The 72,089-nt window shown below is 46.2% G+C and overlaps 1 protein-coding gene across 1 annotated transcript; it reads left to right on the plus strand.

The window, feature by feature from the left end:
- Window positions 1-14,767: 14,767 nt before the first annotated feature.
- kcng4a (potassium voltage-gated channel, subfamily G, member 4a) lies at window positions 14,768-32,893 on the plus strand. Its single transcript, XM_038806320.1, has 3 exons — window positions 14,768-14,930; window positions 16,349-17,141; window positions 32,035-32,893. Exons 2-3 carry the CDS (start codon window positions 16,383-16,385, stop codon window positions 32,788-32,790), a joined length of 1,515 nt encoding a protein of 504 aa, XP_038662248.1. The 5' UTR covers window positions 14,768-14,930; window positions 16,349-16,382; the 3' UTR covers window positions 32,791-32,893.
- The last annotated feature ends 39,196 nt before the right edge of the window (window positions 32,894-72,089 follow it).

Here is a 72,089-nt window from a genome sequence, read left to right on the forward strand (position 1 = left end):
GGTGCCAGAAAGTCTAGCTTTATCTGGGAAATCCCAAAACTATCGATGATTATCAATGGAATGATTATCTCCTGATGTGTTGTTGACAGGACACGTCCAGACATGTCCTGGCAGTCTGTCTGTGGTCAGTGTATTCAATCTTGGCCAAGTTCGAACACCCATTAGGACTGTCTGGAGCTGACTGTGGTTTAATTTAAAATTCTTAATTTCAAAAGTCCAATCTTATATCAGGACTAAAATTCAGGCTGTTGTCTATTTTACCACATAAGGTTAGAAGGGTACAAGAAGGTAGCTAGATGTGGTTGGTGAGAGATGGCCGGAAATGGCTTTGTTTGTGATTGAGATGATGAGGCTAGAGAGTCCATGTGAGATGACAAGGCTGAGATTGTTGCTGTGAATTTAGATAAAATAATTTCTGGGGTGAGAAGAGGGAGATTAAAGGAGGACATGAGGACAGTGAAATCAGTGAAGATACACCAACCGAAAATGAAATCCCTGAGGATGGGAAGTTGCTCAAAACAGAGGATGGAAGGGAAAGAAGAAAGAAGATGGGATAGCTCCTAGGCCGTAATCACAGACTGTTTAGACATAACATTGAGTGGTATCCTTCTGCATTGATAATGCAATGCATGTTGACTGGATATTTGACAATCAATTCTGTGCAATGAATGGCACTTCGTACGATGTCACAGCAATACCTTTCAGAAAGGCCTGCCCACTCTCCTTCATGCCAGGGATAGTTTGAAGACACCCAACAGCATGTCAAGACAGGACATTCGTGACCTGGATTATGCATTGCAAATTTATCCGTCCTTCCTAAAGTGTCTGAATGGATCAATGGCCTCACATTCATTGGACATATTGTGCTGTTGTACCTCTTCCAGTATGTTGTTTAAATTCAAACTTACTGAAGCATCCATGGACTGTTCAGTTTCCATTTACAGTGATTTCTGATCCACTCCTTGGGGGAGATTTGTTGATTCTTCCCAATACCTTGCTGTTATTTTTATAAAAGGCACGATGAGCGTGAATCAGAAAGAACGCATAATCTTGGTTGTTCCCCTTAATTCAAGCTGAACAGACCTGAATAAAATCTAACTCCCCCTCCCCCGACCTTTGCACCACCATATACCCCACCCCACATCCCTTCCCAATCTCACCATCACTACCCTCTCAATCTGCTGCCTCACACTTTCCCTGTGTCCCTTGTGAGTCAAAGTCCATTCATCTAATTTAGTACCAGGAAAAACTTTGACAGCATGGGCAAAAAACTCAGTCTACATTAACGGTAGCACACTGAATTATTATCATACATGTTTTATGTGCACAAACATGAACAAAATAATAAATTCCCTTTCTGTTTGCAATTAACACAATACTGTAATTAAGCTTGTATATAAGTGTCTTGTTTTATTTTAATTGGCCCCATATGGAAATAAATCAAATGAACAATGCTTTTGTAGTCTATATTAGCCTAGCTGCAGAGTTTCTACCACTTGTGAGAAACAAATGTATATTGAAATGAATTAGTCCCCCAAAAAAGAATAATTTAACATTATACTCTAGTTTACAAAGTTATTTTAAGGAGAACAAATGTTGCTATCTGGGAAGGTTATGACTTTCATAAAGACAAACAGCTCAGAAAAATAACTTCAAATAAGCTAGGCTGCTAAGAATGTGACTTTAAAAAGTCTTGCACCTTTTGCCTTTAGTTAATTAATGTAAAAGTTTCATGTCACCAATAAATCTTACATCATTTTCAACGTTGCCTTTGAAGTGCTTGTCCAGAAACAAATGGCTCATTTTTCTGAAGAAGAGTCATTTCAACTCGAAACGTTAACTCTGTTTCTCTCTCCACAGATGCTGCCAGACTTGCTGAGTATTTCCAGCACTTTCTGTTTTTATTTCAGATTTGTACCACCTGCAGCATTTTGATTTTTTGACAGTTTGCTTCTCTTTCTGGGTACAAACAGTTCTGCAAATCAATGTATTTGTCATTGAACACTAATTATTAAGAGCTGCTCCTAAGTTAAAGCATCACTTCCTTAATGCTGATCTGGAATATACGGGGCAATTCTCCAAAATGGAGACTAAATGTTTGCGCCGTCATGATTCACGATGCTGGAGTGGATCACGCTGCTCCAGCCTCCCTTCCCGGTGCCAAATGGGCGCCGCGCCAACCCGTGCATGCGCAGTTGGGCCGTGCCAACCCGCGCATGCGCGGGGGACTTGTTCAACGATCCGGCCCCGACGCAACATGGCGCGGGGGTTCTGGGACGGAAGCGGAAGTAGACCCAGGGGGTGGGAGAGGCCGGCCCGCTGATCGGTGAGCTCTGATTGCGGGCCAGACCCCAATGGAGGCCCCCCCAGGTGAGGGAGTGCTTTTCCCCACCCCACAGGCCAATCCCCCCCCCCCCGACCCTTCACGCAGAGTTCCCACCGGCAGCGACCAGGGGTGAACGGCGGCAGCGGGACTCTGCCGTTTCTGCGTGGCCGCTTGGCCCACCCGGGCCGGAGAATCGGCGGCCCGGCCTTGTGCAGCGGCCCATGACCGGCGCTACTCCAAACTCGCCGGCGCAAATGGCGCCGATTCTCTGCACCTCGGAGAATCGGGTGCCTGCGTCGGGACGGCATGGCGCGATTGCTGCAATTCTCCGGCCCGGCACGGGGCTCGGAGAATTGCGCCCCTGGTTCTGCTTTTGGGTATTATTTTTTTTTAAAAAAAGGTTCCCCAAGTTAAGTTTGTTACAACTACATTCCAATCTATGAGGAGCTTTACTATGTCAGGAGACATTTAGTTTTGTATTATTGATAAAATAGCGTCGGCTTCAGAAAAGTCTTAGTTTCAATTTGAATATTGATATAAACACATTATTAATCCAATTATAAGAAGTTGGAGTATTCCTGACCTCTTCAGGCTGTGAGCTTGAAATTAGTCTGAATGGGTGCTTTGCTTTGCAATCTGAAGGCTGACTTCGAGCTGTAGCTGAACTCCACTTATGTTTTCGGAATGCGATTAAGTGAGTCAGTTGTTGCATAGATAAAGATTAAATGATTTATCATCAGGACCTTTGGGCCTCTACTAAATCATAGGCAACATCAACTGGCTGATGGAATATTAGTGCTAATATTTTGGCCATACAAAGTGTAATAATTTCATTATACCTGGTGTGTTATTACACACAGTTATTTAGTAAGTGATTTGACACTCAGCAATATTTCACTATGAACAGTTTCTCTGTCAGCCGATTCTACTTTCTATAGTAATATCAAAATCTTCCACTGCATATCAAAATACACCATGGAATGTTATTCCTAAGATATGTCTATGAGGATCAGTACAGCACCAAGCAATCTTCTTTTTTGACAATGTGCTCTTTCATCTCATGGGTTTCTGGAGTGATAAATGTTTAATTGTCTTTTAGATTACAACATTTAAAACTTGATAACATTGGAAGATTAAGAGTAAAACATCATTCTTGTATGTTGTAATTTAATTATTCAGCAGAAGTTATGTTGAATGTATCTAGGATATTCTAGTGCTCGGAGACTAACTATCTTTCGACAGTTTTCATTTGTTACATTTTGATGAATTCCTCAGAGTTGGAGATGGAAAATCTTTTCCTTCTTGGCCTCCTGTCTCAGTGCCAAGCACCTACTAGATATCAAGGGCCAAATATTACACACATACTGTTAGACATATTTGAAAACTGTGACACCAACTAATAGAATAAGAGGTTACATTTGACTTCTGAAAACTCAAACGTATATACAACCATGGTCAACATGGTTTTATGTAAGAGAAATCATGTTTAGCCAACCTATTGGAGTTTTTTGAAGAGGTAGCATGTGCTATAGATACAGGGGAGCTGGTGGATGTACTGTACTTAGATGTCCAGAAGGCATTTGTTAAAGTGCCACATCAAAGGTGGTTGTGAAAAATAAAAGCTCATGGTGTAAGGGCTAAGATATTGGCATAAATAGAAGATTGGCTGGCTCACAGGAAGCAGAGAGTAAGGATAATTGAGTATTTTTCCGTTTGGCAAGATCTAATGAGTGGTTTCCCATAGTGCTGGGACCTCAAATGTTTAAAATTTATATTTATATAAATGACTTGGAGGAAGGGATTGAAGGGAGGGTTGCCAAATTTGCTGATGACACAAAGATACGTCAGAAAGTAAGGTGTGAAGAGGACGTAAGGAGGCTACAAAAAGGTTAAAATAGGTTAAGTGAATGGGTAAAGATAAAGGGAGTATAATGTGGGAAAATGTAAAACTGTCAATTTTGGCAGGTAGAATAAAGAAGCATACATTTTAAATGGTGAGAGCTCTGAGATTCCTAGCGATCTAGGTATCCTAGTGCATGAATCACAAAAGGCGAGTATTCAGGTACAGCAAATAACTGGGACAGCTAATAGAATATTATCATTTATTTTTAGGAGAATTGAATACAAAAGTAGGGACATTATGCTTCAGTTGTACAGAAGATAGGAATTAAGAACAGAAGTTGATTGGCGATACTCAACACGGTTTTGTGAAGGGTAGGTCATGCCTCACAAAACTTATTGAGTTTTTTGAGAAGGTGACCAAACAGATGGATGAGGGTAAAGCGGTTGATATGGTGTATATGGATTTCAGTAAGGCGTTTGATAAGGTTCCCCACGGTAGGCTATTGCAGAAAATACGGTAGTATGGGATTGAAGGTGATTTAGCGGTTTGGATCAGTAATTGGCTAGCTGAAAGAAGACAGAGGGTGGTGGTTGATGGCAAATGTTCATCCTGGAGTTCAGTTACTAGTGGTGTACCGCAAGGATCTGTTTTGGGACCACTGCTGTTGTCATTTTTATAAATGACCTGGAAGAGGGTGTAGAACAAAGAACAAAGAAAATTACAGCACAGGAACAGGCCCTTCGGCCCTCCCAGCCTGCGCCGATCCAGATCCTTTATCTAAACCTGTCTCCTATTTTCCAAGGTCTACTTCCCTCTGTTCCCACCCATTCATATACCTGGCTAGATGCTTCTTAAATGATGCTATCGTGCCCGACTCTACCACCTCCGCTGGTAAAGCGTTCCAGGCACCCACCACCCTCTGCGTAAAAAACTTTCCACGCACATCTCCCTTAAACTTTCCCCCTCTCACCTTGAAATCGTGACCCCTTGTAACTGACACCCCCACTCTTGGGAAAAGCTTGTTGCTATCCACCCTGTCCATACCTCTCATAATTTTGTAGACCTCAATCAGGTCCCCCCTCAACCTCCATCTTTCCAACGAAAAATATCCTAATCTACTCAACCTTTCTTCATAGCTAGCACACTCCATACCAGGCAACATCCTGGTGAACATCCTCTGCACCCTCTCTAAAGCATCCACATCCTTCTGGTAATGTGGCGACCAGAACTGCACGCAGTATTCCAAATGTGGCCGAACCAAAGTCCTATACAACTGTAACATGACCTGCCAACTCTTGTACTCAATACCCCGTCCGATGAAGGCAAGCATGCTGTATGCCTTCTTGACCACTCTATCAACCTGCGTTGCCACCTTCAGGGTACGATGGACCTGAACTCCCAGATCTCTCTGCACATCAATTTTCCCCAAGACCCTTCCATTGACCATATAGTCCGCTCTTGAATTTGATCTTCAAAAATGCATCACCTCGCATTTGCCTGGATTGAACTCCATCTGCCATTTCTCTGCCCAACTCTCCAATCTATCTATATTTTGTTGTATTCTCTGACAGTCCTCCTCGCTATCTGCAACTCCACCAATCTTAGTATCATCTGCAAACTTGCTAATCAGACCACCTATACCTTCCTCCAGGTCATTTATGTAGATCACAAACAACAGTGGTCCGAGCACAGATCCCTGTGGAACACCACTAATCACCCTTCTCCATTTTGAGACACTCCCTTCCACCACTACTCTCTGTCTCCTGGTTGCCCAGCCAGTTCTTTATCCATCTAGCTGATACACCCTGAACCCCATACGACTTCACTTTTTCCATCAACCTGCCATGGGAAACCTTATCAAACGCCTTACTAAAGTCCATGTATACGACATCTACAGCCCTTCCCTCATCAATTAACTTTGTCACTTCCTCAAAGAATTCTATTAGGTTTGTAAGACATGACCTTCCCTGCACAAAACCATGCTGCCTATCACTGATAAGTCTATTTTCTTCCAGATGTGAATAGATCCTATCCCTCAGTATCTTCTCCAACAGTTTGCCTACCACTGACGTCAAGCTCACAGGTCTATAATTCCCTGGATTATCCCTGCTACCCTTCTTAAACAAAGGGACAACATTAGCAATTCTCCAGTCCTCCGGGACCTCACCCGTGCTCAAGGATGCTGCAAAGATATCTGTTAAGGCCCCAGCTATTTCGACCCTCGCTTCCCTCAGTAACCTGGGATAGATCCCATCCGATCCTGGGGACTTGTCCACCTTAGTGTCTTTTAGAATACCCAAAACTTCCCCCTTCCGTATGACAACTTGACCGAGAGTATTTAAACATCCATCCCTAGCCTCAACATCCGTCTTGTCCCTCTCCTTTGTGAATACCGATGCAAAGTACTCATTAAGAATCTCACCCATTTCCTCTGAGTCCACGCATAAATTCCCTCTTTTGTCTTCAAGTGGGCCAATCCTTTCTCTAGTTACCCTCTTGCTCCTTACATACGAATAAAATGCTTTGGGATTTTCCTTAACCCTGTTCGCCAAAGATATTTCATGACCCCTTTTAGCCCTCTTTATTGCGCGTTTGAGATTCGTCCTACTTTCCCGATATTCCTCCAAAGCTTCATCAGTTTTGAGTTGCCTCGATCCTATGTATGCTTCCTTTTTCATCTTAGCTAGTCTCACAATTTCATCCGTCATCCATGGTTCCCTAATCTTGCCATTTCTATCTTTCATTTTCACAGGAACATGTCTGTCCTGCACTCTAATCAAACTTTCCTTAAAAGACTTCCACATTTCAAATGTGGATTTACCCTTAAACAGCTGCTCCCAATCCACATTCCCTAGCTCCTGCCGAATTTTGTTATACTCTGCCTTTCCCCAATTTAGTACTCTTCCTTTCGGACCCCTCTTGTCCTTGTCCATGAGTATTCTAAAACTTACGGAATTGTGATCGCTACTCCCAAAGTAATCACCGACTGAAACATCAACCACCTGGTCGGGATCATTCCCCAATACCAGGTCCAGTATGGCACCTTCCCGAGTTGGACTATTTACATACTGCTCTAAAAAACTCTCCTGGATGCTCCTTACAAACTGCTCCATCTACGCCTCCAACACTACACGAATCCCATTCAATGTTGGGGAAGTTAAAATCTCCCATCACAACCATCCTATTGCTCCTACATTTTTCTATAATCTGTCTGCATATTTGTACCTCTACTTCGTGCTCGCTTTTGGGAGGCCTGTAGTAAAGTCCCAACAATGTCACTGCACCCTTCCTATTTCTCAGCTCAAACCATATTGCCTCAGTGCTCGAATCCTCCATCGTGCCCTCCTTAATTACAGCTGTGATATAATCTCTGACGAGCAATGCAACTCCTCCACCCCTTCTACCTCCCTCTCTATCCCTCCTGAAGCATCTATACCCTGGGATATTCATTTGCCAGTCCTGCCCTTCCCTCAACCAAGTCTCAGTAATACCAATAGCATCATATTCCCAGGTACTGATCCAAGGCCTAAGTTCATCTGCCTTACCTGCTACACTTCTCGCATTAAAACAAATGCACCTCAGACCACCTTTGCGTTCATCATCTCTTCCCTGTCTACTCTTCCCCTTAGTCACATTGAGTTTATTGTCTCGTACCTTACTGGCTTTTGTTGCTGCCTCTTTACTGACCTCTAACTTCCTAATCTGGTTCCCATCCCCCTGCCACATTAGTTTAAAACCTCCCCAACAGAGTTAGCAAAAGCACCCCCTAGGACATTGGTTCCAGTCCTGCCCAGGTGTAGACCATCCAGTTTGTAATGGTCCCACCGCCCCCAGAACCGGTTCCAATGTCCCAAAAATCTGAACCCCTCCCTCCTGCACCATCTCTCAAGCCACGTATTAATTCTGACTATTCTTGAATTTCTACTCTGAGTGTCCCGTGGCACTGGTAGCAATCCTGAAATTACTACCTTTGAGGTCCTACTTGTTAACTTATCTCCTAACTCCCTAAATTCTGATTGTAGGATCTCATCCCTTTTTTTACCTATATCATTGGTGCCTATATGCACCACGACAACTGGCTGTTCACCCTCCCCCTTCAGTATGTCCTGCAGCCAATCGGAGACATCCCTGACCCGAGCACCCGGGAGGCAACATACCATTCGCGAGTTTCGTTTTCTACCACAGAAATGCCTGTCTACTCCCCTTACAATTGAATCCCCATGACTATAGCCCTGCCAGTCTTTTTCACGCCCTTCTGTGCAGCAGAGCTAGCCACGGTGCCATAAGCCTGGCTACTACTGCCTTCCCCTGGTGAGTCATCTCCCCCAACAGTATCCAAAATGGTATACCTGTTTTGGAGGGAGATGACTGCAGGGGACACCTGCACTGCCTTCCTGCTCTTTCTCTGCCTTTTGGTCACCCATTCCCTGTCTCCGTCACCAATCCTAATCTGCGGTGTGACCAACTCACTGAACGTGCTATCCACGACCTCCTCAGAATCGCGGATGCTCCAAAGTGAGTCCATCCGCAGCTCCAGAGCCGTCATGCGGTCTAACAGGAGCTGCAGCTGGACACACCTCCCGCACATGAAGAAGCCAGGGGCATCGGCCGCGTCCCTGAACTCCCACATTGCACACGAGGAGCATAACACAGGTCTGGGATCTCCTGCCATTTTTACCCTTTACCTTAACTGATTACAAATATAGTATCAAATAATTAATAAGTGAAAGGAATAAAGATTTTACTTACCAATCACAATACTCACCAACACACAAAGAGTTAAATTTCTCCCAGTAACTGCTAATTGGAGCACTTTCCTTGCCAGCCAAAATCAGGTCACTTGACAACAGCCCCTTCACAAACCACCTTCAAATTAGGCTGACCGCACTGCACGTATGCAAATCTCCCCAGAACAGCCAATCAGTAGCTCCACTCTGCTGCCCTCTGCTGGATGCTTGCTTGCACTCGAACTCCTCGGGTCTCTTTCACTGGTACACCTTCAAATTAGGCTGACCGCACTGCACGTATGCAAATCTCCCCAGAACAGCCAATCAGTAGCTCTGCTCTGCTGCCCTCTGCTGGATGCTTGCTTGCACTTGAACTCCTCGGGTCTCTTTCGCTGGTACACCTTCAGATTCGGCTGACCGCACTGCACGTATGCAAATCTCCCCGGAACAGCCAATCAGTAGCTCCGCTCTGCTGCCCTCTGCTGGATGGGTTAGTAAATTTGCAGATGACACGAAGGTCGGTGGAGTTGTGGATAGTGCTGAAGAATGTTATAGGTTACAGAGGGACGTAGATAAGCTGCAGAGCTGGGCTGAGAGGCAGATGGAGTTTAATGCGGAAAAGTGTGAGGTGGTTCACTTTGGAAGGAGTAACAGGAATGCAGAGTACTGGGCTAATGGCAAGATTCTTGGTAGCGTAGATGAACAGAGAGATCTCGGCATCCAGGTACATAAATCCCTGAAAGTTGCCACCCAGGTTAATAGGGCTGTTAAGAAGGCATATGGTGTGCTAGCCTTTATCAGTAGGGGGATTGAGTTTCGGAGCCACGAGGTCATGCTGCAGCTGTACAAAACTCTGGTGCAGCCGCACCTGGAGTACTGCGTGCAGTTCTGGTCACCACATTATAGGAAGGATGTGGAAGTTTTGGTAAGGGTTCAGAGGAGATTTACTAGGATGTTGCCTGGTATGGAGGGAAGGTCTTACGAGGAAAGGCTCAGGGACTTGAGGTTGTTTTTGTTAGAGAGGAGAAGGCTGAGAGGTGACTTAATAGAGACATATAAGATAGTCAGAGGGTTAGATAGGGTGGACAGTGAGAGTCTTTTTCCTCGGATGGTGATGACCAACACGAGGGAACATAGCTTTAAATTGAGGGGTGGTAGATATAGGACAGATGTCAGAGGCAGTTTCTTTACTCAGAGAGTAGTAGGGGTGTGGAACGCCCTGCCTGCAACAGTAGTAGACACACCAAATTTAAGGGCATTTAAGTGGTCACTGGATAGACATATGGATGAAAATAGAATAGTGTAGGTCAGATAGGCTTCAGATGGTTTCACGGGTCGCGCAACATCGAGGGCCGATGGACCCGTACTGCGCTGTAATGTTCTATGTTCTAAGTAGGCAATTCAGGGCATTGGTGAGACAACATTTGGAATATTGTGTTCAATATTGGTCACCTTACTTAAGGAAGGATGAAAATGTGTTGGAAGTAGTTCAGAGAAGGTTTATTAGATTAATACCTGGAATGGGTGTTTTTTCTTATGAGGAAAGGTTGGACAGGCTAAGCTTGTATCAGCTGAAGTTTAGGACAGTAAGCGGCGACCAGTTTAAAATGTCGAAGTTATTGCAAGGCACACACGGAGTACTCCTTGATCAATCTTTATTGACATGTGCACAGGGAGAGCAACACAGTGAAGTTCACTGCAGTCACTCTACCTGAGCCCAGTGAAGCAGAAACATTTATAGCTTGATTAACCTTCATTTGCCTGTCACACACACACCAATAATATAATAGTTAATCTTTCATTTTAGGCAAATGAAAGGACAGTAATTCTAGCCAATAGTAGACCGTGCAGTTGACCAATAGAAGAGCAAGGTCTTTCAATCTTTCTTTTACATAATTATCTGCCCTTTTCCCTTGGAGGTTACGGTAGTTTACAGAAAAGTGCATTCCTGAGAAGGCTACCTCCATCATCCTTTCTCCACAGACTTACGTCATTCGCTAAAAACAGGATATTATGGTTTCCACTCTAAAGTATGTCCTTCGTTAAGGAACAGGATATTATGGATCCCACACTAACTCATGTCCCTTGCTAAGGAATAGTATACCACGGATTCCACAGAAACATATAAGATCCTGAGGGGTCTTGACAGGGTGGATGTGAAAAAGGTGTTTCCTCTTGCAAGAGAATCTAGAATAGGGGTTGCTGTTTGAAAATAAGAGAGCGCCCGTTTAAAATGAAGATGAGGTGAAATTCCTTCACTCAGAGGGTTGTGAGTCTTTGGAACTCTTCCTGAAAAGGTAGTGGAAGCAGAGTCTTTGAATATTCTTAAGGCACACGTGGATAGATTCTTGGTAAGCAAGGGGGTAATAGGTTAGCGGGGATAGGAGGGATGCAGATTTGAGGTTACTATCAGATCAGCCATGATCTTACTGAATGACAACACAGGCTCGAGGGCCTGAATGACCTACTCCTTGTTTTTATATTCATATAGTTCCATTTATTTATCTTCTTCAGACTATAGACTGTAAAAAATTAGTAGTTTGTAAAATTTCAGTGGGTTCGGTTTTCATTCGAAAATCCTAGGTTTAAATAATGAGATTAGGCAGTGGTAGCTTGAATTCTAGCAAGAGGGAGTATACATTTTATTTACAATAGCACCCCTGCTGTATCATCTCTTCACCAGCCCCGCCTTCCCATTTGTTCCAGATATTTATAAATCCTTACACCCAGGTAATTTTCCTACCTCTGACATTTGCTTCAGCTTGCTTTTGCAACCTTGGCCTCTGATTGCTACCTTTAACCTTTGGGGGCCTAGCGGGCTGTTATAGCTGATCTTCTGCACTGCACAATATCTCCGGGTACTTAAGAATACCTAATACCAATAGAATCTTTCTCCCAGGCTTTTGCAGCACAATTTTATCTCAAGTGCCTTTACTGTCCTTACTTTGAGATTGTGACCACTCGACTCAGTGGTAGTATTCCTGCCTGAGTCAGAAGGGTTGGGTTCAGGTCCAAACAGCCAAGAGCTGGAGATCAGAGCGTTGGCTCTGAATATTGAGCGGTGTTCAAAGGGGAGCCCTCTGTGTCTGATAGGTATGGACACCTTGCTGTATTGTAAAGGGAACGTGGATCATGGTTGTCGCCCACCCAGGAAAAAGTCCTGCCAGGATAAAAATTCTTGAGGAAAGTGAAGGAAAATGGCATGTGCATTACCTCCAAGGAGCACAGAAATCTCAGAACTCTGCAACGCTCTTGCTCTGAGCTTGGTTGACATGTTGGTTCCCATTCCTCATGTTCAATAAGAGCTGCCATTCCTGCCTACCTAAATGTCCTTTTTAGTGAAGAATTAAAGTCATGTCTGCATTATTTCCGTACAGTGACTATTTGGCTCGGTGATGCTGCATTTTCTCTTCTAAATAGGCTCCAAAATGAGGCTAAAAGCAAATTACTGCGGTTGCTGGAATCTGAAACTAAAACAGAAAATGCTGGACAATCTCAGCAGGTCTGGCAGCATCTGTGGAAAAAGAGGGGAGCTAACGTTTCAAGTCTGGATGACTCCTTTGTCAAAGCAGCGATATTTAAATCAAGGTTAGCTGCGCATACAACACAGGCCAGAATCAGATCAACGTACATTTGAAAATCTATCCATGCTTGGCTATAACATGTCACCCAGGATAATGATTTTAGAAATTTTGTACGGTCGTGCAAATCTAGTTTCTATGTTTCCAATTTGTCTCCACTTATTATTTTATAACAATTAACCAAAGTTAATTGGGAGAATTGATGCATTGATGGTGCCTTTCCTGAGATTGTGGTTAAAATACTGCAGGCACATCCTGGAAATAAAGAAGCAACTTCTTCAGAAAATGGAAACATGGACGTCATGATGAATGAATCTTCATCTTGTTGTATCTGGTGCTGGTTTAGCACAGGGCTAAATCGCTGGCTTTTAAAGCAGACCAAGGTACGCCAGTAGCGCGGTTCGATTCCCGTACCAGCCTCCCCGAACAGGCGCCGGAATGTGGCGACTAGGGCCTTTTCGCAGTAACTTCATTTGAAGCCTACTTGTGACAATAGGTGATTTTCATTTCATTTCTCATTTGATCCCTGTGCAGAGGTTCCTGATTCCAGTAACGATTTCCCAATTTAATAAGCTCACATTGACTCAATACTCGTAGTCATTCCCAATTCTTTAGTCTATGCTACTGAACGACTTTGACATGTAGAAGTTTCACGTTTGCTGTTCCTATAAATGTAAACTTGCATTCATCCACCTTAAAGTCCACCATCAATTCACCCACTTACTGTGAACACAACACCGTGAATGCTATCGACCTGCCTTCTCAGTTACTGTCGGGAAATATGGCTCGGCGCAAATTAGGCCTGGGATTTGGCCAAGGCTTTAGTTTGTGGAGGCAGATGTGGGAAAATTATGTTGCAATTATACTGCAGCTGTAACATCTCTTGTGAAATTGTTTCCACAATTGACAGTGAAGTTACAGGACGTGAACTGAGTTCGATTCCAACCGAACCCGTCTCTGGCGCCCAGCAGAGTCAGTGGGGGAATTATGACCAAATTTGCCTGCATTACAACAGCGACTGCCTTTCAAATCTACTTTGGGCATTTTGGAAGACTTTCTGATCGCTCTTTCCCTCTCTCTCTCTCTCTCTCGGGTTTGCTCAAGCCGGTGTGTAACTCCAGCACAGATGGTTAAAATCAAGTCCGAGGGGCAATGTTAAATGTGCCCGGAGCTTGTGTTAATGTTTGGAGGTGTTGATCGCCCTGGTTCCAGACAGCTTTAAACAGTGAACGGTCTCTTCTGGGCAGGATTTCGGTGGGTTTTCGGGAATGGGCAAAGCAGCCGCCGCTTTGCAGACTCGTATCCATTGTTATTCCTTACACATCCCCATCAAATCCCGCTTGATCTCGAACAGCGAAAAGTTCAAGGAACGATCAAGAAGTCGGTTTCAATCTGCACTCAACCTTTCACAGCCTGGGGTTTTTGTCCTAATGCCTCTCTGAAGTGTTTCTTGGAAGTGAGCATCCTGTCCACAGGGGAAGATGTGAAAGTGCACAGTGTCAGGCGCGCCACATACCCTCTCCCCGCTTCCTACCTCATGTTGGGAAACCTTCCCATTCACAGCGCCTCACAACACAGCAGCTCCAGCTTCTGACCGACCACACTCAACCGTGCCGCTGGAAGACTCATCCTGGAGTCAGGCAGGCAGGCAGCAACGAAACAGCAAATGCTGCATCATCTCAGCAGGTCTGAGAGAGAAGGCAGCTGACGGGTTCGAGCCTGGATGACTCTTTGTCAAAGTAAAAAATCTTAGCTGGGACTTCACAGCTCCTTTCTCGCCAAGTCGTGGTACTTACAAAAGCAGACCCGAGTGAGAGGGAAACAGTGGACTCCCGCCGCGATCACTGAGAATTATAGGGCACAGGAGACCGGTAGCTTCAGCTTCATTATAAGAGTGTCACTACCACCCCCCCCCCCCCCTCCCCCCCATATATCCCACAGGGAAACCTCCAGCGCACAGGAGCGTCTCCACAAAGTTTGGCCACTCTTGACTAGCAACAGAAACTGTAACCAGTCGATCAGGAGGAGCTCCCTTCCACTTGAACTGCAAGTTCAGCCTCGTGTGTGTGTGGTGTAAGTGTGAGCAGTGCTGCTGGGTGCTGTCCTTCTTCCCCCGCGCCCAGGGCAGAGGAGAGGAGCTCTGTACCTGCCCATCACCCTCTCCTCCCCACCCCTTGGCTGGGACCCCAGGAAGCAGTGGGTGGGCGATCACAGAGGCTCGCCACATTCCGCAGTCGCTGCCCTTGGGGGGGAAATCTGCGTCACATTCTGAACGGGGGGGGTTCTCTGCCGCGAAGATTGTGAAGAAGCCAAAGGAGCGACTGAGAGGGAGGATTTCACCCTGTGGACTCCGGTTGTGGGCTGGCGTCAAGGTGCCGCCAGCTCCCGCGGAACCTGCCAGTGATCCACCCTGTGGATGTTCACCTCGGCTTCACCACTTTTCCGAAGTGAGGGTAAGTTTTGAGTCTTGCCAAGCAAATCCTTCCAGAGCTCCGGGCGCTTTCCCGCGGTCCCCGCATCACCCACCTCCTTATTGTCTATTAATAAATCTGACAACACCAGATTAAAGTCCAACATGTTTGTTTCAAACACTAGCTTTCGGATTCACCTGAGGAAGGAGCAGTGCTCCGAAAGCTAGTGTTTGAAACGAACATGTTGGACTTTAACCTGGTGTTGTCAGACTTCTGACTGTGCTCAAGCCGGTCAAGCCCAGTCCAACGCCGGCATCTCCACATCCTGTTTATTAATGATTGCAAATCAAATGTTGCTGGCTGCTTATCTCCAAGTGTTGACAACAATCGCTCTTGGAGCCCGCAGAGCGGTTCACTGGCATTGCCCCATCTCCAGACTCCCCAGGAGGTGTTCACAATGTGTGTGTGTGTGGTGTGTGTGGGGGGGGGGGGGGGGGGGGGGGGGGGGGGGGGGTCCCACTCTGTAAAACAGCTTCATTAGAAGTTGCTGAATTATTTTTGAATTGTGATCTTGGAAAGGCGTGTTCTTTTTTTTAACGAAAACGGAAAGCGCCCACAACCTGCATACAAAGACCCCTTCATCCCAGCTCGGGATGCTTCCCAGTTTCCTCAGGTGGAGCTGAGCCCGGAGCCCTGAGGGGCGGTTTGGTGGGAAACCTGCACTCTGTTGGATTTTATTATTCCCCGCTAAAGGGACACTTCGTTGGGGGGGGGGGGGGGGGGCGAAACGACCAAAACGAACAGGATTCCTCCGAGGTTCCAAAACCAAGTCGAGACCCCAATCGTGAGTCTAACTGGGTGAAATTCCGCCAACAACAGGCTGGGAATCTGAAGTACAAGAGAAGCAGGGTTGGAAATCGGCGGGAGGATGGCAGCCAGAGAGGGAGGGAGAGTGAGGGAGGGGGTGTGAGGCATGGAGGGGGAGGGAGGGAGGGAGAGTGAGGGAGGGGGTGTGAGGCATGGAGGGGGAGGGAGGGAGGGAGAGTGAGGGAGGGGGTGTGAGGCATGGAGGGGGAGGGAGGGAGAGTGAAGGAGGAAGAGGGGGGAGAGTGAGGGAAGTGGAGGTAGGGGGAGAGTGAGGGAGGAGGGAGAGTGAGGGAGGTGCAGGGTGAGTGAGGGGGAGAGTGACGGAGGGAGAGGGAGAGTGAGCGAGGCAGAGTGAGTGAGGGGGAGGAGAGTGAGGGAGGGACCTCGAGTTTAACTTTCAGGTCAATGACCTTTCCATATTCTATCAATTTGTCCCAGAGCACAGAGACTTGTCCCCCCCCCCCCCCCCCCCCCCACACACACACACACACTTCATGTCACTCAGTGTCCTTCGCTGTCGGCTGTGATTATTGATTGATTGATCAATCTGCACTCTCGCCCCTCTGTTTAACCCTGTTCTTTAACGTGTGCAGATGGCCGTGCCTGGGACACACTGAGCTCACCGCCATGCCCATCCTTTCCCGGAGCAGCGAGAAGGACTACAGTAACCTGAGCGACTCTTCGTGTAGCTCCCTCGACCACATCGTCCCGCGGACGCGGACCGAGGCGCCTCCCGCCAAAGGAGCCTTCTACCAGCGCGGCGGGCGGGATTCCCGCCCGGGTCCGGCGGGCGGCGGCCACAGGCTACCGGAGCCGCACCTCCTGGTCAACGTGGGCGGCGCCAGGTACGCGGTGCCCTGGCGCGTCCTGGACGCCTTCCCGCTCAGCCGCCTGGGCAGGCTCCGGGGCTGCAGCAGCCGCCGGCTGATCGCCCGCATCTGCGACGACTACGACGAGTCCTCGCACGAGTTCTTCTTCGACCGCAGCCCGTGCGCTTTCAGGATGATCGTCACCTTCCTGGCGGCCGGCAAGCTGCGCCTGCTGAGGGAGACGTGCGCCGTGTCCTTCCAGGAGGAGCTCCGCTACTGGGGGCTGGAGGAGGGCCACCTGGAGTGGTGCTGCCGCCGGAGACTGCTGCAGAAAGCGCGGGAGCTGGCCGACATCAGGAGGGGCCAGGAGCTCGAGCTAGAGAAGGAGGGAGCAAGCGTGCGGGCGCACAGCACCAGGGTGGCATACTACATGGACAAGCTGAGGGACATGGTGGAAAACCCTCAATCAGGACTGCCCGGGAAAGTGTTTGCCTGTCTCTCCATCATATTTGTCACCATAACAGTCATTAGTATTTGCATTAGCACCATGCCAGAATTAAGGACAGAGGACGAGAGGGTAAGTGTCCTTATTTCATTCTTTAGATATACATGTCAAAGCCCCACTGGAGCCTTGCAGTCATGACGCACAGAAAGAGGCAATTCGACGCATTGAACACAATCTCTTTTTATTAGTGTGGCAAGTTGGCTTACATTAACAATGCAATGAAAAGGACCCGCTCAGCAATCCAATACCATCATGGCTAGTAAGACGTTTTAACCTTTCCAATTAAGGGGCAATTTAGCGTGACCAAACCACCTGCCTTGCACATCTCTGGGTTGTGGGGGTGAGGCCCACGCAGACATGGGTAGAATGTGCAAACTCCACACAGATAGTGACCCATGGCCGATCGAACCCGGGTTTTTGGCGCCATGAGGCAGCAGTGCTAACCACTGTGCCACCGTGCCCCCCAATACGATTATGGCTGATCTCCTCGGCCTCAACTCCAATTTCCTGCCCGATCTCCATAACCCTTCAACCCAAAACTAATTCAAAATTTGTCGTCTTCTCCTTAAATTTACCCAAAAGTCCCAGCATCCACCGGACTCTGGGTTAGTGAATTCCACAGATTCATTGACTCATTGGCGGCTCTTTGAGGAACAACTCAGTCACTCTTATTCCCACTTTATCCCCCTTGCCGTAGTTTAACTTTCATTACAAACAACATTTGGGTGTGAAAATTCTTAATTACTGATTCAATTTCAACATTTTTAAAGTCTGGCTTCATAGAGTCCCCGCAGATGGAGGCCACTCGGCCCATTGAATCTGCACTGACCCTCTGAAAGGGCACCTCCCCTGCCTATCCCCACAACCTGCCCTAACCTGCTCATCCTTATATTTTCCTGAACTGTTCCCTTATATTAGTATCTACCTTTGCTTCCAAGAGGATTACAATATATTTGATTAATTAATTTAGCTTTCCCTGGTTTTATTAAGAATTGTACCAACCGCTATTGATGTTGATTGCAAGTAAAAGTATAATTCGTCTGTTTAAATTATGTCCCAGACAAAGATGGCAACTATTGAAAATAAGGTTGGCAGCTGTGGCCAAAACCATCGTTACATGCCAATCTAAATATTGTGGAAGAATTCTAAACTAATGTATTAATTACTTTGCTCAGAATCTTTCCACCCTGAATTAGAAGGTTGCGGGTGCAATTGCCACTTCAGAGACTTGAGCACATAATCGAGGTAGACATTTCAGTGCAGTGCTTTGGGAATGGGTCTCTGTCAGAGACCCCGGCTTCTCATTCCTTTTAAGGTGATCTATTTAATTGTTCTTTTAGGACCTTGTTGTGCCGTGTTTCAATGCAGCACAACAGAACCACCTCACTGGCTGTGAAGCCCTTTGGGATCTCTTGTGGCCATGAAAGGTACAAGCTAGATGAAAAAGGTGTTTCTTACTTTCCTTTTTCTATTTGAAAGTTTTCAAAAGCTTTAAACAGCTGTGGGGCAATACGGAACTTAAATATTGCTGGAAAGAGAGACATGTCTAGCTCATGACATGTTTAGACTCTAGACTTGTTTAGCGCACCAGGCTAAATCGCTGGCTTTTCAAGCAGGCCTGCAGCACGGTTCGATTCCCGTACCAGCCTCCCCGGACAGGCGCTGGAATGTGGCGACTAGGGGCTTTTCACAGTAACTTCATTGAAGCCTACTCGTGACAATAAGTGATTTTCATTTTTCATTTTTTTCATGTTGTCAAGGATTTCCATCCTGCACTATCAGGACAAAACGTGAGACAAATTTCAGACAACCACAATAATCGATATTACAGGAGAAAACAGGCACTGATAGGTTAGCAAGTCAGACATGCTGTTTGATTTGATTAGCCAGTTGTTGACTTTACCAAATAATTGAGCAACGTTGTGTATGAACCTCAGTGCTAAGGCACTGCCAGTTACGTAGGCCATGTGCTCCAACGATTGGATGATCGAATCAAACAGGCTCCATACTGTCTGTTCGTAACAGACAGAGTTCAGACTGTACTCAACAATGCTCACAAAGCCCAAAATAATACATCTGCTGTAAGGTATGATTCCACAATTGGGAAACACTTGCTGAACAATTCTGAGTGCTTTAATAGCTATACTAACAAGCAATTTAAGATAACCAATAAATGTTTTTTTTTAAATCCGATACTGCTATTTCAAGGAAGAGCAACAGATATGCCTGGTGTGCTGGCCATTATTTATCAGTCAATCTACAATGCAAAAAAAAAATAATCTGGTCATTCTCACATTGCAGTATGTAAGAGCTTGCTGTGCATAAATTCACTGCCGTGTTTCCTACATCACAGCAGTCAGTACACTTTAAAATTACTTCATTGCCTATAAATTTGGGACATCCGGAGGTCGTGTAAGATGTTATACAAGTCTTTCTTTCATTTGGCAAATTGTTCCAACAACTGCATCTGCATTTTGTATCTTAGGTCCAGACAGATGGGCTTCAGAAATTTCATCCTATTATAAAATGTTCACGTCTGACTAATTTTATTTTCCTAGTTCTCATTCCACATATCCTTTGTCAGATTAGTGCCAATCAAGTTATTGTTGGAGGGAGATATATCAAATTTGTACTGCGGGTTTGTCTGAGATCCGGCAAATTAATTTATATTGGAATAAAGCACTTCAATCCTACCTTTCTATGGCAGTTCTGAACCCAACGCTCTTAGGGGGAAATGACTCACTTATTCTGAGAATTTTCATTCATGAATAATTTGAGTTAAACCTGGAGGAATGAGGAAGTTGTTTGTTTCTCACTCATTTAAGCCTTCAGCTAATGGAGCATAAATCTGACAGTACTCCACAGTGCAAATTGTACAGGAAGAGTAAATGATTTCAGCAAGAGATGTCTGTCTGTCTCACCCAGGAAGTCGTACATCACAAATAAATATGTTAAAGTGTATTAGTTTTGACAATGACACTATTCAGCTTGATGTGCATACCTCTTCATACAAATATAAACTGGTGCAAAGATCCTTCAAAAGTTTACTCAGCTTTGTTTGGTGCACAAAAGGTGGATCTGTGCCCCCCCCCACATCTCCCATGGCAAACTTGATTGTGGGGGTATTTAAATCAGGCAGAAGAATGGCAGGTGGGGACCCGCTAATTCCTTGCTTCCACCCCGATTAAGTCCATGGCAGGAAGCCCATGGGCAGCCTTCCTGTCCCGCCATTGATTGAGGCTCTTAAGTGGGCAATTAATGCCCACTTAAAGGCCTCATCCCAACTAGTATCAACCTAATAATGTGCAGGGAGCTCACCATGTGGGCCATATGGCAAGCGAACCCATACAGGATTGTTGCATCATGCTTACAGATGAGGTTTTGGTTGTGTGTGGGGTGGGGGGGGGGGGGGGGGGGATTGGTCCCAAAGACACTCTGTGCCTTAATGAGGAATCAACATCAGGAAAGCAGAAAGTCAATCCCTTGCCTTTGTTGCCCAACTACTCGCCTGCCCTCACTGCGACCCACCCCCACCCCCGGTGTCACCTACCTCTGACCTGGGATCCAATGATGATTGTCGGCTTTGGTTGGAATGTCGTGGTGACAGTAGCCACTGCCTCCCTGGTGACACTGATGTTCAGCAGAGTTGCCGGCCTCCGTTTGGCCGGCAGTTCTTAGTAGACTGTACATAGCTTATTCATAGATTTTGGACACTGTTACTATTCACACAGCTTCTAGGAGTTACCAGAGGAGACCCGCACTTTGATAAAAGCAAATTAAAGCAGATGCTGGAATCTGAAACATAAACAGAAAATACTGGGCAATCTCAGCAGGTCTGGCAGCATCTGTGGAGAGAGAAGGGAGCTAATGTTTCGAGTCTTTGTCAAAACTAGAGAGAACTGGAAATAGAGTCGGATTTATACTGTTGTGGGTGGGGGTGTGTGGAGCAATGGGCCTGGATAGGGGGCCAGTGATAGGTAGAGATTGGCAATGGTGTAGTGGACAGAAAGACAAAAAAATGTAAATGAGGATGATTAATGCTAAGAACGGTGCTGATAGCGGCACATAAAGAGATTAGAATGTGTGAATGGAAGAACAAAGGTGAGCAGTGTGTCAAAGGGCAACTAGGAACAAGGGCCAAGTGGGTGAGGGGAGGTGAACAATGGTGAGGGGAAAACAATGCAATGGAAGAAATGAAAATAAATGGATGGAAATAAAAATGGGGTGAAGGTGGAAGAGAGAATTTACAGCTGAAGTTGCTGAACTTAATATTAATTCCGGAAGGTTCTAACATGCCTAATGGGAAGATGGGGTGCCGTTCCTCCAGTTTGCTTCGGGCTTCACTGGGATTTTACAGCAGGCCAAGGACGGACATGTAGACCTGAGAGCAGGACGGTGAGTTGAAATGGCAGCGACAGGAAGGTCTGGGTCCTCCTTGCGGACGGACCAAAGGTGTTCTGCAAAGCGGTAACCCAGTCTGCATTTAGCCTATCCAGTGTAGAGTGGACCGCACTGGGAGCAGCAAATGCACTTTGTATGTTCCTTCTGTTTCTGTAATGAAGTACTTAGCTTATTTTCGTAAACAGCTGAATAACTTTGCAAACTACAAAGCAAATAATGTCAGGGTTTTTGAGTATTTTAATAGGTCAATTCTCACACTTGCACCAGAATTCTTTATTTAACGTCTTTGTGGAATGTTTGAAGTTTTATACAAATAAGCAGACTTTCGAACTGTCCGGGTAACGGTAGAGTAAAAGACATTGAAAAGCAAAGAGGTATTGTTACTTCACAGAGATGGGTTACATGACTACTGTTGTGTTGAAAGGAAAAACAGAGAAAGCAGTTTTATTGCTGAGGACACCAGGACATCGGTGTATTTACAGGCATTGTTACACATTATTTTTGTACTCCTGCCCTAAAATCCTCTGAGGTATCCGCACTGCTAAAATTGCACACGCCTGAATTTATTGTTCTCCCATTTGCCGGCATGCCTGCAGCTTCCCAGATTGTAAGCTCTGTAATTCCCTCGCTAAACCTTTTTGTCTACCTTCCTCTCCACCTTTATGATGCTTCTTAACACCCAAACCTTTCAATAATCTTTGGTGACTTGTCCTTATTTCTCTTGATGTGGCTCAAGTATGGCTCAATTCCACGACAAACAGGACAAATCCAACCTGGCCAATTTCCAGCCTATCCGATAAAAGCAAATTACTGCGGCTGCTGGAAACTGAAACAAAAACAGAAAACTGAACAATCTCAGCAGGTCTGACAGCATCAATGGACAGAGAACAGAGCTACCCTCTCGAGTCTGGATGATTTTAGAGAAAGAACGGAGCTACCATTTTGAGTCTGGATGACTCTTTGTCAGCTTTGACAAGCAGGCCTGAATTCTCCAGTCATTGCAATTCACTTTTACCACGCATTCTCGCCAGCGGGTTTTATGGCAGCGTGGATAGTTACAATTGGATGATAGAATCCCACCGCCAGCGAATGGCACACCTCCGAGAAACACGTGGCTTGGTGACCAGAGAATGTCGGCCAGAGTCATCCGGATACGAAACATTAGCCCTGTTCTCTCTCCACAGGTACGATCGGATCTGCTGAGATGGTCCAGTATTTTCTGTTTTTATTACCATCCTATCAGCCTGCTCTCGATTATCGCCAAAGTAATGGAAGATGTTGCCGCCAGTCCTATCAAGTGATATTTAACTGGCTCACTGATGCTCAGTTTGCAATTTGCCACGGTTCCTCAGCTCCTGACACCGGTACCGACTTGGTCAAAATAGGGACAAAAGAGCTGAACTCGAGAGCGGATGTGAGAGTGACAGCCCTTGACAGCAAAGCAGTATTTGATCACCAGCATCACTGCCTGAAAGTTCCCCATCAAGGGTAATAAGTGCTGGCCTAGCCAGTGATGTCTGTATCCCATGAAAGAATAAAAAGTGTCATATTCTTTTTGATAATCTCTCCTGTGAAGCTGTTTGAGGCATTGTGCTACACTAAAGGCAAGGCATAAATGCAAGATGTGATGGTTGTTAAACCCTTGTATCCTCTTCAGTATGTTAATCCATAACTTTGTCACGATTCAGGGGAACACTATCCAACTGACCTCCCCCTGTTAATGGTACAGTACCTCAAATCTCACTCCGAAAACCGGACATTTGCGAAGTGACAAGCTGGTCTAGTTCCAGGGCATGTTTTAGGTTCAGGACCGTCACATTTTCTTTTCGTGGAACAGAAGCTTTCTCCCAGTCTTCCGGGGGAACCTTTCCCTTGGGGCTTCCTTGATCTTGGTTCTTCTGTACAAGGCAGCGATCAAATGTGGATGAGTTGATGGCAGCAGGCATGAAGGAAATGCATGACTGCTGGAAAATGCGATGTGGCTCGGCCAGCCTCGGGATCACCACTGGCGCCTGCAGCGTGCCGATGGAGGGCCCCCGGGCTCTTGAACCTGCTCCATCTTTTGCAGTTTGACACCTCTGGTGAGGTAGGGTCCAGGGCTCATGGGAACAGCGAATGGAATCATCTATATTTGGGTTAACCTGGATCCCAATCTCTCTAGTATTTGCTTCAGGTCCTTTATTCTATTCATGATCTTTATTATAATTCAGGGACTTTATTAGTTTCAAGTACTGTACAGGTTGGATGTTCCAAAGCCTGGATAATCCGAAATCCGGCAGGTTCTAAAGTTGTTAGATTTGGGACGCTGTAGCTGTACTTGTAGATTCCTAAATATTAACTCATACCTCCTGTGTATTTGCAGTGATCTTTTTTGCCAGTCTCCTTCATACTGCTGAACAGTTCTGTTGGGTTGCCTCTCTTCCAAAGTAAACAAGTCCAAACTCCTTCACCTTTCCTGATACCATATATTCCTGATACCCAGATTCATCTGTATTGATTTGATGCAATAAAATGTCAGTGAGCAAAGCTGAATTGAAATGTCTCCACAGCTAAAAGTTGCTCGATCTGAGTCATGGCATTGGTGATCCTTTGCATATAAATTTTACAGAGCTTCAAAGTAACTGTTCAACATGTAGGAACATCAAAGCTGGAATGTTGCTGCGGAAAAGTATCATGCTCTGATTTTTATCTTGGAGAAGACAACTTTGTGCTTAACTGTTACATTTCACTTTTTCTGCTTAAAAAGAATCATACATGCTTTAGTTAATAATGCATTTTTCAGAGTAATAATTTGTTTTATTTATTATATGGAAAAGCCAATATTTTGCCTGTACAGAATAACATTTGGAACAAGGTATTATCATAGAATCACTACAGTGCAAAAGGATGCCATTCAGCCCACCGAGTCTGCACTGGCCCCTGTTCCGGTAGAGCATCCTAACTAGACCCAATTCCCCTGCCCTATCCCTAACCCCTTTGGGCAATATTAGCATGGCCAAGCAACCTAACCTGCACAGACTGTGCAGGACTGTGGGAGGAAATCGGAGCACCCGGAGGAAACCCACGCAGACACGGGGTGAACATGCAAACTTCACACAGTTGCCAAAAAGTCCCTTCCTAACATTCCTGCAACACGTGGAATACGGCAGCTCAAGGAAGCAACTCACCACAATCTTGTCGAGGAGAACACTCAGGTTCAGTCGACCAGGCTAGATGGAATTGAGGTTCAAAGGGAGGAGGTGTTAGCAATTTTGGAAAATGTCAAAATAGATAAGTCCCCTGGGCCAGATGGGATTTATCCTAGGATTCTCTGGGAAGCCAGGGAGGAGATTGCAGAACCTTTGTCCTTGATCTTTATGTCGTCTTTGTCAACAGGAATAATGCCGGAAGACTGGAGGATAGCAAATGTTGTCCCCTTGTTCAAGAAGGGGAGTAGAGACAACCCTGGTAATTATAGACCTGTGAGCCTTACTTCGGTTGTGGGTAAAATGTTGGAAAAGTTTATAAGAGATAGGGTTTATAATCATCTTGAAAAGAACAAGTTGATTAGGGATAGACAACACGGTTTTGTGACGGGTAGGTCATGCCTCACAAACCTTATTGAGTTTTTTGAGAAGGTGACCAAACAGGTGGATCAGGGTAAAGCGGCTGATGTGGTTTATATGGATTTCAGTAAGGCGTTTGATAAGGTTCCCCACGGTAGGCTATTGCAGAAAATAAGGAAGTATGGGATTGAAGGTGATTTAGCGGTTTGGATCAGTAATTGGCTAGCTGAAAGAAGACAGAGGGTGGTGGTTGATGGCAAATGTTCATCCTGGAGTTCAGTAACTAGTGGTGTACCGCAAGGATCTGTTTTGGGGCCACTGCTGTTTGTCATTTTTATAAATGACCTGGAAGAGGGTGTAGAAGGATGGGTTAGTAAATTTGCAGATGACACGAAGGTCGGTGGAGTTGTGGATAGTGCTGAAGGATGTTATAGGATACAGAGGGACATAGATAAGCTGCAGAGCTGGGCTGAGAGGTGGCAGATGGAGTTTAATGCGGAAAAGTGTGAGGTGGTTCACTTTGGAAGGAGTAACAGGAATGCAGAGTACTGGGCTAATGGCAAGATTCTTGGTAGTGTAGATGAACAGAGAGATCTCGGCATCCAGGAACATAAATCCCTGAAAGTTGCCACCCAGTTTAATAGGGCTGTTAAGAAGGCATATGGTGTGCTAGCCTTTATCAGCAGGGGGATTGAGTTTCGGAGCCACAAGGTCATGCTGCATCTGTACATAACTCTGGTGCGGCCACACCTGGAGTACTGCGTGCAGTTCTGGTCACCATATTATAGGAAGGATGTGGAAGCTTTGGAAAGGGTTCATAGGAGATTTACTAGGATGTTGCCTGGTATGGAGGGAAGGTCTTACGAGGAAAGGCTCAGGAACTTGAGGTTGTTTTCGTTAGAGAGGAGAAGGCTGAGAGGTGGCTTAATAGAGACATATACGATAGTCAGAGGGTTAGATAGGGTGGACAGTGAGAGTCTTTTTCCTCGGATGGTGATGACCAACACGAGGGGACATAGCTTTAAATTGAGGGGTGATAGATATAGGACAGATGTCAGAGGCAGTTTCTTTACTCAGAGAGTAGTAGGGGTGTGGAACGCTCTGCCTGCAACAGTAGTAGACTCGCCAACTTTAAGGGCATTTAAGTGGTCATTGGATAGACATATGGATGAAAATGGAATAGTGTAGGTCAGATAGGCTTCAGATGGTTTCACAGGTCGGTGCAACATCGAGGGCCGAAGGGCCCGTACTGCGCTGTAGTGTTCTATGTTCTATGTTCTAATCTTCTTGAGGTAGATTTAGGGACAAGCCAGCGATGCTCACATCCTGTAAAAGAACTAAAAACCATCATGACCAGTGTCTGGGTGAAAAGAATATCTGCAATGCTAAAACAAGACTAAATTGTTTAATATTTTGACAGAGTCCACACTTGAAAATTCAATTTCTTTTGAGTTGACTGTGGAGCAAATCAAACTTGTGGAACATCAGAGCATGATGTCGCATTTGGCATGCTAAACGTGAATGCTAAGACAGGAACATAGAATAAACAGAGCACAGAAGCTACTTTCACTTGTGTGCTACAGCAAGACTGGGTTTGCTCATTCTATAGTTCCGACTGCACAGTGTATAAAATAGATCCATTTCGCCTTCTCTGTGATATTATTAGCCACGGTGGCTCATTATTTTTTGAAATCCAAATTCCACATCTGGTCTTCTCATCCTTTAATAACGTCACTTCACAAATAATTATCCATCTCATTTTTAAACACATCAGTTGACTGCATCTGTCTCCTTCTGAGGCAGCACATATGCAGAATGCCTGTTGAAGAATTCTTTATGGATTTAGTTCAAGCCTACTTCATTCAAATTTCATAACACATTCACACCCAAGGCTTTCTCGTGCAATACATTCGAGAATCTTTGTTGCTTTGCAGTAAACCAATTTGAATGAGATGTCCTGATGGGTTGGATGGTTTCGCTACTTTGAACTGTCAAAGCTTCAATCTTTGAATTCCAAGTGAGATGTTCCTCACCTTTCTTTTTGAATAAAAATGAATTCAGTAAACAGTGTGAGACAAATCTTTTGAGTCTACAGTACAAAAACACACCTGAGATACAGATACCATAGAATCCCTCATAGTTACCTCTTTCAAAATGCTCCAAATTCCTCGACGTAAGGTATGTATGGTTCTGTCAGTATATTCCACTATTCTGGAAAATGAGCTAAATCTTTTGAGGTTTCTCATTCACATTAATACTCTTGTCTTTCAATAAGCAGCTAGTATGTCATGTTGAGAGTGTGCTAGCACATACTCCTGACAGATCCATCGCATAATACGGCTAACAAGTTTAATTATTAAATAGCCTGCACTGCCTGCATAGTCTAAGTAAAATAACATTTTCATTCCGGAATCATTTGAACTGAGGAAATATAGCTATTTAACTTCCATGTGGGTCTTTTGAGGCTTCTCAGTACAAAGGACCACTGAAAATGCTTTTCATGTAAGCCAGGTTATCGTTAGGGTAGCTATTGAGTGCTCCCTTTTCGAAGTAAGATCTAAGCACAGTAATTAACTCTGCACAATGAGAATATGCCAGCACATATCTGTTACGTGGAAGTCTAACTGCCACTACTTGAGCAGCACAAAATCCGCATTGATCTCCAGATGATGAAAGAAGAGCTGATTTCAATTGATTTTCATTCTTTGAAAGTCTCATTAATGTGAAATCATTGAGTCATTCTGATCCCCAAAAGACCTGAACCCTATTTCAGGATACATATTCATGAATGAATTGCTCTATCTATTTTAGTGGAGGTGTATATCCAATTTGTTGTTCTTATTAAGTTGTCTAACGTCTCCATTACGATTTCATCCAGAGAAATGTGATCTGAAAATATTAAGAGCTTGTCCTCTAATCACTCTAATATGCAATACTAGAGTGTAATCTTTGAATTCTCCGCATAGTCTGATGTTTCATATGCATTTTGTGAAAACTGGAACATTTAAAATACATTTGCATTTATAGAATGCTTTTCAGAGCCTTTGGATTCCTAAAGTAATTCTCTGGCAATGGATTATTTTTAAATGTCTTCACTTTGGTAATGTTGGAAAACAGAGCAGCTGATTCACACACAGCAAGGTCCACATTCAGTAATGACATAAATGACTGGATAATCTCTCTTGGTGCTGTTGCTTGAGGCTTAGATTTTCAACAGTATACCAGGTTACCTTCCTTTTCTTCAGATACTCTTCTGGGATCTTCTATATTTGCCTGTAAGAACAGATGGGCTCCTCAGATATCCCTATCGGCAATGACGGGAGAACCCAGCACATCAGTGAAAAAGACAGAACTGAAGCATGTGAGACCATCTTCAGTCAGATGTGCTGAGTGGTCCGAAGGTCCCCAGCACCACAGAGGCCAATTTGATTCACAACATGTGAAACGAAAAGACATCTGAAAGCACTGGTTACTGCAAAGGCCATGGGTCCTGACAATATTCTGCCACAGTACTGAAGACTTCTGCTCCAGAAATAGCCGCACACCCTCGTCAGGATGTTGGAATACAGCTACGATACCAGAAACTTAGGGAGAGATGGTGGGATAGTGGTAGTGTCACTGGATTAGTAATCCAGAAACTCAGGCCAATGCTCTGAGGATATGGGTTTAAATCCGAACGCAGCAGCTGGTGCAATTCAAATTCAGGGCAGCACAGTAGCACAGAGGTTAGCACTGCTGCCTCACAGCTCCAGGGTCCCGGGTTTAATTCCGGTCTTGGGTGACTGTGTGGAGTTTGCACGTTGTCCCGCTGTCTGCGTGGGTTTCCTCCGGGTGTTCTGGTTTCCTCCCACAATCCAAAGATGTGCAGGTTAGGTGGATTGGCCATGATCAATTTCCCCTTAGTGTCCAAAGGTTAGGTGAGGGTACTGGGTTACAAGGATAGGATGGAGGCGTGGGCTTAAGTAGCGTGCTCTTTACAAGGGCCGGTGCAGACTGGATGGGCTGAACGGCCTCCTTCTGCACTGTAAAGTCTATGATTCTATAACTACCTGGTAGTGTGGCAATGTGGAAAATTGCCCTGTACACTAAGAGCAGGGTAAATCCAACCTGGCAATTACCATCCCATCAGTCTACCTCTGATCATCAGCAAAGTGATGGAATGGGCTGTCAACGGTGTTAGCAAGCGGCACTTACTCGGAATAACCTGCTTACTGACGCTCAATTTGGGTTCCATCAGGGATACTCAGCTCCTGACCTCATTACATCCTTGGTCCAAACATGGACAAAAGGGCTGAACTCTGCAGGTGAGTTGAGAGTGACTGCCCTTGACATCAAGGCAACATTTGACTGAATGTGGCATCACGGAGTCCTAGCAAAGCTGGATTCAGTGGGAATCAGAGGAAAACTCACCACTGGTTGGAGTCATACTTGGCATAAAGAAAGCTGGCTGTGGTTGTTGGAGGTCAATCATCCCAGTCCTTGAGTATCAGTTCAGGAGCTTCTTAGGGTAGTGTCCTATGCCTCTCTATCTGCATCTGCTTCATCAATGACATTTGTTATGAGCCAGGGTTTGGAAACTCCAAAGTATATTATGGAGTTCACCTGACCTACAATGTTTTGTTGAATTTGGCTAGGATGAGCACAAGAACCTTCACTTGAGGTGTGATTCAGCAGTGTGCCTAGACACTTTAATCAAAATGAGCTTTTTTCTAAGAAGTTAGTTAACATTTTTATATAAACAAACAGCAAGAATTTTCATCAATTACAAACAGAACAACCCCACACAGGTACAGTAATCTATTCATAACACTTAACGAATTCCCCCTTATCTGTTCCAATTCAAAAACGAAATCCCATAAACCAAAAACCACTTTTCAAGGCGTGGCCCAACACGCTGCATTCTCACTTGAATGAGACTGGCTTTCCCTGAGATTCTGACCCTGTCTCACCAGCAGGTTTAAACCGTTCCGGAATGCAAACCATCTCTTTTAAGTTACCAAAACAGCAGGTAGCTATAATCAATGTTTTTTTTTACTGGAACAGATATTTAAAATGAAAATGGAGAGATACAGGCCGAGGCACTCTGTTCTCTGTCTGAGTCCACAGCAGCCAAATGTGAAAACAAAACCAAAAACAGCTCACAGAACCACCGCCCAGCTCCACCCACACAATGACATCACTGAAGCCATGTGATTAGACAAAAAACATTCTTAAAGGGATACTCCCATGACACCTTCATAATGTCAGAAGTAGGATTGTTTACTAATGATTGCACATTGCTCAGCACCATTTATGACTCCTTAGATACAGTCCCAATCCATGTCCATATTCAGTAAGGCCGGGACAACATTTAGGCTTGGGCTGATAACTGGAAAATAACATTTGCACCACACAAAGACAATGGCCATCTCCAATGAGAAAGAATATAATCATCTCTCCTTGAAATTCAATGGGATTACTATTGCTGAATCCCCTATTAGCAACATCCTGGCAGTTACCAATGACAAAGCTGAACAGGACCAGCCAAATAAATACTGTGGCTACAAGAGCAAGTCAGAGACTGGGAATCCTACAATGAGTAATTCATACCTGATTTTTCAAAACCTGTTCATCATCTACAAGGCACAAGCCAGGTGCAATGAAATAGCCTCCACTTTCCTGGATCAGTGCAGCTCCACCAACACTCAAAGAAACTCAACACCAGTCAGTTTAAGAAGACAGCTCCCCACAACCTTGCCAAGGGCAATTAGGAATGGGCAATAAATGCTGGCCTAGCCAGTGATTCCCACATCCCGTACAATATTAAATAACAGCAATTGCTAGAAACCCGAATAGAAATTTAAAAAAATCCTACTTTAATATTTCATCCAAAATAAAGCCCCTCTAACAGGGAGCAGGTCAGATTGGGGGGGGGGGGGGGGGGGGGGGGTTATTTTATAGTGCACTTAAGTTTCAGCCTAGACTATGTGCTCAAGCTTTTGAATGGGGCTTGAATCCATAGATTTCTGCATCATCAGAAATTGAGCTATCACTAAATTAATGTATTGAGTTTAATATTGTGCTTTTGATTACAGTTTGTAATAAAACAAATATCTGCCACATATCTTTAAACACTAGTAATCAGTCATTTTCAAGATGAATAAATGATTATTAGATTTAACATTTTTTAAGTGAAAAAAGAGGAAACATTTGAATTTTTGAACCTCATTTTATGGTTAGCGGAGAAACGATAGTGCTTGCCACTGACAGCGAAGAAAACAGTTTTCACTGATTTAGCAAGCCATGTGGTCAATATGTATCTGGCTCCAAGTCAAGGGGATCTTCAGCAACCCAGCAACAACTGTGTCATCCAGCAGGGTACCCAACAATCACATTGAAGAACTCAGACAGACATCAAGCCAGAAAGTAAAGCCCATTGATTATCCTTCACTTTTAATTTAAATCTTACAGTGAGCAAAGTATAGATTGGGACATACACATTTAAAGCCAAGTTACAACAAAAATGATATTAAGGAGTATTATTATTAAAATACCTGTAAATTTTAACCATAAAACATTGGTAGTACATAAATATGAAATTAGCTTTTCAGGGCCAGAGAAGTTGTTCAAAGGTAGTTATGCTCTGTGAACTATTACAAGCACCCAGTTGCACCTCATTAACAAAGTGTAACTATTTCTGAAGGATTTAGTAGTGATATTACAGCACAAGAGGGGAAGTTCTCAGTTCGATTAATTATAAGGGTTATTGTTTGTGGGAACCTCAACAGTACACCGACTGGAGGAACAAGACATCACTAGCGGTAATTCTGGACTTCCGCATTCAGCTGCTGATCCATGCATGCCAGAAGTTGCTGCCAGTTTCACAGGGCAATGGCAGCAAATATTGACAATTTTCCTGTCATTCCAGTTGCAAAATCTGCCTGCATGGAATTCATAGTTTATTACTGTTGACTTAAATAAGGCATTTACCTGTTATTAATGCTATACAATTCTTGTTTTTTTTACATTTTTTTCTACAGGACAAATGCTCCCAGAGGTGCTATAACATGTTTATAATAGAAACGATCTGTGTGGCCTGGTTCTCCTTGGAATTTGTCCTGCGGTTCATTCAGGCACGAAGCAAATGGCAGTTTCTGAGAGGCCCTTTGAACATTATTGACATGTTGGCAATTTTACCATATTATGTTGCACTTGTGGTTGACAAAGGACCTGCGGACAGCAACAAACCATCAGCAAGCAACATCTATTTGGAAAAGTTAGGCCTGGTCCTCCGAATATTGCGTGCCTTGAGAATTCTATACGTTATGCGCCTTGCTAGGCATTCCCTAGGACTTCAGACATTGGGTCTTACTGTCCACCGCAGTATTCGTGAGTTTGGACTCCTGCTCCTTTTCCTCTGTGTGTCCGTCACACTGTTTGCACCACTGGTATTCCTTGCAGAGAACGAGATTGGCAAAGGGCAAGACTTTAGTAGTATTCCTGCATCATACTGGTGGGCTATCATCTCCATGACAACAGTTGGATATGGTGACATGGTACCTCGAACTATTCCTGGTCAGGTGGTAGCTCTAAGTAGCATCCTTAGTGGGATTCTAATAATGGCATTCCCCGCAACATCCATTTTCCATGCATTTTCCCGTGCATATTTGGAGCTAAAACAAGAGCAAGAGAGAGCACAGGCCCGTCTGAAGTGCATCGAAAAGACAGCAAAGCAGAGAGAGAACCAAGGTTTAAATGACACAAAAAATATTGGTTTTGAAGACCCAGATTGCTAATGAATTTAATGATGCAGAGAAAAAAAAATCTTTTATAGAACAGTACAGCACAGAACAGGCCCTTCGGCCCTCGATGTTGTGCCGAGCAATGATCACCCTACTCAAACCCACGTATCCACCCTATACCCGTAACCCAACAACCCCACCTTAACCTTACTTTTTAGGACACTACGGGCAATTTAGCACGGCCAATCCATCTAACCCGCACATCTTTGGACTGTGGAAGGAAACCGGAGCACCCGGAGGAAACCCACGCACACACGGGGAGGACGTGCAGACTCCACACAGACAGTGACCCAGCCGGGAATCGAACCTGGGACCCTGGAGCTGTGAAGCATTTATGCTAACCACCATGCTACCGTGCTGCCCACACTTGTTTACTTGTTTACACTTAATTACTTGTAATTTTATCGATGAATTCAGTGCTGTTTCTTATTGTATAGAATGTAACAGCACAGAAACAGGCCATTTAGCCCATCCAGAATGTGTTGATGCCTGTACCTACATGATGCTCCTCCCATTCCATCTACCTCAGCTCAACCTTTCTTTCAGTACAGTGCATCTTTCTATTCAATTTTCTCCCAAGTACACGATTCCTTTTGATAAAGGCTAAGTAACTTGCCTCAACAACCTCCTGTTGTACTGAGTAAACATTCTAACTACGGTCGAAGCAAAGACATTTTTCATTACCCTCTTGGATACATTAGTAACTATCTTATATCTTTGACCCACAGCTTTGGATTCTCCCACAAGAGGGAATGTGTGGATTTGTATGGGGTAGGAAATTGAAATTTTCATAGAATTTCATAGAATTTACAGTGCAGAAGGAGGCCATTCGGCCCATCGAGTCTGCACCGGCTCTTGGAAAGAGCACCCTACCCAATGTCAACACCTCCATCCTTTCCCAATAACCCAGTAACCCCACCCAACACTAAGGGCAATTTTGGACACTAAGGGCAATTTATCATGGCCAATCCACCTAACCTGCACATCTTTGGACTGTGGGAGGAAACCGGAGCACCGGAGAAAACCCACGCACACACGGTGAGGATGTGTAGACTCTGCACAGACAGTGACCCAAGCCGGAATCGAACCTGGGACCCTGGAGCTGTGACGCCATTGTGCTATCCACAATGCTACCATGCTGTTAAAAATCCGAAAGAGGAGAGGAATCCGACCTACCTCGAAACTTCTACTTCTGCTTTCACCAGAGATGGGATAAGAGGAAGGTGACCAATCCTCTTTTCGTAGGTGAGGCAGTCAGTAAAACCGTCTAAGGTTTGCCTCCACTGTAACAACTTGAACTCATGTTGGCTAGGTTTCCCAGGCCTCAGGAAATCCAGCAATAAAAGGAAGTGGGAAGGACTGGATCCCTCAGGTAAATGCCTCTACAGCCCTGCTTGAGGGTCGGGAGGGCCAGTTCAATAGCTTATCCAGTGAACTCCTTGCAAACTGTCTGGCCCCTCTGCGATCAGGCCCCACCCTTTGACCAGCATTTCCACAATTGGAACACTTGAGCACCTTCTCCAAACTCAGCCATGGAGCGCCTCACCCCCCCCCCCCCCCCCCCCCCCCCCCCAACTGCAAACCCCTAAACCCAACCACGAACTCCACTCCCTAGCTGGGATTTTCTGTCCCTTTCTGCTGGCAGGATCTTCCAGTCCCAAAGTGGGTGCCCTGATGGGGTGACCCGCGAGGAACATAAATGGCCATTGGCTTCAGTGGGGCAGGAAGATCCCGCTAGAGGCAAATGGCAAGCTGACTCTGTTGGCGGAAAACACAATGTGGAGGGGCGGGTGCCGCTGACAAGAAGAATCTCTCCCACACACCACCACCACATCCCCAACCATGATTCCTCCCCTGACCATTAAGTCCAAGATTTCTCCCACTGGTGCTGGAACTCTGACATTGATCTCTCCCTACCTGGTCCTCTGCTGTGTGCTACAGGAAACCACATGGGCTGCTGGGTGGGAATCCTGGAAATAAAATTAAAAGACAGCATCATGATCTTCAGGAAACCAGTACTTTCAACCGTACTGTCCTAACTCCTCCCCACACTGCAGAAATGCAACTCCATAAATCATAGAATCCCTACAGTGCAGAAGGAGACCATTCGGCCCATTGAGATTGCACCGACCCTCCAAAAGAACACAGTCCACTCCCCCACCCACCCCGACCTATTCCCCATAATACTGTAGCCTAATCTGCGCATCCATGGACGCTAAGGGTCAATTTAGCAAGGCCAGTCCATCTAACCTGCTCATTTCTGGACTGAGGGAGGAAACTGGAGCACCTGGAGGAAACCCACGCAGACACAGGGGGCAGAATTCTCCGCAACGGCCGACACCATCGTGAAACCCGGAGTGTTTCACGACGGCATCGGAGGCCGCTCCTCGACCCCTATTCTCCCCCCCGGGGGGCTAGGAGCGACGTTGCGGGGAACTCAGCCGCCGGGAATAATGCGGCCGGCGGCGCCAAATGATGTCAGCCGCGCATGCACAGGTTGGCCAGCGCCAACCCGCACATGCGCGGTTGCCGACTTCCCCTCCGCTGCCCCGCAAGATGTGGCGGCTTGATCTTGCAGGGCGGCGGAGGGGAAAGAGTGCATCTTTTGGAAACGCCTGCCCGACGATCGGTGGGCACCGATCGCGGGCCAGTCCCCTCCTGAGCATGGCCGTGGTGCTCAATCCCCTCTCCGCCCCCCACAAGCCCCAAACTCACCTTTGGCGCACTGTTCACGCCAGCAGCGACCAGGTGTGGTTGCCACCGGCGTGAACAGGTCGGGAACGGGGGTGCCAGAGCGGCCCTCCCGCAATTCTCCCACCCGGCCTGGGCAGCGGAGAATCGCACCCAGGGAGAACATGCAAACTCCACACAGTCAGCCAATGTCGGAATCGAACCCGGGTCCCTAGCGCTGTGAGTCAGCAGTGCTAACCACTGTGCCACCACTGGCAGATTCTCACCATCTCTAACCTGTTCAACCCATTCATAATTTTAAAAAACCTCTGCGATGGGTCCTTTAAGATATCGCTGTTCTAAAGAAAAAGCTCCAACGTCTTCAAACTTTCCCATAATGTCTGATCTTATACCAGCCTTGTAAATATTTGTTGCACTTTCTGGAGGGCTTCTATGTATTTTTATAGTATGTCGAGCAGATCTGTGCAGTATTTGAAGGATAAGCTGACTTGGATCATGTACAAATGTAATGTAACTTTACTACATTTGAATTCTACTCCCCGAGATTTAAATCCAAGTGTTTTATTACCATCCTTACTTGTTTTCCTAACTGGCAAAGCGGCTTTTAATCATTTTTTTCACTTACATCCCTCAGTCCCTTTGTCATTTTACCCCATTCAGTTTGTTACTTTCTAAAGGTGTTGGTGATCTTCCTGTTTTTCCCACCAAAGTATATCACCTCACATCCATGTTAATCAGTGCATTTACCACTTGACAACCCGTTCTACAAAATTGCTAATGTCACAGTCTTCCTGGTTCCCCAGCATTGTACTTGGCGGGGGGTGGGGGGTGTCCCAATGATGCGCCAGTGCACCATCCAACCAAAGCGGTCACACACACACACACGCAGTCCCACCCAGCTACCCCACACCGATGCGCCGGGAGTGCACTGTGCTGCTCCCGTCTCACCAGCCTGGGAGCGGAAGGTGGGAAAGGAGTTTTGGAATTTCGATGAGGGCAAGTCATAGACATAGAATTTACAATGCAGAAGGAGGCCATTCGGCCCATCGAGCCTGCACCAACTCTTGGAAAGAGCACCCCACCCAAGGTCAACACCTCCACCCTATCCCCATAACTCAGTAACCCCACCCAACACTAAGGGCAATTTTGAACACTAAGAAATTTATCATGGCCAATCCATCTAACCCGGACATCTTTGGACTGTGGTAGGAAACCAGAGCACCCGGAGGAAACCCACGCACACACGGGGAGGATGTGCAGACTCCGCACAGACAGTGACCCAAGCTGGAATCGAACCTGGGACCCTAGAGCTGTGAAGCGATTGTGCTATCCACAATGCTACCGTGCTGCCATCCAGAGTAGCCGGAGATTGCTCCTCTGAGGAAGCTATGGGCCAATGACTTGTGTTATTCCTCAGTGTTTCATCGGTTTGATAATCATCTGCAGGATTTAATACTGAGTTACTTGTTCTCAATTTAAAATTGTCTATGTAAATTATAAATAATGGTGGTTCCAGTACTGATCCTGACAGAATACTACTTTTTATCACCACTAATGTACTCTCTTTTGCTTTTCCAATCTGTTCTTGTTTATTAACTATTGCAAGATTTAACAATGATATTTTCCCTTGTTGGATTTTTTAATGCAAATTTCTATTCCCTTGTCTCCTTTTGCTACACCTTCTTGCCATTTATTTATGGTGAAGTTTCCCAAGATTATTATTCTATGCTTGCAGCTCACCACATAGATTTGCCAACACATTTCTTCCTTCAATTCCCTTCCACTATTTGGAATACACCTGTTAGGATCATGGATCTTTTAACTTAACAATTTGGATCCTCTATCTAGCTTATTACATTGTTACACTCTATTTGTTATCATCATTATGTTATCTTTAACTAGGAAGCTACTCCACCTCCCTTTGCTTTCCTTGCAAAATACGGTATATCTTACAATATTTAACGCCAATCTCGTTATCTATGTAGCCATGTTTCAGTTATTCCTCACTTTTTACACATCACGAGCACAAATTGTTGTCTTCAGTTCAACTATGTGGCTGAAGCCTCATTTTAAAAAAGGTTCTCATTCTTCATTTTTCTGCATTCAGCTGTGATTGCATTAAAGTCAAGAAGGGGCATGTTTTCATTTGGTTTTAGTTATTCAAACATTCTATTCAAAGTAGATAGAATGTAAAAGGGGCTTCGCTGTGAACTATTTAGTGAAAAGATATGGTTGTGCTCCAACATTATTGATGCTTAAAGTGAGAGCATACAAAGAAGTTCAAAATGGGCAATGGGAAATTCCATCAACCATGCAGCGCTCTTCTGTTATTATGCCGAGTATAGATGGAACTGAGAATCAACTTCAGAAACATAACTAAAAGTTACCTTGGAGTTTCAGCATAAACAATTCCTTGTGCAATATAACTGCACCCTGAAGCACACCATCTAAATTACGTCACTTGAAATATGTAATCCACCCAAAATTACAGAAAATAACAAAATAATAGCCTTGTTAGGAATCCAATTCTTTGATAGGGGCCACATCAGTATGTTTCCAGTTCTCAGTGCCAACCTTCCAATAAATCTTTTGTTTCTTTGTGAGTTTGTTCCCCTTCTTGGAAACAAATGAGAAAACGTTGATTAAATACTCTTAACAAAACAGAACTGCAGCAGCATCGAAGTAATTGTCCCAAATGTAAAACTCAGTTCTATTCTCTTTCTATTTTCATTAGCGTCAATCACCTCCAGGCCAATTATCATGCAGCACTGTGATTGCCTATAAATTTACATTATACCCTTCATCAAGCGAGGTGATCATTTGCAGTTTACACAATATTGCAACAGTTTGTTTATTAAGTGAAAGAGTTGATTTGTGTCCCTAATTCCCATCTGTTGAGTAATCGGCAGTAGTGATGGACTAAGGCTCAACATTTCAATGCTGAACAAGATAAACATCTACACCTTATCCTTTTCTTATGAGAAATAAGCAATCACACATTTTTGATATGAGGGGGAAAAAATATAACACCTTAGCAGAAAACAACATGGTATTGTCTAAACATGTAACCATTTGCCATTTTTTTGGAATATACTGACATTTGACAAAATAGACATTGTTTTTACTTACTTAAAAATAAACACTTAAACACTTTATTATAGCACCTAGCCAAGCTCCTTTGTGACGTTGTAGCACGTAATGAGCACACAGTAGAATAATTCAATGCTATCTCACCAAAGCTTAATGACATCGGCAATGTAAACCGTTAGGGCGATGTCAGAAGTTGCCGGAGGGGTAAAGTGTCAAAAAACACTGCGGTTGTTGTTCATTTTGAATAACAAAAGCATGTTTCTTAGATTGACACATTTAGACCCATGCTTTGTGCGTATTGTCACTCTGAACACGATGAAACTCTTCCAAGGGTGGGAGGAAATCTGGAACACCTCATCCTTCCTAATCCCTTGGGCGCTGGTAGGCTTCAGTCAGCTTGCCTGTACTCGCTGCTGCAGGTGAGCTCCCAAAACTCCTCCCGGGCCCTCCCCTTGAGTCAACAGCTATTGTCAGGGTCAGTGACAGAGTTCATCAGCAGGTACGATCAAACAGAGCTGCTAAGATTGTGACCTTTCAGATTCGGGGCTGGGTGTACAATTACCTCTATGTTAATCCTGTGGTTGAACCTATCAGACACAGCATTTTTGACCAGAGCAATTTTACCATGAGTCATAATTTCTACTGTAGATTATTTTTAACAAAAAAGATGTGGAACATGCCCAGTAGACACTGATGATGGATCCTTCATCCATTTTTCACATCATGACAAATCCAGGCAGAATTTCACATGGGAAATATGAATGGAACTGATTCCTAAACTTAAGCTCATAAATGTTGGAAGTCAGTTGTACACAAAGGGAATGAATTTCTAGCATCGCCACATTGCTGGGTCGAATAATACAGGTGTTTTCAGCCCCAGAGCAAGAGTACGGGTGCCATTAGCTATTCCTTACTGCAGAAGGAGTCCTAGGAGAGGTCTGCTTGGGATCATAAAAGGGATGTCGGAGAAACACAGTTCAAACAAACTACCCCCAGCAGTAAATCTATCACAAGCAAAATGCTATCGTGGTTATAAACTGTGAGTGAGTTATCCAATAATCACAGTGCACTGCATATGATTTTCTGTCCAGTGACAGAAAGGCATAATCATAGAGTTTTACAGGACATCCTCAAATCCCCTCTAAATCATCTGCCCATTACCTTAAATCTCTGCCCCCTAGTTATTGACTCCTCTACTACTAAAGAGAAAGATTTCTTCCTAACTACCCTATCCATGTCCCGCAATTTCATCCACAGTGTACTTATGTTTTTTTTAATAAAGTACCTGCTGCATATAAGACTCGTTCAGTGATGGAGGGGCTGGGGTAGGGCTTGGATAATCTGTCCTATATAAAGAAAACGCATGAAAATAATAGTGTCAGCTTGAAATTCAGGCTCAACAGTGGGGTCGGAACAGGGGTATGTGTCCGCAAAGATCTGCAAGGATGAGTTACTCAATTTGGTTGTCTTGCAGCCTAGCTTTCTACCCATAACCCAGCAAGTTAGTCCTCATCAAGTTTATCTCCAAATTACCTTTTTCAAGTGACCTGAATTTGATTCCACCACCTGTTCAGATGGTGTGTTCCAGATCTTAATGACCCTCTGGATGAAAAATGTCTCCTCATTTTGCCCTAGCTCTCCTACCAATTATTTTAAATCCCTTACCTCTGGTTATCAACCCGTTTCCAGAGGAAACAGCTTCTTACTTATTCTATCAAACTCCTCATAATTTTGAATAATTTTTAATAAAGATCTCTGCTTAACCCTTTCTATTCATGAAGATCAATCCCAGCTACTCCAGTCTTGTCACATTACTGAAGGTCTTCATCACTAATCTCATTCTGCTAAACCTCCTTTGCATCCTCTGCATGGCCTTGGCACCTTTCCAACATGTGAGGCACAGAATTGTACCGGATACATCAGCGAGGCCTACTTAAAAGATTTACAAAGGTGTAGTATGACTTTCTTTTGTATTCAATGCACCAGTTTACAAATTCAAGCACCCAATACGTTTTCTTAAATGCCTTATCGACTTGCTTTGCAACCATTCCTAGATTTGTGAATGAAAACCCTAGATCCCTCTATTCTTCCATCACCCCCTCCGCTGCAAAACACTGTCACTTAGATTGTCCTGTCGCACCATTTGATTTTTCCAAAATGGTTCACTTCAAAAATTATTCAAATTAAATTGCAACTACCATGCGTCTGCATGTTTCACCAAACTATGTGTGGAACTATCCACGCCGAACACCCCCCCCCACCCCTCCCCTCGCTGGGCGGGATTTCCTGCGGTGGCAGTGGCTCCCTTATCCCACCACCAGGAAACCTGTGCTGGGGTCAGCATTGGTGGGATTGGAAGCACCGAAAAGGGCCAGAAAATCCCCCCCCCCCCCCCCCCATACATCTCCCTGATGTTTGCTACTATCCTGCTCATAACTTATTATTTTTCCAAGTTTCTCGGTCAAAAGAATGTACTAAAGATCATTTGCAAGAATAAATTTCACTTGGAGAATGATAGGTTAATCATAATCAGGTTTTACGGGCAAATAATCTCTGACCAATTTACTAAGTTCATTGAAGTAATCGGGAGGGTGGATGAAGATAGTGTACAGATGGACATTCAACAAGCACTTTTTAAAAGTATAACACAACAGATTTATTTCAAAAATGGAAGCGCATGGTATAGAATTTTATGGTTCCCCTCCAGAAGGTTTACAGGCAGTGAGGAGTTGTAAAGTTCTCCGGTGTCCTTTCCGCCACCTATCCTCTGCCCTAAACCTGGTAGCCATTTTACAGAGGACGCCAGGGGTGGGGCCTATTCCCCCCCCCCCCCCCCCCCCCAGCCCTTGCTTCAATTGAGGCCCTTAAGTGTCTTACGACATTTCCTCCATTCTGATCAGCCTTCAATGTTCAGTGCCAATTAATATTGAATGATAGACTATGTTGTGCAACCTTTATGATAAGATTGAAATTATCCAAATGTTTTTCAATTAGGGCCATTATAAAAGATGGAATTGAGGAACTTTCATCCCATCAGTTTGGATTGGTTTCAAATCCTGGCACTCGAGATTAAAGTCATAAATTACAGCAGTGCCCAGTTTCTTTTCTTTCCTTTTTTTGGGGGGGAAGACATTTGTTCATGAGCTGCTTTCGATCAGAATTTGCGCCTGTCCTTTGGGCTTTTTTGAATGCAATTGGCAGTGCTGATTATATGTGCTGATTTAAAAAAAAGACAAACAAGTTTGAATGCAGCAAAATAAACTGCTGTGCAAAAAATATGCATTATGATTTATGATGACACACAAACATTGAAATCAAACATCTTTCTGGTGTAGCAATTCTTGAAAGCACTCCATCCAAAAAATATCCATTGCTAGAAACATGCACCATTTGATAAGCTGCAAGGACTTAAAAAGTCAGCTGTACTATATTTATCATGCCTTGTGCATGGCTTTTTAATAGATCAAATGTATCAATAATCTATAACTAAATACAGGAGATAATTTTTCTAGCTGATTAACTTGGGACTCAAAGCAGTATGTCATCCCAATGACATCTTCAACTGATCTCCTCAAATGGATTGTTGTTCAGTTAGTTGTTGAAATAACAATTTATTGAAAGCCATCAGGGTCCAAAGATCATGTTGATATTGAGACCTTCTTGATATTTGTTGCTAAAAAATGCATTCATAATTCTAATATTTGTACGACATGTTAAGCACTATTCAATCCTCGCAAGAGTGGATTGACAATTGAGTTCACTGTTAGATTATGAATATACTGGCGTTTTGTTTATTTTAAATAAACTTTTGAATTTGCTTCTGTTGTTATCTGCTCAACTCTTGATTTCATATCATCACTTGGATGTGCAAAAAAAGAAAGCTTCAAAGGCTGAATTGAATTGTGTTTTTCCACCCTTCATAATCTTCCTCTGATGCACGAAGATCGTTCATTTATTTTATTTTTCTTCAAAAGTGATTTTAAAAATACCAACATTTTTTATTGTGTAAATATTGCATCATGTGTTTCAGTACCACATTTAAACAATGGCTAACCTCATTGTAATCATCTCCAGGCCTCCCTGTAATCCCCAAGAACTCTGTGTACTTCAATTCTGGTCTCTTGGACATTCCTACTTTCTCACCATTCCACCAGTGACTGTGCCTTCAGCTGTCCGAACTTGAAGCCCGGAGGATTCTTTCCTAAACCTCTTTGTCTCTTTCCTCTTTTAGCATGCTCCTTAGAACTTGAGCAAGCTGGACCACATTGAGGCATTGAGTGTAATGAGAGCTGAAGGTGAGATAGAACAAAGCTAGGAAGCACTTTATTTGGAATTAGTGATAGGGGTGGCCCGAGGAGGCTCGCAGAGGATGTAGGGTTGGTGGCGGAGAAGGAAGTTGCATCAATTTTATACTAGAAAAACAATCTCTTGTATAAGGCATTGGTTGCACTGCATCTAGAATATTGTATTGTTTTGGTCCCCTAACATACTTGGGGATAGATTCTCTGGAAAATGTTCAGAGGAGGATTACTGAAGTTATACCTAGTGTAACCTCAGTTCCCCAAATAGGCTAGCACAAGTGGGCTTTTTAACTTTGGCAACACTTAGAAATCACAGAGATTTGATTGAGTTCTTCAAATTAATGAAGGGGCTAGACCCAGTCCAGATGGACAGGCTATTCCAGCTGGTTGAGGGAGATCGAAACATATGTCATGGTTCCATAGACTCACGACAGAAGGAATGCAGAAGGAAGTACCTCTGAAAGAGCACCCTCCCTAGGCCCAATCCCCCACCCTCTCCCCGTAACCCCACCTAACCTTCACGTCGTTGGACTGTGGGAGGAAACCAGAGCACCCGGAGGAAACCCGTGGAGACACGGGGAGAAGGTGCAGACTCTGCACAGTCACCCCAAAGCTGAAATTGAACTCGAGTCACTGGCGCTGTGAGGTGGCCGTGATCACCACCATGTCACCCCTTAGATGCTGGTGGCCACGTCTTGCTGCAGAATCATCAACCTCTGGTAAAGTGTTGGCAGGTGTTTCTACTGTAAGCAGAAGCAGTTTCTGAAAGGAGCTAATACATCTGCAAAATGAAACAAGTTCTTCATTGCGAGTTGAGTCACAAAGTGATTATGCTGCCCTGCTTTGAAAGTTAGGGAGAAATTAGCCATAACTGTGTGCCTGCAGAGCTGAAGCTGCATCACGCCAGGATGGACTAGGCATGACGGACAAGCTAATCTTATCCTTTTCCTATGTTCACAGGCCATCAGAGAAAAGGATCAGTTATAGTGCTAACAGCAGACAGTGATTAAAAACCACCCAAGGATAATCCACCATGAATTAATACAGATTCAAGGTAAAATAATGGGAGAAATTGGAAATACATTTCACTGTACTCAGGGCTTCCCTTGGTTCACCATTGAAATTAATACAACACAATGTAAGGAAATAACCAATTAGTATTTCACAGCATCACATCATTTATGGATCTTCAGGGATTTCTTTGCTCAAACTTGTATTTTGTTTTATTATCAGTCCCAGAACTGCAACTGTATTTCTGCTAATTTCCTTGTCTTTTTATCTGGATGCAGTTGCTTTTTTTTAAACAAAGGATAGCCAAACACTTTGGGCAGAATTCTCCATCAGCTGACACTGAAATCGGGAAAGACGATTGGGCAGAGAATCGGTCTTTACGGCTAAATCGTGGCTGGCGCCAAGTTCACAACCCTGCTATGGCAATCTCTGCAAGACGTGCCAGATCATCGACATGGGTACCACAATTACACGTGAGAACACCACCCACCAGGTACCTGGTACATACTCGTGCGACTCGGCCAACGTTGTCCACCTCATACGCTGCAGGAAAGGATGTCCCGAAGCGCGGTACATTGGTGAGACCACGCAGACACTGCGACAATGGGTGAACAGACATCGCGCGACAATTGCCAGGCAGGAATATTCCCTTCCAGTTCTGGAACACTTCAGCAGTCAAGGGCATTCAGCCTCTGATCTTCGGGTAAGCGTTCTCCAAGGCGGCCTTCAGGACGCGCGACAACGCAGAATCACCGAGCAGAAACTTACAGCCAAGTTCCGCACACATGAGTACGGCCTCAACCCGGACCTTAGATTCATTTTGCATTACTTTCACCCCCCACTATCTGCCCTGGGCTTGCGAAGTCCTACCAACTCTCCTGGCTTGAGACAATTCACACCTCTTTAACCTGTGATTATCCCTCTTTCCAGTTTATCCGTCTGGACCTGTAGACTTAATTACCTGCATTCAAAGTATCGTATTGTATCTTTGACTTTGTCTACATATATGTTTCTGGAACCCACCCCTTCATTCACCTGAGGAAGGAGCAGTGCTCCGAAAGCTAGTGATTCGAAACAAACCTGTTGGACTTTAACCTGGTGTTGTAAGACTTCTTACTGTGCTCACCCCAGTCCAACTCCGGCATCTTCACATCATTCTTATAATTATTACAAGCAGGTCTTATATACATTTTAGTGTGGGCCGAGCCCACCAGGATGCCGGGGTAGCGGGATAGGCCACTATCACCGAGATGCCCTGCGTCCAGGAGATGATCGACGGGATACATTTCGCCCTGTGAGCACCTGCAGATGACAGGCCAGTCTTCACAAATCAAAAGGGGTTCGACTTGATGAACGTGCAGCTGGTGTGTGACCATCAGATACACATCATGCGCATCCGCCCCCGATACCCGGGCAATGTGCACGATGCCTCCATCCTGGCACGCTCGTTGGTTCCTGGCCTCTATTAGGCGACCCCGCTGGGGGGAGGGGGTTTGCTCCTGGGCAACAGAGATTTTCCGCTGCAGTCGTGGCTGAAGATGCCTATCTGGAGGCCACAGACTGACACAGAGACCCACTACAACGACACCCATGCAGCGACCATGAGCGCGATCGAGCGGTGCTTCAGCATCCTGAAGAAGCGGTTCAAGTGCTGGGACCACACTGGGCCGGCCCTCAAGTATAGCGCTAAGAGGGTGTCCCACAGACATCACGAGGCAGAGGGGTGACGTGCTGCAGGAGGAGGATAAACGTTAGTTCTCGTTCTATGAGGAGGATGCGGGAGAGGGCGAGAATGGGCAGAACATGGAGCCTGTACATCGCGTGTGCCAGGGCCAACGTGCATGGGACGCTCTGATTGCATTCAGGTTCACTGACGGGGGACTGGCCAGGGGCACAGACATCACATCCCTGCACCCCCCCCCCCCCACTTGCATCTCCCTCTGTGATTCCTACCCGCCTCACTAAATGGTGTGGGCCCTGGGCTGCAGTAACAGCGGGTCTGGTCCATGGGATTGAGGATGACGACAACCTGCTCTGGGATGAACTCTGGTGCTCCGCATCATTTGACAACATCTGACTACTGTTAATGGTAACAATTACTCTGTCCACCTGGGTGATCCCTGCATGCAAGCTGACCATTCCATCACACGGTCCCGTTGAATCCCTGGGGTGGCGGAGGTGGGGACGGTGGGGAAGAGTTGGATGGGCGTTGAAAATCGGAGTTGAACTGCAGTCCCTGGGCCACGCCCACCCACAACATCCGCCCCCTCCACCCTTCCCCTCTGTATTCCCCACCCCCTCTGTGGCCAGCGAAGACCAGCCCATCCCTCACACTCTTCTGACAGAGCACCCAGACAGGTTTTAACGTTGTGCACAGGTGTTTAATGTGAACAAGTATATATAGCTTTGTGCCCTCGCCCCGAATGCTAGACTGTGCCCGGCACCCATGCCCATCTAACTGGTGTCTACTTTCCTGGCCTTTGGGGCCCTATGCTACATCTCGGTGGATCCCCAGATAGTAGATCAGGAGTGGAGGCGACCTGCTGCGATTCCCGCCTTGTGACCTGGGTGCACTTTGGCAGCCGTCTTCTGGGGCGACTGGGCCTGGATGGGCCCGGCTGCTCGGGTGTTCCATGTGGCATGGCGCTGCCCTGTACTGCCCGCTGCCCACCAAATGCACCAGGGACAAGGTGGGGTGGGGGGGGGGGGGCTGGATTCCGAGGCACTGCAGTGTTCCGGCACTTCCTTGCAGTAGTCAGTGGCGCAGGCCCAATTGCCTCCTTCTCCCTCAGAGTTCCCGATGGCTCCCGGGCTATTCCATAGGACAGGGGTGCGAGCGGAGCTAAGCCCTGAGGGTCCCCTGCCACCTGGCGCTGCCAGTCCTGGGGGTTCGCTCTCATCTCGATGAAGGTCTTCATGCCTGCGGCTATGGAGCACAGGGAATGGACCACCTCCATCTGGAACTGCGCCACATCACCCAGTGACTCTGCCACCACCTTCTAGGTGTTGCCACATCAGCCACTGGCTGCGCCACCTCCCTCGGGATTTGTACCATGTTGGCCAGTCCCTGGCTAATGTCGCTGATGCTCTCAGTCATGGCCGACTGTGACTAGGCCACACTCTGAAGTGCCGCTGTAATGTCCAAGAGGCTCTGGTACATAGCTGCCTGTGGTAAGGCAGCCCTGTCCTGGGCGTTGGAGATGTTGACAGGTGCTGGATGTTCACTGACAACCCCTCATGTAGTCCCTGGCCCTGTAACTGTATGTCCACAATCGATGAGACCGTCTATTCCAGAAGCTGGAAACCCGTCTGGATGCAGATAATCCCTGGTGTCGGCTCACCCTCCGATCGTCAGCACCATGGGCAACACCATCAGGACCAGCCAGCAGGGCCAAAGGAAAGTGCACAATCTCCTTTGGGTGGCCAGAGTGAGGAGGCACCAACTCCTGGCCGACACACCTAGAACTGCACCCCCCCCCCCCCCCCCTCTCCACCCAGAGGCCGGCCGAACCCCCACCCTGCACCAGGTCCTGGCACCCACCTCCATCCACCACTGCCCCCACACCCTACTTTCACCAGCCACCCCTCCACCCCCCCCCTCCTCACCGCCCCCCCCCCCCTCCCCCTTCCCGCACACACCCACACTTCCCCCGGGCCACGATGCAATCACATATGGAATGCACTGCCTGTGGTAGTAGTTGAGTCAGAAAAGTTAGGGACCTTCAAGCGGCTATTGGATAGGTACTTGGATTAGGGTAGAATAATGGAGTGTAGGTTAACTTCTTAAGGGCAGCACGGTAGCATTGTGGATAGCACAATTGCTTCACAGCTCCAGGGTCCCAAGTTCGATTTTGACTTGGGTCACTGTCTGTGTGGAGTCTGCACATCCTCCCCGTGACTGCGTGGGTTTCCTCCGGGTACTCCGGTTTCCTCCCACAGTCAAAAGATGTGCAGGTTGGGTGGATTGGCCATGGAAAATTGTCCAAAATTCTATGATTAACCTAGGACAAATGTTCGGCGCAACATCGTGGGCCGAAGGGCCTGTTCTGTGCTGTATTTCTCTATAAAAAAAATAAAAATAATCTTGTCTTGTGCCTTGCAGGAGCTGCTGCCCTTCTGGAGTACCCCACCCCGAACCAGAGCCACAATCCCAGGTGGCGACCAGCGACGGCAATGACACCGACAGGAGTTCTCAAACTGCATCCCGTGACACCTGGAGCGCGGGTCCGGGGAAGACACTGACTTCCCATCACAGCTATCTCCAACACCCTCCATCATCCCAGAGACAATCACCTTGATTGGGTAATTTAGTGAAGAGCTCCTGGGGCACTATCTGGTGCGCAACACACAGATGCTCAAGTATATTAATGGTGGAGGTCGGAACTCCAGAGGGGGCTGGAGTGAAAAAAAACCTTTCACCACCCACTGTCACTGAGGGAAAGGCCCAGAGAACCAAAAAGTAACAATACTTACTCGGAGCACTAAGAAGTAAAATAAAATAGTTGTCTCTTATTTTAATCCGGTCCCAAGATTTTATTCTGAGGAAGTGCCACTTAAGGTGGCAAGCCATGTAGTTGATGAAATGAATGGGGAAATTGTGCAGTCACTGGCAAACAGAATTGATTTTAGAAGCTGAGATGAGACTGTAGTGCAGGGACATCTCTTCTTTCAGTCCCTCAGTAACAAACACATTGGGCGGAATTCTCCCCCCCCCCCCCCCCCACCACGCCAGGTGGAGGAATCGCGGGGGCGCCGCGCGAATCCCGCCACGCCGCCCTGACACCCGCACGCGATTATCCCACCCACCCCCCCCCCCCCCACCCCCCCCAAACCGGCGCGGCGAGATTTACAGCTGGCCGCTGGGAGAATCACCGCTCGCCGTTTGTAATGGGCGAGCGGCGATTCTCCGGCCCGGATGGGCCAAGCGGCCTGCCCAATACAACGGGTTCCCGCCGGCGCTGTCCACACCTGGTCGCTGCCGGCAGGAACAGCGTGGGAACGCTAGGTGGGGGGCGGCCTGTGGGGGGGGGAGGGGTGATCCAGTACCGGGAGGGGGCCTCAACAGGGGTCTGGCCCACGATCGGTGCCCACCAATCGGCGGGCCGGCCTCTCTGAAGGAGGAACTCCTTTCCTCCGCTGCCCCGCAATATCCATCCGACATTTCTTGCGGGGCGGCCGCAGGGAGGACGGCAACCGCTCCTAGCCCCCGGGGGTGGTAGAATAGGGGGCAAGGAGCGGCCTCCGGCACCGGAGTGAAACAGTCCGGTTTTCACTCCATCATCGGGACTTAGGGCGCGAATCTCCGCCCCCCACGACGGGTCGGAGAATAGCGGGAGGGCATTCCTGACATTTTTCTCGACCTCCCGCTATTCTTCCCCCCCCCCCCCCCCCCACGGCCGCCCCACGACACGAATCGCTGCTCGCCGTTTTTTACGGCGATCAGCGATTCTCCCCTATCCGATGGGCCGAGTTCCCAGGCCTTTACGGCCATTTTCACGAACTCCAACACACCTGCTCTCACCGTTCGTGAAAACGGCCGCAAAGTGCCGTTCTGGAGAACCATGGCACCGATTGGCACGGCCGCACCACGGCCGTGCCAAGGGTGGCATGGGCCCGCGATCGGTGCCCACCGATCACAGGCAGCGTGTCCGAACCCCGCGCACTCTTTGTTCCTCCGCCGCCCCGCTGGATCAGTCCGCGGGGTGGCTGAGGGGCATGCCGGCCCGCGCATGCGCGGGTTTCACACATATGCGTGATGACATCATCCGCGCATGCGCGGGTTGGAGCCGTCCAATCCGCGCATGCGCGGCTGAGGTCATCGTGCGCGTCAGCCGCCGTTACCCTTGGCGCGCGGGCTTAGCGAATTTCGCTAAGTCTGCGATGCCGAGGTTCACAGGGCCCCGCTGCCAGCCCCGACCGGGGAGCAGAATCGGGTCCTGGGAGGGGGCGCGGAGGCTGCCGTGAAACACGGCCAGTTTCACGGCAGCCTTCCAGACTCTCCGCATTTGCAGATAATTGCGCCCTTAGTCTCCCGATGGGAGAATTTTGCCTATTGCTTCTAGATGCCGATGATATTCTCCACCAGACTCTGACTGGAAGCAGGAGCTTTACTGCATCTGTGCTCTTTCTCTCATGGGTTTTTCATTAGTTTCTAAAGTAATTTAATAGCAAGGATTGTACTGGGAACTTACGGTGCCCTCGCCACTATTCATCTAGTTTGTCTGTTTCTTCAAATCATTAAGTTGCAGCGGATGGACACAAAATTAAGATATTCAAATGCAAGATTATGTTCTAAGAGCCTGCATATTCGCAGGTTGGAAGCCTTTCCTATTTATAAGAACCATGGGATCTGACAACTACATGTGGGCCTTTAGTTATCTGCAGAGTTTTTGCTAAACCTGATCAGAGTACTCTGTCCACTCAACTGCCATCCATTCATTGGATTTCCTGTGACAAATAAGGTTTAATTGTTCAATGAACCAACAGGAGACTGCACAATCTAACAAGTGGCACCGGTGGTTGTTCGGAAAGGATTTCTTGTCAGATTTAAGCGAGGCAAACTCCCATATGCACTGTCACTAAATTGGCCTTGAGGTGTATCAGTGCCATTTAATTGACTGAAATTTCACAGGAACTAATTAGAATGCCTTGTACCTGACAGACCGATTGAAAAAGCAACCAGATCTTCCCTATAGCAAAAATACTGCAGATGCTGGAAATCTGAACGATGCTGGAAAAAACACAGCAGGTCTGGCAGCATAAGTGGAGATAGAAACAGAGTTAACATTTTGATCCCAATATGGAGGTGTGGTGATATGCATCACTGTAGATACACAACGGGTTAATGTAAGTACACGTAGACTAGCTAGACACTAGAGGGAGCACCAGAGACATGACACACAGACACTCAACCAATAGGTCAGTAAGATAGGACACAACCAATGGGCATTCACGATACACACAGAGGTGACACTACCACAGGGAGGCATTACACCAACCCATATATAAAGGACACAGCACACATGATCTTCCTCTTTCCAGTGGAGACACTCAGTGAGTACAGGCACAGGGTTGATTCAATATCACACCCACCACGTGGATTGTAGCAGACTGGTTCGTCAGTCTGAGTAGCTATAGAAGGATTAAGAGTAGTGGTGAACTCAAGTAGGAGAATTGTAAATAGTTCAATAAACGTGTTGAAATTATGTTCCTTGCACATCAAGGAAGGCGCTTATGCTACACCAAGAGCATAACAAGACATGGTACACAGGAGTGACTGTTTCAATCCATATAGTTACAACTCAGCAAACAGTGACAACCAGCAACAACACCCAAGCAAGATGATCGAGATTCCGGTTCCACAGCGGCTCAAGTGCCACGGCAATCTCCGCGAAAACTGGCGTGCATTCAGGCAAAGGTTTGAGATCTTTCTGGTAGCAGCCGACCTACAAGACATGGCAAATGCTGAAAAGACAGAGCTTCTGCTCACCATCGCTGGTGCCAGAGCAGAAGAAATCTTTAAAACATTCAAGTTCTCCAAAGGGCAAAACAGGAGCGACTTCCAGGCAGACCTGGACAAATTCGGTAAATACTGCGAGGAAAACACAATCAAACCAACAGAAAACAGCAAGAGAGGCGCCAGTACTTACCACGAGGCTGAGATCCTGGAACAGAGAATGACAATCTTGATCGGCGGCCATCTTTGTAAAGGTACTGCACGTGCGCAGTTGCACGAGAAGCGCACAGAACGGGAAGGTGCGTTTGCGCATGCGCAATTGCGAAAAAGGCCCCCAGTACAGGAACAGCGATATACGCATGCGCAATCGCTTCCTACGACCGACGTCACACGCTTTGTTATGTCAGAGGCCCCGGACCAATCCCACTTAAAGGGGAAATGTCCCAAAACACGACAAAAATTCTTAAAGCCGTAGAACAAGATTCTTTCACCTCGAATGACAGCACAATGCCTGAAATTTAACCAGTAGCTGAAAGTAACCTGCGCAGAACCCTGGAACAAGCAGTTAGCACTGCCCAAAGAGATGATGCAGTCCTTGAAGACTATGACTCAGACCTTGAATTCTTCTTTGGACATCGCGAGCCCAATGCCAGCTCCGACATAAAACGTGATGATATGGTCTTGGAAGACAACGACTCAGACGAAGCTTTCACCTTGGGAGGCTACCCCAGTACCAAATCCGAACCACAACTAGACGTGTTGTACACTCAAGACCCCGATGACAAGTTCTTTGAATTTGAGGATCTTCAGCCCAGCATATACGACATCCTGACTCGTGAGTGCAGGATTATGCTGCGGCCTGACACCGAGAGATAGAGAGCGGTACAAGCCCACAGACAGCGGCTCCACACAGAGAGTGATCCACACACCACAAAGGGTCCCAGTCTCTACACAGGAAGCGATAAAAGAAAATGAAAAACGTTGGGAGCGTGACAAATAATGTTAAAAAGACAAACTTAAAGGCTTTGTGCCTCAACACGTGGAGCATTCTCAATGAAGCGGATGAAGTAATCATTAAATAGATTTAAACAGCTATGATATAATCAGGATTATGTAGACATGGCTGCAAGGTGACCAAGGATGGGAACTGAATGTCAAGGGGTATTGAGTATTTAGGAAGGACAGACAAAAAGTAAAAGGCAGTTGAGTTGCAGTGCTGGTTAAAGAGGAAATTAACTCGATAGTGAGGAAGGATAGTAGCTCCAACAATGTGAAATCTGTATGGATAGAGCTAAGAAACACCAAGGGGCAAAAGACATTAGCGGGCATCATACATAGACCCCCAAACTGCAGTGGTGATGTTGGGAACAGCAATAAACAGGAAATTAGAGACACATGCGAAGGGGAACATGTGTAATTATGGGTGATTTTTAGGCTGCAAAAAAGTTGAGCAAATCAAATTAGCCATAATACCGTAGAGGAGGCATTCCTGGAGTGTATACGGGATGGTTTTCTGGACCAATGCATTGAGGAACCAACTAGAGAATAGGCCATCCTAGGGCAGCACGGTGACGCCCTGGTTAGCATTGCTGCCTCACGGCGCTGAGGTCCCAGGTTCGATCCCGGCTCTGGGTCACTGTCCGTGTGGAGTTTGCACATTCTCCCTGTGTGTGCGTGGGTTTCGCCCCCACAACCCAAAGATGTGCAAGGTAGGTGAATTGGCCATGCTAAATTGCCCCTTAATTGGAAAAAAAAATGAATTGGGTACTGTAACTTTATTTTAAAAATAAAGAAAAAAAGTAAAATTTAAAAAAAGAATAGGTCAGAATAGGCTGGGTACTCTGGAATGAGAATAGAATGATTGGCAATCTAGTTGTGCGAGACCATTCAGGGATGAGCAACCATAATATGATAGACTTTTCATCAGGTTGGAGGGTGAAGTAGTTGATTCTGAGACTCGGCTCCTGAGTCTTAACAAAGGAAACTACAATGATTTGTAGAGTGAGTTGGCTATGATCGATTGGGGAATGTCACTTAAAGGGATTACAGAGGATAGGCAATGACAAACATTCAAAGAGCGCATGGGGGAGCTGTAACAATTGTTTATTCCTGTCTGGCACAATAGTTAAATGGGAATGGTGGTTTGACACATCTACTGAAATTCTTTGAGGATGCAACTAGTAGAGTTGATGAGGGCAATCAGTGGATGTGGTTTATTTGGACTTTCAGAAGGCTTTTGACAAAAGTCCCACATAAGAGATTAGTATGTAAAATTAAAGCACATGGGATTAGTGGTAATGTATTGAGATGGATAGAAAACTGGTTGGCAGGCTGGAAATAAAGAGGAGGAATTAATGTGTCTTTTTCAAATGGGCAGGCAGTGACTCGTGGGGTACCACAGGAATCGGTGGTAGGACCCCAGCTATTCACAATATATATTAATAATTTAAGTGAGGGAACAAAATGTAGTATCTCCAAATTTCCAACAACATTGAAGGTAAGGATGCAGGTGCAGCAGGTGGTAAAGAAGGCAAATGTGTGCTTGCCTTCATTGCGAGAGGATTTGAGTACAGGAGCAGGGATGTCTTGCCACAATTATACAGGGCCTTGGTGAGGCCACACCTGGAATATTGTGTGCACTTTTGGCGTCCTTATCTAAGGAAGGATGTCTTGCTCTTGAGGGTGTACAGCAAAGGTTTATCAGACTGGTTCCTGGGATGGCGGAACTGACGTATGAGGAGAGATTGAGTTGATTAGGATTGTATTCGCTGGAGTACAGAAGAATGTTATGGAATCTCGTGGAAACCTATAAAATTCTAACAGGACTAGACAGGGTAGATGCAAGAGGATGTTCCCAATGGTGAGGGTGTCCAGAATCAAGAATCACAGTCTGAGGCTCTGGGGTAGACCATTTAGAACAGAGATGAGGTGAAATTTCTTAACCAAGCGAGTGGCGAGCCTGTGGAATTTGTTACCACAGGAAGTCGTTGAGGCCAAGACATTGTATGTTTTCAAGAAGTAGTTAGATATAGACTTGGGGTGAGGAGGATCAAAGGGAAGCATGGTGGCACAGTGGTTAACACTGCTGACTCACAGCTCCAGGCACCCGGGTTCAATTCTGGCCTCGGCTGACTGTGTGAAGTTTACACTTTCTCCCCGTGTCTGCGTGGGTTTCCTCTGGGTGCTCTGGTTTCCTCCCACAGTCCAAAGTTGCGCAGGTTAGATGGAATGGCCATGCTGAATTGTCTGTTAGTGTCCAAAAGGTTATGTGGGGTTACTGGGTTATGGGGATAGGGTGGAGGCATGGGCTTAATTACAGTGCTCTCTCCAAAGGTCGGTTCGAACTCGATGGTCAAATGGCCTCCTTCTGCATTGTAAATTCAATGATTTGGGGGGATAGCAGGATTGGGCTATTGATCAACCACGATTATCAAGAATGGCGGTGCAGGCTCGAAGGATCGAATGGCCTCCTCCTGCTCCTATTTTCTATGTTTCTATGAATGCCCAAAAGCTTTGAACTGCATTGTTTACATTCCATTTCCTGGTCAATTAACTTTTACAAGCCTCTTGATTGACAGCTGCAGAATCTTTCAAACGAGAGATAGCTTTGATTGTGTTTATAGCAATTCATCGTTCATTAGCTCTGAAGTGGTTCCTCTATTGAGCTGGTGCTCTGTCTGACCGCATTCATGTCAGAGTAGATCTTTTTCAAGTCTGAAGTGCTTCCTAGAGATAGCAAGTGCTCTGTCTGACTGCATTTCTTTTCATAGTGGGTCTTTTTCAGCCTCTTGTACCTGAACAGCATACCTGTATTGGAGGAGGTTTTTGTGCCATAGAAGCAGCTGGCACAACTCAGTCATTAAAGTCCCAGGGTTCCTCAATGAGAACCTTCTTGCAGCCACTGTTGAATTTTCTGGATACAGTTGATAACCACGCCGGAGGGCTTGGAGGCCTTTGTAGGCACCGAGTGGTCAGGGAAATGTCTGGACCTGCCCCCTGGCAACTTGACAGTGCCAACTTGCCAGGTTGATACTGCCAGGTTGGAATTGTCAGGGTGACGGGACTGTGTAAGGTTGGCACTGCTAAAGGACAGGCATGGGGCATTTGGCAACCCAATAGATGAGTGTCGTTCATTTGGGGGTGGAGGTTGACACCGGCAACTTGAGGGGTGGGACTGATTCCGCGAGGTTGGGGGATGGTCGGGTCACCCTGATGTCTGTGTGGTGTGGCCAGGGTGATCCGAACATTTAATGGTGGCAGGGTGTTTGCCCCTCTGTGGACAATGGTTGGGGGTATTCCCCTTGTCCACAGAGGGGCAAGTAAAGTGACAGGAGAGCCTGTCACTCTACTTTGAGATTGGAGCACCCTTTAAAAACGGCACCCTGATCTCAGGGGTGCCAGAATTACCGGCACCTTTAAGCCCCACCCCTCTCAATGCCGATGCAAAACACGCCTCCATCCAAAAATTAACTAAGTGGAGATCACATCGACCCATTCAGCAAAAATAGCCCTGCATTTCCCACATAGTCATTTTTTCGAAGAATTGCACCTATGACTTCTTTAGAACCTAAGATACCATATCTACCATATATTCCTGACTCTTCTTCCACTGCAGACACCCACAACAGATAACAAATTAATGGTGGTTGCTACTAAAATGTAATCATTACAATTTCACTAACTCAGGGGTTATTAAAAATAAAACTTGTTCAGAAAACAAAGGTAATTGTAAGGGATTTATATTTGTATTGGTAAACATTAGAAATAAGGTATAGTTTTAAGTGGGTTTAATTTAATGTTTCTGTGCTTGAAAGGATAAAACCTCTAGTCAGGTTCATGCTGGACGAAGGTGTTTGCATGTGCGGGGGTTAGTTTCAATTCCAACTGTCATTCTATTGTGCTTAGAGAGGGTTACGACGTGAAGAATAAATAGAACGATCAGGTTTCTTAGCAACTAGAAAACCTTGTAAGTTTTGAAAAAGCTTTCAAGTTTTAGTTTCAGCTGAAGTTGCTGGCAGTTGGAGACAGGACACCAGGGAGGGAACGTCTCTCCATTCTGCTCGGAGAAGCAGGACAGAAGAAGGGAGTAAGGTGCAAGCTTCCTAAGGAAAAAGTTACAGTCCAGGGAATTTAAACAGAAAGATCGTTTAAGACAAATGGAGTCAAGAGAACAGAGACCAATGTATTAATCAGAATAATTCAAGGCAGAATAAACACTGTTCTGAGCCAAAGAGACAATTGCAGCAACCAGATTTGAAGTGGAACAGCAGGCTTCAGAGGTGAATGAAACATTTGATGCAATTTTATGTGGCAAAAAAAGACATCCTTTTTATATATTGGGGCGGCACGTTAGCACAGTCGTCAGCACTGTTGCTTCACAGCCCCAGCATCCCAGGTTCAATTCCTGGCTTGAGTCACTGTCTGTGCGGAGTTTGCACGTTCTCCCCGTGTCTGCGTGGGTTTCTACCGGGTGCTCCAGTTTCCTCCCATAAGTCCCGAAAGACATACTGTTAGGCAATTTGAATTATTAGATCTCCCTCAGTGTACCCGAATAGGCGCCAGAACGTGGCGACTAGGGGCTTTTTACAGTAACATCATTGCACTGTTAATGTAAGCCTACTTGTGACAATAAATATTACTATTATTATTTTCGCAGGCAGCACGTGGTTAGCACTGCTGTCTACTGCATTGAGGACCCAGGTTCGAATCCCAGTTCTGGGTCATTGTCCATTCTCGGAGTTTGCACATTCTCCCCGTGTCTTCGTGGGTTTCACCCCCACAACCCAAAGATGAGCAGGTTAGGTGGCTTGGCCACACTAAATTGCCCCTTAATTGGAAAAAATATAATCGGGTACTCTAAATTTTTATTTTTTTTAATTATTATTATTATTTTAATAAGAGTTTTGGATTTAGGAATTAAAGCAATTGTCACCAGTTTGTACAGCAGTTCAGACAAATAAATCCTAAATGGGGGTGGTGTAAAATCCTGTACTAGATTAGCTATTAAAAGTGGAGTGGCAGCATTATTTAAAAGTGTCATTTCGAAAACCTGATCTGGATTTCAGAATGCAAACCACTAAGTGAAAGCATTAATGTAAGATAAGATTTTAAAATGTGTTTTGAAAGTGGAGTTTGGAAACTCTCATGTGACAATCATCTGGGGGAATTCTGAGGAAAAATCCTCAGTTGCTAATGTGTGAAATTAACCACAGCTAAACTGTGTGTTTAACAGGAACTTTGTATTAATGGGATCCTTGTAGCATAAGATGTACTTTGTAATCTGTGTAAATCTTAAAATCTGTGCGTATTTGTTAAACTAAAGGAGCAAAGGAGTGTTGTATAATAATCCAACTTTTCATGTTTAATAAATGTTTTTTTCTTGTTGTTAAAACCAATGAGTGGTTCTGTGACTCTGTTCCTCCATGCCTTGTACAAAAAAGTCAAAGTTACCGTTCACGATTTTACGGCCTCGTCGCGCCCAACTTGGTGTCAGAATGGGGCCGCTGAATCTCACGAAAGGCCTCTCGCGAGATGTGCGATGCTCAAAATGCCTTGCCAGATCTAACAGAGTCTCGCGAGATGTCACAATCTGGATCTCGCCCGCATTGGGTGTGATCCACGTCAACATATTTACTGTCTCATTTAAATGTGCGTTTGCGGGATTCTCTCGATGCCCAGGACCAAATGGCCATGGAGACCTCGCCAGGGCGCTGTTTGTTTAGCACTGGTTTCCATAAATGTGAATCAGTCATAATGGTAGCTGGGGGGGGGGGGGTCACCCAGGCCATTAGTGACCCTCTGCTGACCGGGGACAGGGCAGGGTGGCTTCCTGGCACTCCCTCTGGCACTCGCAAACCATGGCACTGCCAGGGATCAGGCCTGGGGAGCCTTACCAGATGAGGAAAGGTAGACATCTCGTGGGCATGCGTGAACCTAGGCGCTAGTAGAAATTATTCACCATTGTAATATCTAGCTTCTTTTAAAATTCACTTTGATCACCGATAAAGTACCTCCACCCTCTCATATCATGGTGCCATGCTCTGCCAATCTCCATGCAAGTTTGGTGCTTCCTCCATCTGCATTGAGAGAATGTCTGCACTATCGTTCTCCCACCTCCCACACTATAGATGCAGTAATGCTGCACAGCTTTTGCACCCCCCACCCCCCCCAGCCCCCCCTCACACCATCCAACCACACATCCAGGGAAGTATCACTCCCCCCATGGACCCCCTTCTAAAGCAATGCTCAGGCCTCTCATGTCTGTCAACATGTCTCGAGCAATTAGGTTGCCATCGGCTGACTGACCTTGACAGCTCCAGGCACCGGAACGGCATCTTATGCAGTCCAATCACCTGCTCACTACTGCAGAGGTAGACGCATGAGCCTCATTGTACTGAGTCTCGGCAGACGTTTGGGGCCTCCACACTGGTGTTATCAGCCACTTCCTCAGGATACCCTTTGACCAGCCCTTCAGCCGCTGGTCTCGCTGGAAAACAACTAGGACCTGTGAGCGTCCCAAGATGTGGCTGTCATGGATGCTCCCCGGGAAACAGGCACACAACTGCTTAATGCTCATGGTGTCGTCATACACAAACTGAACGTTGAGGGAATGGAATTCCTTGCGGTTCATAAATGGTGCCCCTTGTTGCAATGAACGCAGAGCCACGTGGGTGCAGTTGATGACACCCTGCCCCTGGGGCAGGCCAGCTATGTGGGAAAAGCCCACAGTGCTGGCATTCTGGCTCACCTGGTCCCGGTCCCCGTCGCCGTTCTCACTGACAGTTAACCTGGGCTCAAAATTCCGTGCTGTGGGTCCAAATTAAGACTCCACCACATTCTGGAGAGCCTCGGGCGGCCGTGCATTTCAGGCAGAAATTCAAATAAGTCAGAGGTGGTTACCAGTTTAACACCGAGAATTGAATGGAATGCATCTTCAACACTTTTAATCACAAATCAGACTAGATAAAATTTTAAATGATTATTTTCTGCATCACAACAATTTGAAAGTACATCTTTGGATGTGAGTGCTTTAAGACATCCTGAAGTCTTAAAAGGTGCAAAATTAATACAAATTTTTCCTTTCTTCCCTTCTAAATAACTTCAATTCAACAAAAGGACTTGAATATGAACATAAAGTTGATAGGTTTCACGTCTGGCCAGAAATTAGAATGTTCTTTTTCCCGGAGGATGATGGATATGTGGAACAAATGGCCATCAAAAGAGGTTAACGTCATGCCAATTAATATGGCACTAATTAACTCCTGTTTTAAAAAAAATAATAATTCTGGGCACATATCTGAATTGAGGTATGATTGAATTTTAAGGCCATTGAAATGAATAGAGATTAAAATTGGATGGGCGCCTAAAATGAGGAGCCAAGCCAATCCTGGCCGTCTCCTGCTGAGAGGTAAGGTTAGGCTGACCCTCCTGTTGTAATTTGAGGGCTGAAAGCAGACTGGGCAACTTTGTGCAGGTTGTAATTTTAAACTGATGGCCTGGAGTTTTTGAGTTAATTGCATTAGGAGGCTTGGAGGGATGGTTCAGTTGTAGGGGAAATTAGAAAGCTCAAATTAAAGGAGCAGGTAAGAGTGCAGGTTAGCGATGTGGCGGATGGTTACCAGAAAATATAGGTGAGGTCCAGAATGGGTGATTGTCTTTATGCTCCAAGGGGTTATAGAAGAGTCGGGAGATTTAACAGTGGAACAAATTTAAAAGCTTTTCTCGAACTACATGAAGCATTCGGAACACATTTTTCTGAATGGAAGGTTGTGACTAGTGGTGTCCCACAGGGATCAGTGTTGGGGCCTCTGTTGTTTGTAGTACACATAAATGATTTGGAGCAAAATGTAGCTGGTCTGATTAGTAAGTTTGCGGATGACACCAAGGTTGGTGGAGTGGCAGAAAATGTTGAGGATTGTCAGAGGATACAGCAAGACATAGGTAGGTTGGAGACTTGAGCAGAGAAATGGCAAATGAAGGTTAATCTAGACAAGTGTGAGGTAATGCATTTTGGTAGGTCTAACATAGAGGGGAAATATACCGTAAATGGCAAAACTCTTAGGAGTATAGAAAGTCAGAGAGGTCTGGGCGTATTGGTCCACAGATCTTTGAAAGTGGCAACACAAGTGGACAAGGTAGTCAAGAAAGCATACAGAATGCTTGCCTTCATTGGACGTGGCATCGAGCATAAAAACTGGCAAGTCATGCTACAGTTGTATAGAACCTTGGTAAGGCTGCATTTGGAATATTGCGTACAATTCTGGTTGCCACACTACCAGAAGGATGTGGGGGCTTTGGAGAGGTTGAAGATGAGGTTTACCAGGATGTTGCCTGGCCTGGAGGGTGTTAGCTATGCGGAGGGCTGAATAGACTCATACTGTTTTCATTAGAACAACAGAGTTTGAGGGATGACCAGACAGAGGTCTGCAAGACTATTAGAGCCATGGATAGAATGGATGGGCAGGCACTCAGTTTTCACAGTGGAGGGCACTTGTACCATTCCTATAGGAATTGACAATTCAGAGGTAATAAAAAGGGAGGAACTTAGAACAATCAACATCAATAGGGAAATGGTACTCAACAAACTACTGGGATTTAAGGTAGACAAGCCCCCCCCCCCCCCCCCCCCCCCCCCCCGGGCCTGATGGCCTACATCCTGGGGTGTTGAAGGAAGTGGCAGCGGAGATAGTGGATCCATTGGTTATAATATTCCAAGATTTCCTGTACACAGGAACATTGGAAAAATGCTATCAACATGCCCTTATTCAAAAAGGGAGGGAGGCAGAATGTAGGAAATTACTGACCAGTTAGTTTAACATCGGTTGTGGGGAAATTGTTAGAATCAATTATCGAGGAAGTAGTATCAGGACATTTGGAAAACCAAAGCGCTATCGATCTGAGTCAGCACAATTTTATGAAGGGAAAATCATGTTTGACTAATTTGCTAGAGTTCTTCGAAGATGAAACAAGCAAAGTGGATAATGGGGACCCTCTAGATGTAGTATATCTGGACTTCCGGAAGACATTTGATAAGGTGCCGCACAGAGGGTTGATTCACAAGGTGAGGTCACATAGCATTAGGGCTAACTTATTGGCTTGGATATAAGACAGGCTGACGTACAGACGACAGAGAGTCAGGATAAATGGGTCTTTCTCTGGGTGGCAAGATGTAACTAGTGGGGTTCCACAGGATTCGATCCTTGGGCCCCAGCTATTTATAATCTATATAAACGACGTGGATACAGGGATTGAAGGTTCTGTAGCCAAATTTGCAAATTACACAAAAATAGGTGGGACAGTAAGTTGCAATGAAGAAATAAGAACCTTACAAATGGATATAGATAGGTTAGGTGAGTGGGCCAAAATCTGCCAGATGGAGTTTAACGTGGGTGTGAGGTCATACATTTTGGTCAGAAAATGGTAAGGCAACTTTGAATCTAAATGGGGAGAGACTTTGGAATGCTCCGATGCAGAGGGATCTGGAGGTCGTCGTTCATGAGTCACAGAAAACTAGCAAACAGGTACAGCAGATAATAAAGAACGCAAATGGAATGTTGGCATTTATAGCAAAAGTAATAGAGTATAAAGGGAAGGAAATGTTATTGCATCTCTACAAGGCATTGGTGAGACCAGACCTGGAATATTGTGCATAATTTTGGTCCCCTTATTTGAGGAAAGATGTAGTGGTATTGGAGGCAGTGCAGAGGAGGTTCACTAGGTTGATTCCAGAGATGAGGGGTTTGTTGTATGAAGAGAGATTGAACAGTTTAGGTCCATACTCTCTAGAGTTTAGAAGAATAAGGGGAGATCTAATTGAGGTATACAAGATGATAAAAGGTATGGATAAAGTAGACGTGGAGCGGATGCTTCCTCTTGTGCGGCATTCTAGATGGGCCAAATGGCCTAACTCTGCTCCTATATCTTGTGAACTTATTTTTGTTATTGTATCTTTTACTTTTGAACATTGACATTCCAGAAACAATGGCATAATTGTGGGAGAATCTATGTTGGTCTTAACTTAAGGCAGGTGTTCATCTGTTTAAAGTAGCATCAACCTTTAATTAATACAAGTGTCATAAACATCCATTGGAAAATCTTCCCTTTAATATGCTCACGATATGGCAGCACGGTGGCACAGTGGTTAGCACTGCTGCCTCACGGCGCTGAGGTCCTGAGTTTGATCCTGGCTCTGCATCACTGTCTGTGTGGAGTTTGCACATTCTCCCCGTGTTTGCGTGGGTTTCGTCCCCACAACCCAAAGATGTGCAGGGTAGGTGTATTGGTCACGCCAAATTGCCCATTAATTGGAAAAATGAATAGGGCTCACGAAGGTTTGACTTGCTTGCACTTTTGCCCCAAATATGGACAGGACAAAACCTTTGTGATAACCTGTAAGAAGCAGACGAGGCATTTTTTGTTCGTTGAGAAGGTACAAAATTAGAGCAGGAGTAAGCCATCTGACTCCTTCGTTTTTCTGCACAATTCCAGAAGATTGTGACTCCAAGGGTGGGACATTTCATCACAGTCTCAGAATAAGGGCTGGTCCATTCAGGTCTGAGATGAAGAGAAATTTCTTCACTCAAAGAGTTGCAAACTTTTTGAATTCTCTAGCAGAGAGCTGTGAATGCTCAGAGATCAACAGATTTTTCGAGACTAGGGCTAGCGAGGAATTTGAGGTATAGCGCGAGCTGACGTCAGTGATCAGTCACGAGCTCATGGAATCGTGCAGCAAGATCATCTGGTCCTGTCAAATGCCACTGGACTTCTGACTAGATCACCGAATCCCCCCTGGTGGATGTTAGGAAAGAGTTCACGTTCCCCAGTACTTAAGCCAAAACTGGGGTTTAAATTGTTTATCAGCTTGCACTTATTGTTGAATAGACTGCACCAATGTATCAAGTGAATATAGGTGGCATTGCTTTGTTGTGGAGAAGTGATTACTGAACACAATAAACTTGGAGGCGAAGAGGTCCAGATTTGCTTCTTAGTTCTTATTACAGAGTTACCATTGAAGCTTATCAATGGATTCCTCCACACTGAGGTTGGAATATACCATTCCTAGACCAGCTGACTGGCATCACGATTCAACCTGTCCTCACACTATGCTGCCATGGGACACACCAAAGGTGGTCAGTAGATCAGCCCACACCATTTTATTCCTTCCACAATTGGTGTACCTACACCACATGGACTGCAGCGACTCACCACCACCTTCTCAAGGGCAATTGCGAATGGGCAATAAATGTTGGCCTTGCCAGTTGTGGTGATCTTTGTGAGGGATTTCCAGGATGGAAGACATAGTGATCACAAAGACAAACAGCTCTTTTGAAGAACTGAACTAATTTTATTAACACTACTAAATTTGAGTTTGACACTTATTCTAAATAGTAAACACGCATATAAGAATTAAACTGCACTCACTAACACTATCTCTATCTACTAACTATAACTATAATATCTTAACTAGTTCTGCAATACTCATTGAATCTTGTCTCCTTCAGCTCTATTCTTCATTATTGCTTAAAAAAGAAATGTGGGGCGCAATTCATTGGGCCAAGGTTACAGTCCGGTTTTGGGTGCATTGTTTTGCGACGGCCACATTACCAAGATCACGGCCCGTATTCAACGGCACTCAGTGCCAAAAATGAGCCCCAACGAGGTTCTTGGGATTATTGTTTCCCTCGCTATCTGATTTGCCCAATTCACACCTCAGCTGCTCACCGCTAACAAAGGATATTGGATTTTAAGCACTCCCTATCACATCGAGCAGCATTAACAGGCGGACTACTGTCCAATGTCAGAAGACCAAAGACTCCAACGAGCATGCAGCTCACAACGCCCTCTCCTTGTCCCCGCAGGAGAAGATGGACCGTAATATACGGAAAAGGACCAAGATGGGGGGAGGAGGAATCCCAGAAATTCGAGTCCTCACCTCCTATGAGGAACGAGCCCTGTAAATCACTGAGTTGCCCAAGGAGGGAGCAGTGAGCCTGCGCCAGAGAGGTAAGGATCCACTGTTCCTTCATTCAAATAACCTGTCTCAAGTGAGTTATTCATGTCATACAAAATCATCCCTCCCACTCACTGACCACATATACATTGTCTTCCAAGATCACCATCTGATGAGGCCGGGCCATCCAGAGTTGTACCTCCAGCCCACCCTCCCTCCCACAATGTAAGAGACTGCCTTGGAGGAGAACTCTGAGGAGACCAATGGTGAGGTCTCACAGCTATCACCCGAATCTTCGGCCAGTGCAGAGACACAGACCCCGGTGGACAACATTAGTGGACAGGTTTCTGGGGACAACCTTGAGCACCACAAGTAGCAGAGGCATATCAGGTGGAGGCAGGAACTTCCAAGGGAGACAGAAGTCAGAGGTCTACTGAATCCCAGGCCACAGCTGGGTCCCAGCCAGATGCTGAGTTTGTGGCTAAGGCTTTCCCAGAGCTGATGCAGATGATAGAACACGGCCGTGAGATTCAGCAGGGGGTGTTAGCAACATTCCAGTCACTGCAAGGCCGATTGGAGGAGTCCCAAAGGCTTCAGGCGCAGGAGATTGCACTGACAATGTATGGCATCAAGGCCAACACAGCTAAGCCCCCGCAGTGGGAAACCTGGAGCATGACATCCGCACCTTGAGTGATGGTGTTCAAGGCATGGCTCAGTCTGTGACAGCCATGGCTGAGAGCATCGCCATCATGTGCCAGTCACTGGTGGTCATTGTCAAGGCACTGCAGAGCATGGCCCAGTCACTGAGGACCATCACTGAGGGCGTCAACACAATGGTGCAGACAATGGGGAGCTTCCAGGACTGGCAGAGCCAAATAACTCAGAGGCCTCTGGAGCTCACTTCAGCTGTGCCTCCATTCCATGGAGACCCCAGGGTCTTGCAGGCACTGTTGGGGAGGAGGAAGCACTGAGGACAACCTGGGGCCTGCCACCAAGGAGACTGTGGCAGTCTCCAATTCTTCCGAAACTCCCCTCCTGACACTGGCACATCTCAAGGGCAACGGGTAGAACAGGGTGGCACGGTGACGCCAGTGACACCGGTAAATCGGCTGGGGTCCTCAAGCTCTAGTCCCTCTAGACCGCGAGCACCAAGGGCATCAAAGACAAGAGGGTGCAAAATGCAGCATGCTGCCTCCTCCAACGATGTGCATCCTGGGTACACACCGAGACAGACATAGCAGTTTCCACGAAAGATCAAGAAGAGTGAGGATCACTGAGTGGGGTCACTATCTGTTGCTAGGGGGAATGGAAATCTGTCACAATAAAATGTTTCCGATTAAAACAAGTCATATATCATTCATGTGAAGCATCTGTCACATTAATCTTCACAGTGGGTCTGCCAGATACCCCAACCCCCTGTTTCCCTGCGCTCCCTCCAACCCATGTCCCCCTGGGACAGTGGTCCAGAGGAAGTCGGCCAAGGTCATTAAAAGCTGCCTCCTTCTCCTGCTCCTCCTCTTCCTCAGACAAGGCAGCATGTCCTTCCATCGTGTCCTCTTCCAGCATGTCGCCCCGCTGCTATGTCAGATTGTGGGAAAAAAGATGCATCAACTGGATGATGATGATGGTAGATTTGAAAAATGGGATACCGTACTTGGCAAAATTAAATAACAAGAATTTTAAGGGTTACAAATTACGATGCATAGATGGAATTTAAGACACGTGTCATTATCTTTTTGATTGATGTGTTGCTCTGTTTTGGTCCCAACAGCGTCGCCAATACTTTGGGTATTTCTATTTATCTTTGTGAACCACATGACTTTCCCTTACATTGATCAAATGACCACACAACCAGTTAGTTAGTTCAAAGGATGGTTTATTTACATTCACAAGAGTTATCTCGGCATGCAAACACAATATCTACTACGAGTTAAACTACCCCTATCAGCTACAATAACCTATACTTAACTTCAGGGCGACCAGCACTGTGCAAATGGATAAGGCCTTTATCTGGATTTCACTTGGCTGATTCGAAGTAAGTGGCTTTGTCTCTGCTGGGCTCATCCGTCAGGTAGCGATCGTTGGTCTTGAACTTAGCTGGCTGTTCCTGCTGCAATTGGGTTGGCACAGGCCGGATCCAAAAGAGACAGAACACATGGCTGTGCTCTCTTTTATCCCTCTGGAGTTTTGCGCTCTTTGGGGCGGTCCTTAACCTTGGACCCAATCGTTCGACAGGACTCTGATCACTCTCTTCGATTTCAGCCAATAAAGGGGCGGGTGCCTTGGTAGCTGGGCGGGTCCTTAACGGTCATTGACCTTGGCAGTTGTTCTTTCTGAGTAAAGGGAGTGGCGCCGATCAGTCTGTGGCTGTACCGGTTGGTTGATTGGAGTTCTATTGTCCTGGGAAAATGGGCCATTGAAATGTAAACGAGCAGGGGTTTCGGTCAGGTCTGGTTACCTGTGTCTGGCTACTTTAGGGCAACACAGTAGCATAGTGGTTAGCACAATTGCTTGACAGCTCCAGGGTCCCAGGTTTGATTCCCGGCTTGGGTCACTGTCTGTGTGGAGTCTGCACGTTCTCCCCATGTGTGCGTGGGTTTCCTCCGGATCCTCCGGTTTCCTCCCACAGTCAGATTAGGTGGATTGGCCATGCTAAATTGCCCTTAGTGTCCAAAATTGCCCTTAGTGTTGGGTGGGGTTACTGGGTTATGGGGATAGGGTGGAGGTGTGGGCTTGGATAGGGTGCTCTTTCAAAGAGCTAGTGCAGACTCGATGGGCTGAATGGCCTCCTTCTGCACTGTAAGTTCTATGATAATATTTTTCAAGGATTGCTTGTATCATTTTTGATTATATTGAAAATATTCACTGCGGAACTTGTATTTCATTGTCTCAATATGTCTTGGTTAGTAGCAGAGATTTAATTATGTATAGAAATAAAGCTGATTGAATTCAGGGACCAACCTAAAGTTAATTATGAAATTCTGAAACACAATGATCATTTGTTAGTAACTTGCAACTTCAGTTAATGACAAGAATTGAAATGATAGGAGTTGCATTCTATTCTTATTTTCAATCATATTTTTCATTACGCTTCTCCTGTGGCAAATAACACTTTTAGCTGGATGAATTGCAAATGATTAAAGAAAATAGTCCTTCAAATCCATATTACGATTTGTGACACAGTAATGATTGTAGAAAAAGGCTTCAGGCCACTGGTCAATTTGGCACTGAGCCTAGCAGAATAGTCTCTTCAAATTGGGGGGGCACAGTAGCAGAGTGGGTGGCATGGTAGCACAGTGGTTGGCATTGTTGCTTCACAGCACCAGGGTCACAAGTTCAATTCCCGTTTTGGTCACTGTCTCTGTGTCTACGTGGGCTTCCTCCTGGTGCTCCAGTTTCCTCCCACAAGTTCCAAAAGACGTGCTTGTTAGGTGAATTGGACATTCTGAATTCTCCGTGTGCCTGAACAGGCACCGGAGTGTGGCGACTAGGGGATTTTCACAGTAACTTCATTGCAGTGTTAATGTAAGCCTTCTAGTGACAATAATATGGATTATTATTATCAAATGTTGAATGCCAAGCGGGAGAGCTTGTTGCTGGAGGTGGGACTAAAGGGGTGGGTTGGATTCTTGTTGCTGAAGGGTATACAATTCAATGGCACCCAAAATGTCTCTGGCACATGGTGGCAGAAGGTGAGTTGAGAATTTCTCAGCTGTTGACCGACAAAACTCTTGACAACATCCCAGCTGATACTAATTCTGAACAATCCAGATCCTAGAGTGAAACCTGGCTTGATAGATCATAACATTGGGCGCGATTCTCCCGAGTTACGAAAAATCGGGAAGCTGGCGTCAAAAACGGGCGCGTTTGACGCCAGCCTCCGCCCCCCCGAACGGGAACCGATCCTGCTCCCCGGTCGGGGCTAGCATCACGCGGCCGTGAACTCCGGCATCGCGGGCTTAACGAATTTCGTTAAGCCCGCTAGCCAAAGTTAGCGACAGCTGACGCGTCAGATGACGTCAGCCGCGCATGCGCGGATTGGACGACTCCAACCCGCGTATGCGCGGATGACGTCATCACGCATATGCGTGAAACCCGCGCATGTGCGGGCCGGTATGCCCCGCAGAAGCCCCGCGGATGGATCCATTGGGGCGGCGGAGGGAGAAAGAGTGCGCGGGGTAAGTACCCGCTGCCCGCGATCGGTGCCCACCGATCGCGGGCCCATGGCACCCTTGGCACGGCTGTGGTACGGCCGTGCCAATCGGTGCCATGGTTCCCCAGATCGGGACTTTACGGCCGTTTTTACGAACGGTCAGACCAGGTGTGATTTACGTTCATAAAAACGGCCGTAAAGGCCTTGGAAATCGGTCCATCGGCCAGGGGAGAATTGCTGCTCGCCGTAAAAAACGGCGAGCAGCGATTCGTGTCGGGGGGCGGCCGTGGGGGGGGGGGGGGGGGGGGGGGGGGGGGGGGGGAGAATGGGGGGAGGGCGTCGGACCAGCGTGTCCGTAAAAATTTACTCCGCCCGCTATTCTCCGATTTTTTCCTAAGTCCGGAGAATTGCGCCCTTTGTTTTTTTATATAGAAACCGTGGAGGTCAGTTATTGAAACGGGTATGCCAGTGTGCTTTTAACAAAAGGAATCTTTTTTTTATTAAACAAAAAAACAAACTATATCACACTAGACATAAAGGTTGTAAAGATTCAATACAATCCCCAGAAAAATGATTCAGACTCACACTGTTCCTTTTATCCAAGCAATATCTTTACAAACACAAAACCCATGGAAGATTTACCTCTATCACAACATCAAGTTTTCTTTCTTGGGTTTGCTCAGTTGCAAGTAGTTTTCTTCCAGATGATCTCTGTGCATTCACACAATGCTTTCCCAAGTGGTACCTCTCCCTGAGACACCCAAAGAAAATACAATCTGAATTACAATTACTTCAACTTCTGAGGAACCATGAGCTCCCTAAACTCAGTTCCCCAGCAGTCTTGCAGGATCTCTTACCAGAGAGATTAGAACTTCTGAATTCATTCTCTGGCATACACACACTGACTGATCTGCCCTTCTGTCTTTCCCTGTGTCTTTGCGTATCCCTGGATCCCTGTCATTCGGTATAATAGCCCTCACGAGAGCTACGGAGACATAGATTGATCTCCCTGTGGGACTCATAGAATACGAGCTCCCCCACTTGGGGAGCTGGAGCTCATAAATTCTACCTTTAAAAACCGGCCCAGACAAGGGCCGGCACTTCTGGTAGTCCCGGTTGAGACCTGTGAGCTGTAAGCCACATTGTGGCCTTTACTTTATTTAAGAATTAAATGTTGTTTAATTCACTTTCTCGGGCCTTCTGAACTTTTATACTGGCGACGAGGAAAAAAACTGAAGCTGTGATTCTGGACATCATGACAGCACCAGAATACCCCCAGCACAGGAGCGAGGACAGCGGGATTTTGCTGCTTTTTGGGAGGCTAGAGGCTTTTGACACAGGCATAGAATACTGGGTCCAGTGTGCCAAAAGGATGCGCTATTTCTCCAGGAAAATGGTTGACAACCAAGAGAAAGTAATGCTTCAGACCGGCTGTGGGGTCCCAATATTCAGCATAATCAAGAGCCTCACCTACCTGGCAGCCCCGGACTCAAAATCCTCCCATGAGCTCGTCTGAAGCCGTCGGTAATGATGCTACCGGTTCAATACGGCCGGACTAACCCTGGGGAATCGATGACAAATGTTCTGTCGCACCTTCGTAAGCTAACAGAACATTGTGACTTCCATCCAGCCCTCCACGAGATGTTAAGAGATCATTTGGTGTGTAGAATCGCCAATGTGGCAACCCTGTGGAAGCTATTAGCAGAGCCAGCCTTAGACCTGACAAGTGCCATAGAATTGTCATTCTCCCACGGGACTGTGGAAAAGGGGGTCCAGGAGCTCCAGGCTTGTGTGGACTATGGCATACACAATGTTGGGCGGCCCCCATTCCGAAGAGTGGGGCCCCCCAAGGACAGGGCTCATATGATCTAATCACCACCAAAACAAAATCACGGTCAGGTCCAATGGCCAAGGCCACCATAGTCTGCTGGGAGAAGATGAAAAAGATTACCCACAATAAAGTTACACTCGTGGGGCGAAATTCACCGACCCCCCAGCAGGGTCGGAGAATCGCCTGGGGCCGCCGAAAATCCCGCCCCCGCCGTGGCAGAGATTCTCCGCCACCCGGGAAGTGGCGGTGGCGGGAATCTCACCACTCCGATCGGAGAGGCCCCTGCGGTGATTCTCCGGCCCGGATGGGCTGAAGTCCCGCCGCTGGGAGGCCTCTCCCGCCGCTGAGGTTTGAACCACCTCTGGAACGGCGGGATCAGCGGCGCGAGCGGGCCCCGGGTTCTGGGGGGGGGGGCGGGGGGCGATCGAACCCCGGGGGGTGCCCCCACGGTGGCCTGGCCCGCGATCGGGGCCCCCCGCTCAGACTCCGGGCCAGTGCCCTGGGTGCACTATTTCTCCTCCGCGGCCGCCACGGCCTCTGCCATGGCAGAAGCGGAAGAGAACCCCACATCGCGCATGCGCTGACCGGCGAAAGCCTTTCGGCCAGCCCCGCTGCCGGGGGCGCTAGTTTTTTGCGCCAGTCTTCTGGTGCCAACCACTCCGGCGCGGGGCTGGCCCCCAAAGGGGGGGAGTATTCCCCACCTTTGGGGAGGCCCGACCCCTGAGTGGTTGGCGCCACTACCCTCCGTCACGCCGGGTAGGGGAGAATCCCGCCCAGGGGCTGCTGTCTCTATATCATCAGGAAACAAACTTTCCATCGGCTCCGTATGGGAACTCTGCCCCTGGGTTTGAGTGATACCAAGGCCCGGCTGGCAACATACACTGAGGAACTGTTGACTATCATCGGTAACACATCGACCCCGGTCACCTAACTCATCTCCTAACCCAACAAGCAGAGTTTTAGGCTGTGACTATTTATAGGAGGCTCAAAGTGAATGGTTATCATTTCCACATAACTAAACATCAATGTACAATTAAGAACCATTGCCACCTCCCCACCCCCCACCCATTCAAACATCTTCACCATTTAAATGGAATGACATTTTTCTTTACAATGCATTGTTGTTCAGTGACTCTGTAAATCTTCCACATGAATACTATGTTTGGAATTCACCTCACAGGCCGTTCTTTCAAACCCAGCCCCTGGCGTTCCTGGTTTCTCTGGAAACTCACATTCTGGTTGCATCAGCTGTCCACTGCCACTCGGAAAATTTCCCTCGGTTACTTCCTTCACCTGTTTCTGCCAAGACTGGTCCAGCAGAAACTCGCACACACCACCCTGGAGAAGCAGCTCAGCTCATTGGCAGGGCGAACCTCAGATATAAGAGTATTGACTTATTTTGAGCACCAAGCTAATAATTTGAGAGAGCACTGCATTTTGGCTAACAGCTGTGAAAGTTAATGGTAGCGAGGGCAATTGATAGCAGCAGGTGAGAGCATTTATTTCCCGCTTTCATTTATTTCTTCCACATCACTCTTACCTCTCAGCACCACATCATTTTCATATTTGGTCTGTATTTACTGTAAGCAAATCCTGGCTTCCTCCTGCCAGTTGGTAACAGAGTGTTCTGCAGGAAAATCAAATAAACTGTGGCGTGTATTTGTACAACTGCTTGAGGATAATTTAATTGCAGGAGCTCATGCCGGAGATTTCCTTCGATCTGAATTTCAAGTAACTTCAATTGTACATCTTACATTTCCTGCATGAGTGATATGGTAATTTATAAAATGTAACATTATTCTGACAGCCTA

Source organism: Scyliorhinus canicula, chromosome 9 (assembly GCF_902713615.1).
Source record: "Scyliorhinus canicula chromosome 9, sScyCan1.1, whole genome shotgun sequence".
Lineage (NCBI taxonomy): Eukaryota > Metazoa > Chordata > Chondrichthyes > Carcharhiniformes > Scyliorhinidae > Scyliorhinus > Scyliorhinus canicula.

Bases quoted from the DNA above. Each gene is read 5' to 3' on its own strand.
- kcng4a (XM_038806320.1), top strand. From the start codon at position 16,383: ATGCCCATCCTTTCCCGGAGCAGCGAGAAGGACTACAGTAACCTGAGC. The intron at 17,142-32,034 runs GTAAGTGTCCTT...TTTTTTCTACAG, and splicing joins TAAGGACAGAGGACGAGAGG to GACAAATGCTCCCAGAGGTG.